At 51.6% G+C, this 70,999-nt stretch overlaps 1 protein-coding gene across 1 annotated transcript; it reads left to right on the top strand.

Annotated features, from left to right (window-relative positions):
• The first annotated feature begins 30,668 nt into the window (after positions 1-30,668).
• Positions 30,669-58,724, top strand: LOC146767164 (uncharacterized). Its single transcript, XM_085581202.1, has 2 exons — positions 30,669-30,766; positions 57,396-58,724. Exon 2 carries the CDS (start codon positions 57,449-57,451, stop codon positions 58,244-58,246), a length of 798 nt encoding a protein of 265 aa, XP_085437328.1. The 5' UTR covers positions 30,669-30,766; positions 57,396-57,448; the 3' UTR covers positions 58,247-58,724.
• Positions 58,725-70,999: the final 12,275 nt, after the last annotated feature.

Below are 70,999 nucleotides of genomic sequence, written 5' to 3'. Positions count from 1 at the left end.
TGCACAGACCAGATGGGGCTGTGGAAGGGTGAGTGGGCCTTACTGACCATCCCTTGGCTCTCCAGCTCACGGATCATTCTGTGGATGGGGATCAAAGCACCTTGATTTGTCTGATACTGCCAGTTGTGCACTGTTGAGGTGGCAATTGGTATTTGTTGCTCTTCCACCCTCAGGAGTCCTACTGCAGATGGGTTCTCTGACAGTCCAGGCAAGGTGTTCAATTGCTTAATGTCCTCTGCCTCTGCAGCAGCTATGCCAAAAGCCCACCTGAGTCCCTTTGGGTCTCTGTAACATCCGTTCTGGAGGAAGTCTATGCCCAGAACACACGGGGCCTCTGGGCCAGTCACAATGGATGTTTCTGCTGCTCATTCCCAGCCAGGCTCACCTTGGCTCCCAACAGGGTCAATTGCTGTGATCCCCCCGTCACCCCGGCAATGGAAACAGGTTCTGCCCACACATGTCCCAATGGCATTGGGCTACACTGCACACCAGTATCAGCTAAGGCTTCATATTTCTGTGACTCTGACATGCCAGGCCATCGGATCCATACCATCCAGAAGATCCAGTTTTCCAGTGCTTCTCCCTGGTTAGAGACAGGGCCCCTCTAACCCTGGTTATTATTTCTTTCCTAGGCATACATGGTAGAGGTATTTTAAAGGTGATCTGACAAATCATACTTGACAGCTCAATCATGGGAGGCTGAGGCTGCCTTCACTTCACTGGAATTCCCTCGGTCAGTGCTTCCCTCCTTGAGCTGACACACCCACGCTGCCAGGACAGAAATGGGTTTCCCATCCCACCTTCCCATGTCTTCCCCATGGTCACACAGAAAGAACTCCAGGCCAGCCCGTGGGGCGTACCCTCTCTCTCTGGCTGGGGAACGTTGGGCTCTGACTTTGGGGCCTGTGACTCGCACTGGGGCAATGTGGGAACTGTTCCTCCTCACCTCCTCCCTCATCTCCCTCATCTCCTCTTTGAGTTCCTTGCCCACAGCAGAGCCGTGAGCCTGCACTGGGCCATGGATCATACTCTCACAATTTCTCAGCTGCTGGCAGCAGAGCCCACTGTCTCTCGGCTGTTATTGGCATTAATCGTGGCAATGAAGGTGGTGTACTGAGATGGCCCCAGCCTTGCCAGACTCCACAGCATTTGCCCTGTGCCCCTAACCTTGTCGGGGTCATTATCATGCTGTCCATCCTTCCCAAAGAGTACCTCCAATGCTGCCACTTCCCTCAGCTGTTGGTCCCTTCCTCAAGGGTTTCCCAGCACGTTCTGTGCTGGTGCTCCTGCATTCTCTCCCTGTGGACAAACCTCTCTCTGACACTCATTAAAAGCCGCTCCCAGAGGGAAAGGGACCCTGGCTCCCTTACAAAAATCTGATTCATACCTGAGCTTTGGGTTAAGGGTCCCAAATTCCTTGCCTCACCACCATCCAGCTGGACACCTGTACCCATGAGGTCTCAGACTTGAAGCAGTCAGGTTGTATAAGCCTCACGTCTCCGTCGTTCAATGTCCTTGTGCAGCTTACGGAGACTTTTGTACGTCAGGGACTCGGTGATGATCACAACCTCTGGTTCCCCTGTGGGTTGTAAGGGCCTTCCCTTATCTGGTTGCTCTGATTCCATCTCAGACCTCCTTGTTTCTACAGGGGCGACTGCTGCTGGCTGTGGCTGCCTTTGTGGTTCAGCTGGAACCTGGACAGTTGTAACATCTGTGGGTTCCACTGCTGCCCCATCAGACTCTCCTTTTTCGAGGCAGGGGGAGGGCTTCTCACCAGCTGGGGAAATGCACTCCTTCAGCATCTCCTGCATCTCCCTCACCAGACCCCCACCCAGTCTGGGTGGTTCATATCTGGGGTGGCTGTGGGGCAGGGTCAGGCTCTGGGGCAGCAGCATCCCTGGTCTCTGGGGCCGTGTCAGGTTCTGGGCTGGGTGTCAGGGTGGTTATCCAGGTTAATCTTCCCTTGTCTCTCAGTGCCAAATAGAACAGGGCTAACAGCAACACAGCCCCTGTATGAGATCATTGGTATTTGGAGTGGATCTGAGCCCTTCACAAACTGGTGGGGCAAACCCAAAGAGATGGTTAAAGGGTTGGGAGAAAATTTCCCCCAGTGTCATTTCCTCACAGTAGGTGCCATTATTAAAGTAACCCCAAAAGCACAGAGTCAGTGTGTGACAGCTGTGAATCCATGTGCCTGCTTCCCAGAGGAAGTTAAAGATCCATGAATTCTTCCCCTTATTCACCCATAAAACAAACCGGAGAACAGCCACAGCAGCCTTGGCTGTAGGAGCCGTGTTTAGATCAGGGCCTGCAAATGGAGAAATGCAGCCACGGTTCCGTGCCACCCAAACCAGGGCAGGCTGGAGCACAGGGTGCCGCTTAACGAGGTTTCTGTAGCAGCACACAAAAATCAAAAATTGGATTACTCAAGAACTGTTATTCCCTTTTTTGTTTCTTTGCCTTCGAGCTGCACGTTGGGTGCCAAAATCTGTCTTGGTTTGCAAAGACAGGAGTCTGCTAAGGAAGGCAGGACCCTCCCTGAAATGGGGAAAAAAATAAATGTAGACCCCCTCCCTGTAAACTGCTATAAAATTAAGGGGGCTCTCAGGCAAAAATATGGGAGCAGGAATAACAGTTCTTTATTAGGGAAGAAAATTAAAAGATAAAATAAACAATGCAGTGAACCAAACTAACAGATGGCAATTGAATACATCTTGCCTTGCAATCTAGGACACAACTTATTCAGCATGAATCACATCCATTTAACACATGCTCCTTACCCACAAATATTGCCCAACTGAGACTGACATGTCAAAACATTTTTTTAAAATTATGCATTTTTCTTCATAATTAAAATTTAATTAAATTTTAATAAATTATTTCAATTAATTAATTTTAGCTTAATAACAATTAAAATATTATTTTGCTTATGCATAAAAATATTATTCGATATTTTATTATTTCATTTTAATGCTTGTATAAAAAAATCTCTATATGTGTTTTGTAACCAAAAAATTGGATCTAAGTAACACAATTCCCTTCATTAATTCATTGAGCACTATTGGCTATTGATTGGGCACTCAGGTGGCTCGGGCGGGGCTCGCTGGGGCGCGGGGGCTGATGGGAGTTGTAGGCGCGGGTACAATGCGCTGTAACGGGGCCGCGGAGCATCACGGGAGTTCCAGGCACAGCGGCAGCGGCACTCGGTGGGGCGCGGGGCATGACGGGAGATGAAGTCCCGGCTGGAACAGCGCTGGCCGTGCGCCGCAGAGCATGATGGGAGCTGTAGTCCCGGGAGTGGCTCGGACGCGGCGTTTGGAGCCCGAGAAGGCCTCGGGGGATACTTTTGCATCCGAGCCGCGACTTGAGCTCCTTGGGGGCTCTGGAGCACTCGGGGGGAGCTTAGGCAGATTTAACCGGGTTCCTTAGGGCGCAGGGCGCGGCAGGAATTTTAGGCGCGGAACTGTGTTCTGAAGGGCTCTGGGGCCGCGGGGGATGAGAGGAGAGGAATTCCCAGAAGTGGCTGTACCGGGCATCTGTGGGGCTGGGAGCACTCAGGGGATCCGAGAACGCTTTTGGGGGGTCTCGATTGGGCGCTGAGGAGCACTTAGGGATTCCGGAGGGTCTGGGGGACTCTGATGGCACAGATGGGGGCGCATACTGGGGGGGGGGGGGGGGGGGGGGGGGTGTCTGTGGAGCGCGGGGCATGACGGGCGTTGTAGTCCCGGCCCCAATGGGGCTCTATTGGGCTGCGGGGCATGATGGGAGTTGTAGGCAAAAAGAAAAGATGGCGCAGACTCCAGGCACCGCTCCCAAAGCCATGATACCTGGCGCTGATTGGTTGGGGGCTGTGATGGGCGGGAGCCTCGGCCAATGGGAGGCAGCGGAGGCGGGAACTGCCATTCAACCCCTCCAGTCCCTCCCAGCACAGCCCAGTTCATCCCCAGTAGAGCCCAGTACAACCCCAGTGCCCCTCCAGTCCCTCCCAGCACAGCCCAGTTCATCCCCAGTACAGCCCCAGTGCCCCTCCAGTCCCTCCCAGCACAGCCCAGTTCATCCCCTGTACAGCCCAGTACAACCCCAGTTCCCCTCCAGTCCCTCCCAACCCAGCTCAGTTCATTCCCAGGCCCTCCCAGTTCCTCCCAATATCATCCACAGTATGCCGCAGTATTGTCCAGTCTTCCCCACAATGTCCCTAGTTTGTCCCCGTATCCCCCAGTTTCACTCCGAGTTTCACTCCCAGTGTGTCCCAGTGTCTCCCACAGCATTCCCAGTGTTCCCCAGTATGTCCCAGTCCTCCCCAGTGTTTCCAAGGACAGTTTAATTTCTCAGGGCTGCCGTGGCAGCCAAACCCAGCAGTGGGGTCAGTGCAGTGCCCATGGCCACAGCCCCTTGCAGTGCCCAGTGCAGCTGGGGCTGATGATCCACCCTCACAGCTGGCCCAGGGCCGGGCTGGAGTGATTTTGGTGGCACCTTGGGCTGGCACACACCTGAGGAGGGTGTCTGTTTTCATGGGGAAACTCAGGGGTTTTAGATTGCTCCAAACATAGAAAAAGGGAAAGCCCCTCTTAGGCTGGGTGCAGCCAGCTCTGCAGGCACAGCAGGTCCCAGGTGAGTGAGGACAGACAGGATGGGCTGGGGCAATGTGGAGCAAGGTTGTCCACACTGGGCCAGAGCTCAGGGCACAGCTTCTCCGAGCAGGCCAGAGCTCCTGAGGGGAGACCCTGGCTCAATATCAATCACAGAATGCTGCAATCACCTCTGATCCAAAGAGAAATGTAATAAAATGCACCCTTTAAAATAGGAATGTGTATTTCTTACAAGCACTTTGAAATCTTTCTCCACAACTGGAATAAGAAAACTTTAATGACCCCCTCAGGGCTTTCGTGTTATTTACATCAGACTCAGCCACTGAGAGTCTTCAAAAAAACTTCTCAAGAACTCAAAGTTAAATTAAAACACCAAAGTTTCTTGAAGTTTTAATGGGTCCCACTGAGGACACGACTGAGAAAGTGTCCCAAGGTTCCAGTCAGAGCAGAACACTGGAGGCACTGATGAGAGCTGGGGACAAGCAAGGGAAAGGTGTCTCTGGTGCTGGGCAAACCTGGATGTGTTTCAGGAATGCAAAGGGCCCAGGCCTGAGCCCCAGCCCCTGGCAAGGCAGATCCTGGCCCTCCCTCATTGCTCAGGGCTCTTCCCGGGATGGGCACTGGCATGTGGAGATGTGCAGTGCCAAGGGCAGGACCATGGGGCGGCCCCTGCCAGGCTGCTGAGCAGGGACAAGGAGGCACTGAGGCCCCAGGGCTGCAAGGGTCACTTGTCCCCTGGTGGCCTCAGGCCCAGGGCCAGCAGCCATGGCCAAAGGGCTGCACAGGTTGGCTCTGTCAGGGCCTTGCAGCTGCTGCACATCCCTGAGCCCTCTGCAGCCCAGGCTGTCCCACGGTGTCCCTGCCCTGCGCCTCTGTCCCTGCAGGCTGTCGTCACCCCCGGCTGCCCCACCTCGCTGGCCCTTCCTTTGCTGGCAGCTCTGCCTCCTGCTGCCCCTGCCTGGCCACATAAAGCCTTGGGCTGCTCCAGGCTCCTGCTGGGGACGTGCTGCACCACAGCCCTGCCCTGGGAGGGAAATTCCTTTCTCCTCCTGTGTCCAGTCTGTCCTTCCCCAGCTGCATTTGGGGCATAATTTTTCTCTCTGGCTGTTTCCCACTATGGAGAAAAGCTCCACCATTTCGGAGTCCACCTTTCAAGCCCTTCCAGGCCACTCCTGATCTGTCCTCAGTCTCTTCACAGCTGAGCCCAGGCACATCAGCCTCCATACATGGGTTATGTTCCTGAGGCCTGCAAAACCCAGCTCGGGAGATCTCTGGGCCCTCTCCAAGGTGTTTGCAAAGGAAAACATTCTGCTCATATCACCAGAGGCCAAGGCCAGGCAGAACTGTCTGTCCTGGCAGCTTTTGTCTGGGAGCAATCCTAGGATAGATGGAGTTTTGGTGGCCAAATTCCAGTTCCTGCCGTGGCCCCTGGACAAGAGGGTCAGTTCTTTTCTGCAGGAAGGAAGGCACAGAGCCCCAGTGCTTCTGAGGCAACTGAGATGCGACCATCAGAGGCCAAGGCCAGCCAGAGCTGGCAGGTCTTTTTCTGGCAGATACCCTTGCATACAGGAAATTTTTTAGGGGAAGTACCAATTTTGGCCATGGGTGTCTGAAAAGAGGGACAGTTCTTTTCCATAGCAAGGAAAGCACGGAGCCCCAGTGGTTCATGGGCAAATGAGAAGCAGCCCTTGACATTCCAAGATCAGCCAGACCTGTCAGGTGGTCCCTGGGAGGCCAAACCTGCCAGACCTGTTCCCTGTTCCCCTCATTCCATGGAGCCCCACAGTGTCCCAATGGTTCCTTTTTTCCAGGAGGCCCTAAGATGTCACAATGCCCCCTTGGTGACATGAAACCCTGAAGGGTTGGAATGGTCTCCATGGTTCCACAAGGCCCCACAGAGTCATGGTGGTCTCTGGGTCCCATGGAGCCCCGCGGTGTCACCATGGCCCCAAAGTCCCAATGGACTCCATGGTTCCACCAGGTCCTCACCGTGCCACCATGGTCTCCACAGGAAGGGAACAACCCAGCCCCAGTGCTGCAGGGGCAGATGAGCCACAGCCACCAGAGGCCAAGGGCAGCCAGATCAGGTGGTGCTGGCAGATTTTGTCCTTGGATATAGGGAATTTTAGAGGTGGAATGCCAGTTTCAGACCTGGCTGCCTGGAGGAGAAGGACGGTTCTTTTCCATAGGAAGGCAAGGACGGAACACCGGTGTTTCAGGGGCAGATGAAAGGTGACCATCAGAGGCCAAGGGCAGCCAGACCTCTCTGATGTGGTATTTTTTTGTCTGAAAGCAACCATTGCATATAGGGAATTTGAAGGTGGAACCCCAATTTCGGCCATTTCTGCATTGTTAAGAAGGACGGTTCTTTTCCATAGGAAGGAAAGCCCAGAGCCCCAGTGTTGCAGGGGCAGAAGCAGAGAGAGAAGGCTCCTGGGAGGCCGGGCCATTCAGACCTGTTTGTCCTGGCAGCTTTTGTCACTGAGAAATCCTTGGACCTAGGGAATTCTGGAGGAGGATTCCAAACTTTGGCCATGGGCATCTGGTCAAGATGGATGGTTTTTCCCATAGGAAAGAAAAGCGTGGAACCCAGGTGTTTTGGAAGGAGATGAGAGGTGGTCACCATAGGCCAAGAGAGCCAGACCTGTCTCTCCTGGCACCTTTCATCTGGTGGAAATCCTTGGATATTCAGAATTTTGAAGGTGGAATCTCAGTTCTGGCCATGGGCACCTGGGCAGGAAGAAGAGTTCTTTTCATCAGAAAGGAAAGCACAAAGCCCCAGTGTTTCAAAGGCAGATAAAAATCATCTCTTTGGAGACCAAGGCCAGCCAGACTTGTCTCTCCTGGAAGCTTTCACCTGGGAGAAATCCCTGGACATAGGGAATCCTGGAGGCGGATTCCCAACTTTGGCCATGGGTGCCTGTATGCGAAATGTGCTTTATTCCCATACGAAAGAAAAGCACAGGGTCCCAGTGTTTCACAGGAAGATGAGAGGTGGCCCCTGGGTGGCCAAGCCAGCCGGACCTGTCTGTCCTGGCAGATTTCATCTGGGAACAATCTTTGCATAGAAGCAAACTAAGAAGAGGAATCCAGATTTTGGCCATCGCCAGCTGGAGGAGAAGGACAGTTCTTTCCACAGGAAGGAGAGCACCGAGCCCCAGTGCTCCAGGGGCAGATGAGCAGCAGCCCTGGACATGCCAAGGTCAGCTGGACCTGTCAGGTGGCCCCCAGGTGGCCCAGCCAGCCAGGCCTTGATGCCTTGAGAGGCCACCTAGAGCAGAGGCTGGACAGTGTTACAGGAGTAAAGTGGGGATTTATTAAAAAGGCCTTCAAAGGATTCACCTGGGCAGCACAAGGGCCTGGCTGAGGGTACATCCAGGATGGACGCCAGGTCACGCATTTTCACACTTTTGTAAGATTTGGTTCATTTCCATATTGAGGTTAATTGTCCAATTACACCTTCAGATTATGCAGCCCCACCCTCCCAGTCTGCTCTCCTCAATTTGCTGTTGTTTTCACTTTTTGGGCCCAAAGCTGCAGCGGTGTCTTTGGTTCTCGGGCAGGAAAAGGATTGTTTTGTCTGACTACACTGTAAGAAAACTTGCTGACACTCTGCATGAAGTTTAGAGTTACAGATACAGGACAGAACTGGGAAAATATGGAAGCTAAAACTTAAGGCATCAGCCTGTCCCATGTTCCCTTGGTTCCATGGGGACCCACAGTGTCACAATGGCTCCTCTGTGACACTCTGGGCTGCACAGTGTCACCCTGGGCCCTTGGATCCATGGGAGCTTCCCAATGGTCCCCTCTGATTCCATGAGGTCCCCAAAGTGTCACAACTGACCCATGGCTCCATGAGGTTCCCCAGTGTCACCAGGGTGTCCTTGGACCTGCCTTGTCACAACTGACCCATGGCTCCATGAGGCTCCATGAGGTTCCCCAGTGTCACCGTGGTCGCTGTCAGAGGCTGGATGAGATCAATGTCCCCAGACACCTTGGCCTGAGCTGTCAATCAGTCACACAGATGGGACAGCGCTCACCCAGCTCTGAACACCTGAGATATCAGAAGTCCCAACTGGGGGGAGGCCCACGAAGGCCCAGGGGCTTAAAACCAAGGAGCACAAGGTCAGCCCCTGGTAAGGACTCTGCCTTCTCCTGGGGTTTGTGTCTCACCCACACTGGAGCCCCGGGAGCTGGGAGCCACATGTGTGTCTTTCTGTGGAGCTTCTGTCTTCCTGTCTCTCTCTCTCTCTTTCCTCCCCTTCTAATGCTCTTTATATGGAACATTTGTGGGTACCTGAACAACTTCAGTGTTTAGGGCTTTCCAGGCTAAATGGGCTGACGGAATGAAGTTACAGCTGTGACAAGTGATTTAAGTTGGATTGGATTTGTATTAAATGCTTTTCCAAAGTTCCTTGTTCTTTTGTACTTTGCCAGTAAAATTTTGGGGGTCCCGAATGGGCACTGAGGGGCACTTGGGGGTCCCGGAGGGTCTGGGGGACACTGATGGGACAGATGGGGGCGGTACCGGGGTTCTGTGGAGCGCGGGGCATGACGGGCGTTGTAGTCCCGGCTTTACTGGGGCTCTATGGGGCCGCAGAGCATGACGGGAGTTGTAGGCAAAAGAGAAGATGGCGCAGACTCCAGACACCGCCCCCAAAGCCATGATTCCTGACGCTGATTGGTTGGAGCCGTGATAGGCAGGAGCCTCAGCCAATGGGAGGCATTGGGGGCGGGAACAGCCCATTCAACCCCTCCAGTCCCTCCCAGCACAGCCCAGTCCCTCCCAATACACCTGAGTTCATTCCCAGGCCCTCTCAGTCCCCCCAGTGCCATCCATATCCCGCTCCAGTGTCCCCCAGCCTTCCCCACAGCGTTCCCGCCCATTGCGGGGCAGCGGCGCAGATGGAATGTCCTGCGGCCCTCCTCCTCTCCAAGCAGAGCACAAATTGCAGCTCGGAGGAGGCTTCCCCAGAGAGGGCTCCGGCTCCTGTCTCAGCCCGAGTGTCCCTGAAGAGGAACAGGGCATTTTTCAGGCACTTCCACAAGCTCAGGGTTCCCATTTCATGGGGAATCTGGGATGAAAATGGCCTTTTTCAGAAAGACAAATGCAGAGGAGATGGATTAGAAATTATTTGGAAAAAGTGACCCTTCTTCCAGACAAAGTTCACCAAGTCATTGCCTGCATTTCTCCTTTTCAGGTTCTTACAGTCATCTCCTGAAAGGTCCAGATTGTTCTGGTGCTTTTCATGAACTGATTGAACTCTTGATATATATCAGTGCATGAGATGTGGAAGCTTCTAAACTGAACACAGAAACAAACTCCCTCTGTCAGCCCATTTTCATCTTCTACATCACTTTCAGCTGTCCATGGGGATGTTGGAATGATTATCACACAGCTCCCCATTTCTGGCTGCAGGCTCTGGAGATTCTTTCTCTGCATTCAGTCAGGCTTGCATTCCCTGACAATTCCTGGTAGCCCATCATGGTTTCTTAGGGTAGAACAATAACAGTGAAAATCTCACCAATGGCCCAACTGCCCAGCCCACAAGATAAAGAAAGAACAAATTGTAAAGTTCTTCAACTATTTGTCCCACTTTTCTGCAAGAGTCAAGCTGCACACATGGTGTGGAAAGGCAAGAAAAGCTGTAGCTGGTGGCACATCTTGTGACAAAAGCTGCTCAAAGCTTCCTCGTCTTCCAGCAAAGGTTCTTGGAAAACTGAAACAGCTTTTAAGAAATGAAATGAAAATGGAAAGAAACAATCCAAGATGTATTTCTCTGTTTATTTTTATGCTACCCTTTTCTATCTTTCACTACTTTTCCTTCCCACTAATTGCAAGTGGATCTCACTTTTATGATCCACGACGTGGCAAGTTTTAGACAGTGTAAAATATCATGAGCTACACACAGTTTGCCTTCCCCTGTTTTGTTTTGTTTTTTGGTGGTTTTTTTTTGGAAATCAGTGCTGGGGACTAAGTGCAGTTCTTGGGTCAGGTACAAATTCAGCACTGAGGGAATGTGCTCCAAGAGTGTTTGACCCTCAGCAGGGACAATGCACAGCAGTGACCGAGAGGATTCCTGTGCTCCTGGGCAGGAGTCCAGACTCTGGGTCTGGGCTGGACACGGCAAAGTTCCCGTGTTTGGACAGGCTCAGGAGCTGCCCCGGGGAGCGCGGGGCTGGGCGCGGGGGCGAGCGGGCAGCGGACACACGGACACGGGACACACGGACACGGGGACACACGGATACGGAGCTTCAGCTGCAGCGGCAGCAGCGGCAGCGAAAGCAGCGAAAGCAGCGAAAGCATCCGGCACCGGGGCGAGCTGGTGATGAGCGGGGCCAGCGGCAGAAGCCGGGCCATGCCGGGCGGGGCTGAGCCGGGGCCCGGCAGGGTGGGAGCTGCCAGGACGCCTGGAGGGAGAGCGGGCGTGGGGCCAGCGCAGGGCGCAGAGCATCCCGGGCTGGCCGAGGGGTTCCCGACCCCCGGCACGGCATCAGCCCCACTGACGGCATCGTGCTCCTCCCGCAGCCCCACGGCACCAGCGCAGCCCTGGAGATCGCGCTGCTGGACAAGGTCTCCTCTGGCTGTGCTGGTGTCATTCAGCTCCTGCAGTGGCTTCAGCTCCCCGACAGCTTTGTGCTGGTGCTGGGGCATCCGGAGAGGTGCCAGGACCTGTCGGGTTTCCTGGCGGAGCGGGGGTTCCTGCCGGAGGAGGAGGCGCGGGGGCTGCTCCTCCAGGTGCTGGAGGCTGCAGCATCCCCCTGATGAACTGTGTCTGTGTTCCACAGGAACCCTGTCCTACAGCCCACCAGAGTAGATCCACCAGCAATGCTACCACGGCGAGGCAGCGACGATCTGCTCCCTGGGCCTCCTGCTGCACCACCTGGTCATGGGGAAGCTCCCATTCAGGAGGGGCCAGGAGATATCTGGGGAAAGATCTTGTTCCCAGGATGGCTCTCTCAAGGTGGATCCTCATCTGTGGGCACAGGGGGAATACCAGTGCTGGGAGACAGCAGCAACTTGTGGGCGTCCTGCTCTGGCAGCTGCTGAGGAGGTGGCACATGTCCTGCTCTCCTGCTCTCCTCCAAACAGAGAATCCATGGGGAAGTTTAGGCCCAGCTCTGGGCACACCCAGCATGGCCTGGGGACAGGAACAGGGGGCAACTTCTCCAGCTGACTGGTGATTGCTGGTTTCTCTCCCCAGGGTGCCAGGATGTCATTAAGAGGTGTTTGTCCATGCAGCCCTTGGATAGGCCATCCTTAGGAGAGATTTTCCGTGATCCTTGGGTGCAGGGTGTTCCTCTGCCCTAGAAGATGGGAGAGATCCACGTGCACAGTTGGATCCAGGGGCCTGGCAGGTAACAGCTCCACACATCGCTTGGCAAGCAATGGCAAAGCCAACCAGACAGGTTTTGTCCTGCCTGTAGCTCTGAGCAGGGGTCAGCAGAAGGGAACACGCAGCTCATGGGCTGGAGCTGAGCTGGAGACCTGGTGTGGAAAGCACTGTGGGCCACCATCCCCCTGGTTTTGCTTGCCATGGTTCGTGGATGGCTGGGGCCCTGGGCAGAGCCCTGACAGCCTGGTCTGGCCCAGGGAAGGAGAAGGAGCCCCTGGAGAAGCTGTTCCAGGTGGGGCTGCTGCTGCTGGGGACAGTGAGGATGATGTCAAGGATGACAACCTCTTGCTCCACCTGACCACCGGCAGGCTGAAGATGGTGGACTTTGATTCTGACACCTCCTCCAAAGCCAGGTTCCACAGGGAGTTTGCAGATGAGTCCACACACAGGGGAATGCTCCCAGATTTGGGCATTGCACAGCCTGGCCGGGAACCAAAGGTTCCCCCTTTGCTGGGGCGGATGCAGCTGATCCTTCAGTCAGCTGCCAGGCTACTTCTGGCAGGGCCGGGGGCATGGGCTGGGGTGGGTATGAAATGGGAGTGGGCTCCTGGCCCTGCCAACAGCCCCCAGCACCCACCGTGCCCCGGGCTGGGGCTGGGCTGGGGCAGCCAGCCTGACACAAACAAACCCCCATGGTGGGAGCAGAGGTGGGACTCCAGACCCTGTGCAGGGGCTGCTTTGCTTTGCAGGCAAGGAAGGGCTTGGGCTGCTCCACTGCCCTTGTTTCCTTTGGGATCACCATGGGGGCCGTGCAAGGGAAGGGAGAAAGCCTGGGATTCCCTCCCCCATGGTGGGTTTTTCCCTGGCACGCAGGGGTTGGGCATTCCTTAGGGCCCTGACAGAGATAAGATTTTTGACCTTTTTTCTTGTTCCCCTTTTTGTCTGTAATCTATTTTCCATAATTTGATGTTTGTTTTTCTAGAGGAAGCATTCCAGGTGGAGATCCGGTCTGGATCAGGACGTGCTTGGGAGCAGCTGCGGCGTGGATGGGCCGTGCCCTTGGAGAAGGCTGAGGGCATCGTTTGGGAGCAGCTTTTCTTCCAGCGGGGGATGGCGTGAGGTGGGTCCTGTCTGCTGGGGATGGTGGGATCAGAGCTCTGGGGAGATGGCAGCGAGCACAGGAGCGTCCTGCTCTGGGCAGCTGCTGAGGGCTGGAGGTGCCGTGGCTGGCTGCAGGCTGGGCACATGTCCTGCCCTCCTGCTCTGCTCCCAAAGGCAGCAGTGATGGGCAGCTCTGGGCACAGCTCTGGCACGGCCAGCATGGCCTGGGCACCGCGGGCGGCTGGGACAAGGGGACAGGAGCCTTCAGCTGACGGGGCTTTCTGGTTTCTCTCCTTGCAGCCGGGCTCTGCGGGTGCTGAGGCTGCTCTGGGCTCTGCCAGGGCTTGAGAATAAATGTGCTCTGTTTGCCACACGAACATCGAGGTGAGTGGTCTCTTTGGCTCCAACCCACTTTCCTCCCCGAGCCAACGTTACCCACTCCCTCACACGTTCCCCCCGTGCCTTCCCACTGCCTTGTCCTGTCAGGGCTTCCGCAGCCCCTCATCCCTTCGTGGGCCCGTCCCCTCAGGGTCTCCCCAGCCCAGCCAACCTTCCCGGCAGCAGCGCCGCAGCCCCACAGGAGCTCCAGAGGAGCCCCACCAAGAGGCACCTGGGAGCCCTCAGCAATCCAGCCAGCAACACACGGGCAGGAGGACACGGATGGCGCTTCCTGCCTGGGACAGGGCTTGTGGCCGTCTCCAGGCACCGCTCTCACAGAGATCTCCACAGCTCCAGCCTCTGCCCATCTGCTCTGTGGGCAGCACAGAGGCTTCAGCAGAACCACCAAAGGCCAAGGGGCTTCTGGCCATTTTCCCTGCAACCCTGCAAGCCTGGGCAGCTTGCTGAGCCCAGGAACCATTTTCTCCCTCTTCCCCTAGGCCCTGCAGAGCCTGGGCAGCAAAAGAAAGATGCTGGGAGTCTGTCTATTACAACACATCCTATATTAACATGCTAAAGAGAAACAAAAGAAGAAAAGAACAATGTTAAAGAAATAAAACATTCCTGCTGGCTGGGGTGGCCCCAGCAGACAGAGCCTCTGGAATCAGCTCTGTGCAGAGCTCCAGCAGCGCAGCCAGCCGAGCCCCGACAGACGAGGCCGTCTCCTCCATGCCCTGCAGAGCCGATCATGCAGGTTATTGAAGATGGAATATGGAGCTCTCTCTGCTTCCTGGAGGATGTACAGTGTCTGAACTGCCAGGCTTCCGACGGCGTCACTGATGTCATTGGTCAGGCCTTCAAGGGCTGAAAGAGAGAGGAACAGAGCCATGGTCAGTTCCCACATCTGAGGGGACCCGAGGGGACTCTGTGCCAGGGCCATCCCAGCCGGCTCTGGCCATGGCCAGCAGGGAGCAGGGACCAGCTGGATCAGCCCAAAGCTGCTGGCCACGAATCCCCCAGGTGCCCTGAAAGCTCTGTGTGCTCTGCCCACGCCGGCCCTGGTCCGCACAGGGAGCAGAGCCCTCCGCAGCCGGGGCAGGGCTCGCAGCTCCCCCGGCAGCCCCCGCTGGCAGCCCGCTGCCCTCACTCACCCTCAGAGAGGAGCTGGAGCTCTTCCTTCCTCCCCCTCAGGTGCCGCCCGGCCGTCCCTGGGAACACAGAGCCTGTCAGGCCCAGCGGCACAGCTCCCTGCCAGCGGCGCCGCCAGCCCTGTGCCCACACGCCCTCCTGGCCCGGCTCGTGGCTCACCCATGAACCTGACGGCCGCCTCTCGCAGGGGCTCCTGTGGGCTCTGCAGGTAGGGCAGGGCCCGGCGCAGGTGCTCGCCCACGCTGCTGCTGTCCTCTGCCAGCTGGAGAGAGCGACAGGAGGGAAGGGTTGTCCCCGCAGCCCCCCGGGCCGGGGCTCCATGGGCACCCGGCTGGGGCCGCAGGAGCCTGGAGCAGAGCCCGCGCGGCCTCGGGCTGCAGCAGCGGGCAGGGGCACAGCTGCCAGCCCGCACACCGAGCACCGCGCTCAGGGGCTGCTCCAGGCTGGGGCTGCGGCTTCCCGGCCCTCCTTACCAGGATCTCAATGAACTTCCACAGCTTCTCCTTCTTTACAGATTTTTCAAGATGTCTCCTGTTCAGGAATTTGGCCACACAAAGGAGGGTTTCCTGAGAAGCCTGGAGAGCAGTAGAGACACGGAAATCGCCCTACAGCCCAGGATCAGCATCCCTGTGCCAGGGCCAGGAGGAGGATGCAGCCTGCCAGGCGCCAGGGCAGGAGGCAGCCAAGCCCTCTCCCAGGGGAACAGCAGCAGCCCGCGAGTCCTCACCTCTGCCACACTCTGATTCTCATCATGGCAGTGGAAGAAGAGTGGGAGCAGGCTGTGACACACTTGTGTCATCAGGAGCTTTTTTCCTTCCTCTTCTGCAGTAGACAGCAAGGTTCGAAATACAAACATGGAGATCCACTGCACATGCCAGTCATCCTGTGTAACAGGAAGGAAACAAGACCTTGGCATCAGCTGATTCTGGCCCACGTTGGTGCAGGCCTGCATCTCCACAGGGCACCAAGTGTCTGGGCAGCAGCCAGTGGCCGTGGCTGAGGGCACAGAGCCTTACGTGTTCAAAGAGTGGCAGGAGCACCTTAGCCAGCTGCAGGGCGATGGGGATGGGTATTGGGGCGTCATTATCCAGGAACAAATCACTAACTAGAACAATGGCCATCCTGACCACATCACTATCATTTTCCTGCAGGAGCTCCCCGAGGCTTTCGGTCAGGCTCCACATTCTTTTGGCCTGTGCGGAGCAAAGGTGTGTGAAAGGCCACCCTGCTGCCACAGGGCCCAGAGGCCAAAGGCCTGTCCCGCAGCCCTCGGGCAGCTGAAGTGGGAGGCAGGAGAGCTGGGAGCGGCTGCCCCAGTGCCTGAAGCTCAGCCAAGTTCCAGCGACTGCGTTCCCCAGCCCCACGCTGCCTGCACGGCTTCAGCTGCTGCCCCTCCTTACCAGCGAGGGATTATCCCTGAGCAAGAGGAGGGCCCTCAGAACCTGGCGGCGCATCTCTGTGCACTCACTCAGCAAGTGTGTCGACAAGAGATCCATGATGCTGTCACCACATGCACCCAAGTCCAGGCAATGCAGGACCTGAAAGGCACAGGGCAGTGACAGGGGACCCGGCTGGCAGGAGCCCAGAACCGCACAGGGCGGGGACCAGGCAGCAGCACAGGGCGTGGGCACCGTCCCAGGCAGCTGCGGCTACGAGAGGGCAGAGAGCTGGGAGGCAGCGCCGGCCTTCAGACTCACCTCCACAAAGAATGCCATGGCAGGGAAGTTCCAGTATGGCATCTCTGTGCTGAGCAATTCAAGGAGACAGCCTGAGATGCTTTTACACAAATCGATGGATTCATTGTGCATCTCCCTGGAAGGTGGAAAATGGCACTAAGATGTGGCAGCAGCTCTCTGGCCTCAGAGAGAAACAGACAACCTTCCCAGGCATCGCCTGAGAAAGTCTGAGAAGATCAGAGGAAAGAATGAAAAAACATTCTTATCTTAACATGCTGCACCTGGTATTGTGAACATCTGAATATGTTACGGAGATTTGTCTACCTAAGCGTGATTTTTTAATTAACTAATGGTGATAATGTTTAGACTTGAAAACCCATTAAATCAATCTATATCATAACTATCTATAAGAACACTGGGTTTCTTAATAATAATTATTATTGATTGGACCTCTGAAATATATGGAGTCAGTGATAATGATTACCCAGCTGGGGGCCTGCTCCTATGACACTAAGACCCTGAGCCAGGGGGGGAAGCCCCTCCCAGGACAGACTGATGCAGTTCTTGTCTTTACCCCCCACCCTGCAGGGGGACCTGGGCCCTTGGAGATGTGGCTGCTACTGGGCACCCTCCTCTCCCAGCCTTTCCCAGTCTGCTTGGCCGTCCCTCGTGCCTCTGGCCCACAGCCACAGGGACTGAGTGGGATACCCCAGACACAGAACACAAATGCCGGGAGCAATGGGGAGAAGGGGGTCTCACCTGGCCAGCAGACCCACGGCATAAATGTGGGTGTCAGCACAGAGCAGCGTGTCCCAGCCACGCTTGCGTTCCATTGACAACACCACATCCTCATAGTCCATTTGGCACAGCAGGGACTTCAGGGTCCTCACTGCAAACCTGAGTGCAGAGCAAAGCCCGGGTCACACTGGGAGCACTGGCTCCTGCCCTGGCCGTGTGGCAGGGACAGAAGGACTGGGATGGAGCACCTGTTGGGGCTGGTGGCAAGGCCATGTTCTTCCTGGCATCCCTTCCAGAAGGTATCGACCTCCTCTGGCATCTCTTTGGTGCTGAAGAACACTTGGAAGAGCAGATGCACAAATAACTGCGGGAAATGCTCATCCACTATATCTGGGACACAGCGCTCCTGGAGGATCTTCCATATTACCACAGTTGCCTGCAAAGGACAAAGCCCCCTGAGACAGCGCTCAGTGCCGAGGTGTTCGTGTGACAGGGCCCGAGCGTGGCAGGGAGAGGCCCAGAGAGACACAGGGGGAGCAGCGGGCCTGGTGGCCCTGCAGCTGTCCCTAGGCCAGCTTTCAGGCCCTGAGGCAGGGAGATGCAGTGGGGAAAGGAGGATGGAGAGCTGCTGGACAGGTGACCTTGGGGCCAGCAAAGGCCACTGGCAGAAACTCACAGCCAGGACAAAGACACCCGTTTTGTCCCCATCGGAGGTGCACGTGCTGTGCTCTGGCCAGCTCCCCAGCACATCCAGGAGTATCTGCTGTGCCAGCTCTGCAGTCCAGGGCGTGCACATGATGGTCTTCCACATGGCCATGGCAGCTCTGTGGGGTTAGAGATCTGTTTCAGGGGATCTCAGACACAGCACCGTGGCCTGGGCATCTCTAGGGGCCTGGGTTGACCGACGGCTCTGCCTTTACCCACTGCCCCTCTCCAGAAGCAGCCAGGCAGCCCAGCCCTGTGGGGACAGGCCCCTGTGGGGCAGCGAGGGAGAATGGCAGCAGGCTCGGGGGCTGACGTGCCAGGGCTGGCAGAGGGAGCAGCCAGAGGGCCCTGGGACTCTCTGTGGGTCAGACACCTGGCACAGGCTGTACAGGGCGATGGGTTGGGGTGAGCCCTGAGCCCTCTGGGCAGGTGGGCCCCATACCTGTCACAGGATGGGGACACACGCAGAAGTGTCATTACTGCGTCATTTGGCTGCGCTTCTGTGAGATACAGCAGGGCGTTGTCCAGCCTGTGCTCTGCAGAATCATTGGCCATGAGCCACTGGTGGATGTACCTCACCATGGCGGGCACCTGGAGAAGGCACAGGGAGACTTGGAAAGCAGCCAGAGGGACCAGTGTTCCCAGTGTCCCCAGAGAAGTGCTTCCCTTCCCACCACAATGTGATGGCCTCAAAGGCTCACAGGGCCCAGCACTGTGGCTTGGGAAGCCGTGTGACTCATGGGGGAATTGAAGCCTGGCCACAGCTGCCTACTTGCTCTGCTCTGGAAACACCCCTCTGCACAAGCAAATCCAGCAGGGCGGCACTGGTCTCATGTCCGAAGAGCTCTGAGTAGGCTCTGAGCCCAGGGCCCATGGCGCTGGTCTCTTCCTGCCGAATTCTCTTGATGAATTTGCAAACGAGCTGTAGGAGAAGGGCAAGAAGCCAAGGAGTGCTGCAGGCGTGCTGCTGGGCTGAGCAGTGCCAGCAGGCCCAGCCCAGGTGGGGATGGCTGCAGGTACCTGTGCTGTTCTGCGGAAGCGGCCACGGGTGCGTTCCTGCTCTCGTGTGCGCTGCACGGCTGCACCTGGCAAAGAGCGAGCGCAGCCCGAGCTGAGGGGCTGCGGGAGAGGCCGGAGAACACAGCCCAGCCCTGCGCTGCCCAGGCAGGGACAGCCCCGTGACGGCCCAGGGCACGGAGCACGGCTGTGGGTGTCTGCCCGGCCCCTATTCCATCCTGTCCATGGGCATGGCCCCAGAAGCTGGGATGGGATGGCATGGCATGGCATGGCATGGCATGGCATGGCATGGCATGGCATGGGGCCAAGCTGGCTGCAGGCACCAGCCCTGTGGCCCAGCTCTGCCACTCACCCTTCTGCCGTGGCTGGAACTGCTCCACCTCTTCAGGCTGCAGTGCTGGGGCAGCTCCAGGGCCTTCTTTCTCCTCCTTCCCCCAGGCCAGCTTGGGCACGCTCCCAGGTCTGTGCTCTACGTCGCTGCCTGGATTCATGGCTGCTTGCAGAAGGTGAAAAGGAAAAGGTCCGAGTCAGCAAGTGCTGCAGTCGTGCCTTGAGGGCACCTGCAAGAGTGAAGTCTTGGCAAGGGTACAGGACAGCAAGTCCTGCACTCTGGTCCTGGGGGCTCCAGCCACAAGGAAAGGAGACTCCTGTCAAGGATGGTGCAAATGCCACAGTCTGCCCTCGAGGGCAGCTGCAGAAGATTTGCCTTGGGAAGGCCAGGGGTCACCAAGTGCTCTGGTCTGGCCACAAGCTCACCTGCAGGAGTAATACCTTGGGAAAGCTCTGGGTCAGCAAGGAACGAGTGTCTGTGCGAGGGCTCCTCACAGCACCGCTCTCTCGCGTCCTCTCTCGTCGTGTGCACCGAGCACTGTGGAGTGTAACTGTAACTTGTAACTGCCAACACCTCTGCCAGAGCGTGTCACCAAGGGCCCTTGGAATCCCTGCCCCGTTCCATTCCACGGTGACCATGCTGCACCGTGTCACCAAGGGCCCTTGGATCCCCTGTCCTGTTCCATTCCACGGTGACCATGCTGCACCGTGTCACCAAGGGCCCTTGCACGCACTGCCACCTGCCCTGGGGCCACCCGCAGCCCCCCAGAGTGGCCCAGGGTGGAAGGAATGCCTTGCCCCAGGTGTGTCAGACAGCCCAACAGGATCTTTAGGAAGGGCTCAGCCCATCAGCAAACGCTGCCCTGCTCTGCGGGCTCAGAGCAGCAGGAGCCCCCGCAGCTGCCAACGCAGCCGCGGCAGGAAGGGCACGGGGCCTCCACAGAAGCTGGCACGGCCTCCTCGGGACACGTCCCACATGGTGGCCATCCTGAGCACGGCCGTGGGACACAGACCAGGAACGTGTGGGCCAGGGCAGGAATGCTGCTCTGAGCCCTGGGGCCCGGGCAGCGCTGACAGCAGCAGGTGAGGCACAGTCCCCGCCCAAGCAGAGTTCCCCCGAGCCCTGGCAGCACCGGTGCCCGTCTCCTGCCCCAGAAACCTGTGCCCCAAAAGGGCTTCTCTGCCAGAGGGCAGCCAAGCTGGTGTGCACTGGGGGCTGTGCTCCGTCCTACAGGGGCTGTGGGGAGCAGCACCTGGAGCAACTGGGGGCAACACTTGGCGCGTGTCAGATGTTGTTGCTCCTTCCTGGAATAATATTTTCATGGAAGGGATTAGCAGCAGCACAGAAACACCAACAGCTACTGAACTTCACAGGACAAGGGACTCCACCGAAACACTGCCATGTTTCCTTGTGCTTTTGTGTCTTTCTTGCGCTCTGAAAGAAAAATAATTGGCCAAGCCCTGCTATTCAAATCTCCAGCTGCTGTGTGTCTTCCTGTGGCAGCTCACTGCAAACACAACTGGATGCCTGCTCAGCTGGGCAATGGACGGCCACAAACAGGGAGGGCCCTGGTGAACAGCTCTTTGGTCTCGTGGGGCAGCGAGGGCACAGGAGACAAAGACTGCTCCTCCCGAGTTGATGGGGCAACAGAGAGATTTTATTTCCCAAGCCCCCCTTACACAGGGCATTTGAAAGACCAGGCCTGGAAGCTCTCATTGGTTTGAGCTCCATGCCCCTTCAGGTTCTGGCCCGTGAGGTGCCTGCAGTTTTGGGAGATATTTGATTGGTCAAGACCCCTGTCAATCATGGGAACACCTCACCCTCCTTTTCTTTATAAAATTCTGTGTATTGTTCTCTGCCACCCATCTGCAAGGGCCCTTTGCCAACATGGGGACAGAGGACAGCGTGCATCTAATTTGCACTGGAGCTGCAGCATTCCCCTCCAGGAACTGTTAGGGGAGAACTCAGGCCACAGGCATAATGCTTCTTGGTTACAAATTGAACTTATCTCTAAAAGCAGAAAGCTATTTAACCCTGAGCCCATTTAACCCTTAGAGAAAAACCCAATTTTAAAAAACAACCTTTCAGCACTTGATCCCTTGGGGAAAAACTGAACTCCCAGAAAACAATCTGTAAACAGAAAAACTGTTTGCAAACTTGAGAAATAATTTGTAAACAAATCAAATCCATCTATGAACTGTCCATGAGGCAGGTGATCATTTGTAATGCTGTCTGTGGTTTCCAGTGTCCATATTTTAGGCAGCTGTATTGTACTGTTGTAGGATTTATTGTAAAACATGAGAACAGACTCAGAGGGGAGGAGGGTGTACCCTCAATCCAACCCCTTTCCCCTTTTTTCTTTGTATAAAAATAATAATAGGAACAGAACATGGACTTTGAATACTATTAACTTATGCAACGTTTCATCCACATTTACTGATAATATTTGTCTTTATCAGCCAGGTTCAGGGCGAAGAACTTGATTGGGAGATGTTTTGATCAGGGCAAGGAACTTGGTTGGGAGACATTTTCTGTATTTATATTTTATCTAGTGCAAACCATATACTTTTTTCCCTTTGTTAGAAGCTAGAAATTTTGTTATTGACTTTAATAGCTGACTTTTCACTTTTAAAATGATGACAAGTGGCAGAATGTCAGTGAAAATCTCTGCAACTGCAATTTGCTTATGATAAATCAATGTTCTATGTGTACCTCAGTGGATATTCTTTGAATCATACCAGTTTATCTTGAAGCAATAATTACTCGAATATTAAGAAAAGACATGTTAATGCACATACTAGGACTTCTTTAGGACAATGATTTACTAAAATATGAATATCAATCTAATATCGATATCCAACTGAGATGGACAAAAACTCTCTACGGGTTTAAAGTTAGAAAGTGTATGTTTATTGAGACAGCCGGGCAGTACCTGGGATAATTCCCTAATGCACACTGCAAAAATCACAGGTATTACAAAGCTTTTATATTTACAGAAGTCTTGAATACACAAAATATGAATGCATATTCATATCCCTGTCACTTCCTCTGATCCGCTTCACATGCTAATTGGCAAAAAGGCAATTAAGCATGTGTAGTTCTGTTCCCTGAAATGAGTCAGGGGTCCATTTTGGGGAGGGGTCTCCAAAATGAGGAAGTAAAATAAGTCTTCCTCGTTCTGACCTTTCTGCCTTTCCCATGCACACGTGACAAATGAATCCTTGCCGTTTTCCTGTGCTTAATGGATTCCTAAAGTATGGGAAGTCTGCAACTGTTTTTGTGTCCCTGAAATCTGTTTATCACATTCTGTTTCACATGATAAGCACAGCTACCCAAGCATAAAGCTGGCAAGCAATGAGTTAATAGATCCTGGATATCTTATCTAAGATCCAGCTACTGTTAACTATGAACAAAGCCCATTTATCTACTTCTGATAAGTCAGCAACATCTAATTTAACTATCATCTTAACTTTCCTAAAATTCTTAATTCTTCAAAATTAATGTCTCACTGGGATTGGGGACAGGGAATGGGAATGGGGACAGGGAATGGGAATGGGGACAGGGAATGGGGAATGGGAATGGAGACAGGGACTGGGAGTGGTGACAGAGACAGGGAATGGGGACAGGGACCAGGAATGGGGACAGGGAATAGGACTGGGACAGGGACAGGGACAGGGAATATGGTACAAGGATCAAGAATGGGGTCCGGATTGGGATGGGAGCAGGATGGGAACGGGACAGGGGGGACACGGGAACAGGCAGGGGCAAGGGGAGTATGGAAGGGGAGTAAGGAATGGGGCAGCCGCTGCAAGGGGACGAGGCGCTGGGATGGGGCACATGGGGACAGTTCCAGGGCAGGGGGTCCTTGACCAGCTGCCCAGAACCTCCACCAGGGTCTCCCAGGGCAACTGGAGCCGCTCAGCCTGGGGTGCCCAAAGCCCTGAGCAACTCCCAGGTCCCTCCCAGGAACCCCCAAGTCCTTCAAACCCAGCATCCCCCACATCCCTTGCAAGACCCCCCCATGTCCCCATCCTTGTCTTAGCTCAACATCTTTATTTTTGCCTGCTTTTAAGAGTTTTGAAAGGGCAAAGAGAAATGAAAAGAAAATCCAGGCCACGGGGAGCCAGGAGGATGTGGATCCCCCCAGCCGGGTGTCTTCCCAACATGGATCAGCAGCACCATGGGTCACCAGGGCTCTGCCCACTGGGGCTCACTGGGGATCATCCAGCACAGATCCTCCCGTGGGGCATGGAGCTGGAGCAGCGCACGGAGCTCTTCCCACACTGGGGCACTCGCAGGGCTGCCCTTCGTGGTGCCTCTGCTGGTTTGGGGTCAAGGCTGAGCTGTGTGATGAGTTCTTCCCACACCTGGGACACTTGTGGGGCCTGGGACATCACCAGGAGCGGGGCTGGGATGTGCCCTGGTGCCTGGGACATCACCAGGAACGGGGCTGGGATGTCCTCTGGTGCCTGGGACATCACCAGGAGCGGGGCTGGGATGTGCCCTGGTGCCTGGGACATCACCAGGAGCGGGGCTGGGATGTGCTCTGGTGCCTGGGACATCACCAGGAGCGGGGCTGGCTCTGATGCTCTCCGGTGCCTGGGACATGACAAGGGGCGGTGCTGGCTGGGGTTTGTTTGGTGCCTGTGCAATCCCAAGGGCAGTGTCACAGCGGGGCAGCTCTCAGTGTCCCCAGCAGGTCACAGTGTCCAGGGCAGCCCGTGCCAGCGGTCACTGCGCACACGGGGCAGGCTGGGCTGGACAGGGGACGGGGCAGAAACGCTGCCCCAGGACTGGGGTCTCCCCCTGCCTCTGGGGCCCAGCCCCTGCTGGGAGCGCCTTGGGCAGGGCACGGGGCTGCTGCTGGGCCAGGGGGACAGGCCGTGCCCCCTGTCCCCTGCTGCTGGGCCAGGGGGACAGGCCGTGCCCCCTGTCCCCTGCTGCTGGGCCAGGGGGACAGGCCGTGCCCCCTGTCCCCTGCTGCTGGGCCAGGGGACAGTCCGTGCCCCCTGTCCCCTGCTGCTGGGCCAGGGGACAGGCTTTGCCCCCTGCCAGCTGCCCAGGCCCCTCTGATGCCTGTCCCATGTCCCTGTGGCTCCTGTCTCCACCATTCCCCACCACCTTCACTCCCTCCGTCAAAGCCCCACTCAACCCCTTCACAGTGACCTTTGGAAAGAAAGAATGAATGAAGGAAAGGAAGTGTTGGCTGTTCACCCTGGCTGGATGTCAGGCACCCACCAAAGCTGCTCTCTCACTCCCCTCCAGAGATGGACAGGAGGGAGAAAACAGAATGAAGGCTTCATGGGTAGAGCTAAGGACTGCAACAGATCACTCAGCAAATGCGATCATGGGCAAAAAATTTTCAAAATTGGAGATATTAATGGAATTTTTGCTATCTGGATCAGGGCAGGATAGTGAGAAGTAAAACAAAGCTTTAAAAACACCTTCTGCCCTTTCCTCCCTCCTTCCCAGCTCTACCTCCCCCCCCAGTGGGTGCAGGGAGACAGGGAATGGGGGCTCTGGTCAGTTCATCCCCTATTGTTTCTCCTGCTGCTTGGGGAGAGGAGTCATTCCCCTGCTGTGCCAGGGGTCCCTTCTGGAGACACTTCTCCATGAACTTCTCCACGGTGAGTTCATCCCACGGACAGCAGTTCTCCACAAGCTGCTGCAGCGTGGCTCGCTCCTCCATGGGCTCACAAGTCCTGGCAGGGCCCTGCTCCAGCGTGGGCTCCTCTCCAGGGGTTTGCAGGTCCCTGCCAGGTCCCTGCTCCAGCACAGGTTTCTCATGGGGTCGCAGCCTCCGCTCAGGCATCCCCCTGCTCCAGCACGGGCTCCTCCAGGCGCTGCAGGTGCATCTCTGCCCTCCGTGCCCTCCATGGGCTGCAGGGCCCAGCTGCCTCCCCAGGGACTGACCAGGGAATCTCAGGGCAATCAGCTCCAGCAGCTGGAGCAGCTCCTGCCCCTCCTGCCCTGCCCTGCCCTGGGGATGTGCAGAGCTGTTCCTCTCACAGGTCCTCACCCTGCTCCTCCCTGCTCACAGTCACAACTCCAGCATCACCCATTTTCTTTTTCTTAAATCTCTTATCCCAAAGGCGTTACCACCATTTCTAACAGGGCCAGCCTTGTCCAGCAGCCAGTCTGTCCTGGAGCAAGCTGGAATTGACTCTGTGGGACATGGAGGAGCAGCTGCTCTCACAGAAGCTGCTCCTAGATGCCCTGCCTTACCAAAACCTGGCCATGCGAACCTGGTATAAGTATGGTAGAGTTTTTATTACCACTATTAACTCTTATCATTTCTATTACCTCTATTTTTGCTATTAATGGTACAGTTGTTATTATTATTACTAGTATTTTTAGTCTTTTGGACTCTATATTAATAGTGGCTAGATTAGAACTGGAAACAAAGGTACTTCATTGCAAGTAGCGGTTAGAGTTTTGTCAGCCTCTTGCCCTGCCCTGTTCTGTGTCATTGCTGTGTCTGTGTGTGAAGCTGCTGCTGCCAGGCCTCCCTATTTCTCTACTTTGGGAAATTCCATGGCATTGCTCACATGTCAGAAAGAGAGGGGCTCATTCCATTCAAACGCATGCCCTTAGCTCTTTGAGTCCCATTGTTGGAAGCTTGTTTTCTAACATTGTTGACTTTCTCAGCTTCTGTTAATATTTGTGATTTTGTAACAAAATGTTCTTGGATGTGATTGTGCAAGATTCTCTAATCAGCTTCCAGTTTGCTCTTGGGTTTCTTACCGGTGTGTCCAAGCTGAAGGCAGCATTTTGGGTGGGAGGCTTCAGTGGGAGGTGGGATTGCCTCGGCAGCAGCTGGTTTTGCAATGTGAGCAGCGCTGACAGAGATTCCGTGCGCTGAATATTCCGCCTGGTTGGAGCCGCAGTGCCCGGCTGGAGGGAGCCGCGCCGGGCGCTGCGGGTTGTGCCGGGCCGGGCAGCGGCCGCAGCCCCGGCAGGGCCCGGCCGTGGACACGGAGCCTTTGCTGGGCAGGGCTCGGCCCTGCGGCGCCGGGCGGGCGGTGCCGCTCCCGCCGGGAGCCTGCGGGAGCCGGGACAGCGAGAGAGCCCGGGCCGAGCATCAGCCCCGGGGCACGGCCCGGGAGGGGCACAGCCCGGGGGTCCCGCAGAGCCTCCCTGCTCCAGAGCCGCGCCTGCCGCAGCGGGGCAGCTGCGGCACCTGCGGGGCACGGAGGAGCCGCAGGCGGCGTTCCGAGCGCTCCTTCGGGACAGGATTTTGTCCCGCTGCGGGGAATTCCCGCGGGCCGGGCGGGCCGGGGCCGCTGCCGAGCGCCACCGCCTTTCCCGGGAGCCGCCGGGCAGAGCTCTCTGCTCGGGGCTGGGAAAAACACCTTCACTGCCCTGGGAACATTTAAAATGTTTAATACAGGACAAGAGGAGACAAGGCCATAGAGCAAAGGTTCTTACGGCCGGGTGCATCTCGGCACTGAGCCAAGAGCACACGGTTATCTCCGGAGATACCTCTTGAATACCTTTTCCCTTACACCAGCCTGTTGCATATTCATAGCCCTTATGCATAGTAAACTTTTTCCCAAGCTAGTTTACATATTCCAAGAACTGTTCAGCATGGCTCCTCCTCGGTTGCACCTTTTTAGGGCATGTGTATTCCTTGGTTGTGGTTTTGGTCCTTTTTTATCATCATCTTCAGTTTTGGCCCCGGCCCACACTGCCTTCAGACGGTGAGTGCTGATGGTTGGCAGATCTGTACAGGTGTCCTCATCCTGTGCTCACTGGATGTTATCCCATCCAAGCAGGAATTTTAACACAAGCATGCTTCTATCAGCTATGGCACTACTATGTCTGAGCGTAATCAATGAACAACAGAAATAAAAACTATATAACAAAGTTATTGTAACACCACACATATAATTTCCAATGGAATATTTGCAAAAAGCCAATATTATAATATGTATCTATAACAGGGCCAAGGGCCGGGTGCCCGCTCGGTGGCCCCGGGACAGCAGAATTTTGGGGTCCCGGTGCTGGCTGCCGGCAGAGCCCCGGCGCTGGGCCGGGGATGCGTGGGACCCTCCCGCGGTGGGGTTGGGCTGCCCGGGGCAGGCGCTGCATCGTCAGCCCGGAGCCACCGGGGATCGCCCGGTACCGGCGGGGCGGGGCTGGGGAGCGGAGAAGGGCGGCACCGGAGCTGGGGGACCCTCTGCAGCCTGCGGGGTCGGACAGACCGATAAGGGGGTCCCCGGGAGCCTGGAATGTTGTAAAAACGCCAATCACTTGGTTTTTAAAATTTTAAACGTTTAATAATAATAAAATGGTTATAAAAATAGTAACACAATTAGAGTAATCAAATTTAGAGTTAGGACAATTACAAGACAATAAAAAGCAAAAAATTATAGATGTCCAGATGCTCTCAGACACTTAAGCCAGGACAAGCATGCCTTGTGAACAAAGGAATAACCTTAAAAGCAATAGCCTATTGCATATTCATGTATCTCATACATGATGCATAAATTACTTGCAAATTAGGAACTTTTCTGGATTTTGTCAACTTCTTTCCCTTAATCCTGGTGCTTCCATAAAGATGGAGACAAGATGGAAGAATGTTTGTCTTTTCTGATAAGGAGGTTGTAACTCTTTATGTGCCCCAAGTCACCGCCATCCCTGTGTGAAGAGTTTATTGATTATCTCATCTCTTGCTTGAGCAAGTAAAAAAATCCTACATCGCAGAGTTTCTATTTTAATATTATGTTGTTACCTAAAACTCTATTTAACACACTACTTAAGAGAATGAATACAGCATAACTTTCTAACATTACACATATAATATTCATTGTAACATTTGTGAAAAGCCAATCATAAAATAAGCATTCTACACAGAAAGTGTTGAAATGGTAAAACCAGTCAAAACCCCTTAGGAATTGGAAGGAAAACCAGAGGCAGTGGCAGCTAACACCTCAGAAACCCGTGGCTTTTGCTCCTCTCTTCGACCTGAGAGCTTCCTGGGCAGGGGCGACTCTTCCAATTGCACCAGCGTGGCCATGGCTGGGAAGGGCAGCGAGCAGATGGGTTGAGCTTCTCCTGCCAGCCCCTGAAGTGCCAGCTGTCATTTGTGTGCGCTGAGGATTCCCTTCAGGCTCGGAGCTGGCGCAGCTGCTCCTGGGCGCTGCTCGCCCGCGGGCGCAGCGGTGCTGCAGCCGCTGTCCCGCACACAGGGAGGGCTCTGGAGCCTCCCAGGGCACCAAGGAGCAGAGCTGGGAACGTGCCGGGATCTGCTGCAGGACCGTGGGGCTGTGGGGGATCCTTTGGTCTCTTGGATGGGGCAGAGAGGGGGCAAATGGAATCAAGGTGAGACAGGGATCAGGCAGCCCCACGCCAGGCAGCGTTTTCTCCTCTGAGAGCTCCTCTGAGCTGAGCGAGCTGGTGAATCCTGCGGAGCAAATGAGACCCGGGAGCAAGGGAAAGGCTGGCTGGGAAGGAGTCAGATAAACCCAGTGGGTATTTCCCTTTCCAAGGGGCTCCTGGGGAGACAAAGGAGACAAGAAGGATTCCCCATCTCATGACATTCCCTTTTCTCCTTCAGTAGCCCTATTGCAGTCACTGCATACAAGAGTTTAGTTGATCCCTTTGATGCCAGGGAGCAGCCAGAACTTGAACCTCGCTGGATCCAGCCCTGTCTGCCTATCACGGAGCAGAGGGAAAAGATAAAGAACCTGGGTGGGGGTTGAGCCAAAATGGCATTTTGCCACTTCTGATCTGCTCCCAGCTTTTGCAGCAGGGCACCAACCCCATCGCTGCAAACCACTCCCTTTTGCAAGGCACACGTGGACCTCGCTGGTAGCTCAGGGCTCCTGAAGGGGCTGCTGCAGTTGGCAACTGGAGCTGTTGTTGAACTTTTCACATTGCTTACCCCCCCATCCAAATGCCATCAACTGTCTGAGGAAGGACACAAAAATATTACCCTGGAGGGGCCAAAAACTTGGAAAAGGATGAAAGAAATGTTCTGATGATGACAATGACAATGACAATGACAAAAAAACACAATTTATTTTTGACAGCAAATGAGTACCCACAGCCCTCCAGCCCTCCCAGACTGGCAGGCCGAGTGGGGCCGTTTCCATGGCATGAGGAGCTGGCAGCCTGCAGAGAGAAACCAGAGAGCCACAGTCAGTCACAGAAGGCTCCTGTGCCCGTGTCCCACCACGGCCTGTGCCTGGGCCAGGCTGCTGTGTGCTCAGATCCCAAACCTCCTGACCCATTCTCCGTTTTTAGAGAAGGGCAGAGTGGTAAGCCACATTCCATCTCCTCTGCTGAAGCACAGCCCAGCAGCCTCCTCAGCAGCTGCAAGGGCGGGATGCCCCTGTGCCTGGTTTTCTGGCTCCCCGGCAGACCAGGGGTTAAACATTGGGTGTCTCCTGGATTATCCCCGGAAAGAGCCCATCTCTGCACCCAGCTACCTTTTTTCATTTGTAAATTAGGTCTTTCTTTCTCTGCCATCTGTGGTTTCTCCAGCCCGGGATGCAACCACCGGTCATTTAAAACTTTAAGAATCTTTTTGTACAAGCACAACTGACTTGATGTATATTTTACATAAGCACGAATTATTCCATAACATATATTACAATGGGGATGCAGAGATCCCCTGCAGGTCCATGGGGCTGCAGAGATCCCCTGCAGGTCCATGGGGATGCAGAGATCTCCTGCAGGTCCATGGGGATGCAGGGATCCCCTGCAGGTCCATGGGGATGCAGAGATCCCCCTGCAGGTCCATGGGGAGGCAGAGATCCCCTGCAGGTCCATGGGGATGCAGAGATCCCCTGCAGCCCCTGGAGGAGCCGGGCTGGAGCTCGGCGATGCCTGAGAGGAGGCTGTGAGCCCGCGGGCAGAGGGGCCCCGCTGGAGCAGCCTGTCCTGGCAGGACTGAGCCCGTGGCACAGTGACCCACGCTGCAGCACTCGGAGGGGGCTGTGCCCAGGGGATGGACTCCGCTCCGAGAAGTTCCTGGAGAAGTCTCGGCCGGGAGAGAGCGCAGGGTGCAGCAGGGAACGACTCCTGTCCCTGAGCAGAGGGAGAAGCCCCGGGGGATGAGCTGAGCATGGCCCCATTCCCTGTCTCCTGCCCTGCCGGGGGAGGAGGTGCAGCTGGGAGCAGGGAGGCGTGGGGAAAGCTGCATTTAAGGCTCTGCACTGACTTCTCCTTCTCCTGCTCCGAATCTTTGGAGTTTTCTGCCAGAAATCTCTCCCCTGCCCCACCCACCCACAGGGCTTGGGGCAGGTTTCCCTTTTCGGGGGAAATCAAAGCGAAGCACTGATGCGCTAACGAGGGGCAGGAGAAGTGAGGCTCCTGGGCTTCCCGCAGAGGCGGAGGCACGGGAGGCGCAGGGCCGGGAAAGCCGTGGCGGGAGGCGCGGAGAAGTTTGTTTGTGTGGGCAGCTCAATCCCGGCTCGGCCCGGGCCCGTGCCGGGGCTGTTCCTCATCTCCGGCTTTCCCCTCACGCAGCCCGGGGGCGCCGAGAGCGCGGGGCGAGGCGGGGCCGTGCGCAGAGCCCGCCCCGAGCTCGCTGCCATTGGCCGCCGGTGCCGTCAGTCGCGGTCGCGGCGCGCTGATTGGTGGGAGCGGGGCGCGGCGCGGCCCCGGCGGCGGGCTGAGGGCGGCCGTGGCCGCGCAGCGCCGCCATTGGCCGAGCGGCTGCGCGGGCCCGGCAGCGGCGGCAGCGGCCGGAGCGCGGTGAGGCGGCGGCGGCGGAGCTCGGAGGCGGCCCCGGCGCAGGTGGGAGCCGCGCTGGGCTCTGCGGGGGCTCGGGGCCGGCTGCGGGCGGAGGGGGCGGCAGGGGGCTCCGGCGGCTCGCCGGTGCCGTGTCCGGCCCGTGCCGGCCCCGGGCCGAGGGCGCTGCGGGAGCGGCTGCCCGCGGTCTCCTTCCCGCCGGGGCCGGGCAGGAGCCGCTGCCGGAGCAGCGCTGGCTCGGCCCGGCTGCTGTGGGTAGGACAGAGGGGCTGCCCCGCGGCCGGCAGCGGGCGGGGAAATTCCCGTCGCCGGAGGTTCGTGTGCCCGACGGAGAGCGAGGAGTCCTGTCAAAGTGACTTTATTGCCGAGCAGGGGCAGAGGCCGTGGGGCATTTGCCGTGCGCTCTCTGCCGTGGCTGTAGCCCGCAGCCTCCTTTTTATCCTCATTTTCCCGGCCGATCTCCCTCTGCCTTTGCCCACCGGCTGAGTTCCTTGGAAGGTTCCGACTTCCCGATGCGCCTGGAGCCTGTCCTCGTTAATGTGCACCCTCCTTTTGTAGAACAGCCGATATTCATGGCTCTGTTAAGTCTTTGTTCTTCTCCTCGAAGTTCAGGAATGTAGCGGCACTTTGAGCAGCTGTCTGGGTCAATTTGTACCATTTATTGGAACTGATGGTTTCTCCCGTTACTTCCTTATCTACAAGTGCCCGGCCCTATCTCCAGGCAGATTCACTCCTTGACTCTGTTTTGTCCTTCCCGGGTCCTCTTTGGTTTTGGGATTATTCTCGGTGCCCTCATTCCCTGTCCTTTTGTAGCGTTTGTGGATCAGGAGGCCTGGCTGCCACCTGCATGCCCTGGCTCAGCTGCTGGATGAGCTGCACTGCCAAGGTGTGGAGCATGGTAAAAAGATGAGAGTTGCTGCAGCACAGAAGAGGAGAAGCAGCATTCCTTTATCCCCTGGTGTGCTGGGGAGCCAGGAAAGCGTGTCCCATTCCCATCCTTTCCATGTTTGGACCAATACATAAACTGCTCTCCTATTTCCTTTCTTATCATTTTTAGCAGTTTTCTCATCATCTCTTTGCCAACAGCAGTTTGAGCCATTTAGTTTTCCACAAACTCCTCCTTTTTCTGTTCACAGATAATCTGATCCCATCTCCTGCTGAAATGTTGTGTTCCTCATTTGAGTGGCTTGGTCGGCAGGAAGGTCAGGAGCTGGAGCTGTCTGGTTGGTTCTTATTCTGAGGACAGCTTGTAATCAAATTATGCCATTCAAATGAAAAATAGGTTCTCTGTCTCCTGATATGAATTTGTGAGAAACGCCAATCACTTGTTTTTTAAAATGTTAGAAGTTTAATACTAGTAAAATGGTTATAGAAGTAGAAATACAATTAGACTACTAAAAATTTAGGGTTAGGACAATTGCAAGACATTAAAAAGCAAAGACTTACAGATGGACAGATGCTCTCTTGGGCGCTTAAGCCACAACAAGAATACCTTGTGAATAAAGGAATCACCCCTAAAAAAATACACTGTTGCATATTCTTATATCCTTCATGGTTATGCATACATTTTATTTAAAACAAGAAACTCTGTCTGTTGTATGTCAGCTATTTTTTTTTAATCCCCATGGCATCCTCCAGTCTGAGCATGGCCTGAAGAAATTAACTTCTTCTAGTAAGAAATCCATAAATTGCTCTTCTCTGGAGAATTTAAGTGTTCCTTGAGCGAATTTAGGTGTTCTCATTCCTTAACCCCCCCCCCCCCCACACATGCATATTTTCTTTTAACTACTAAAGCTTAATTTTATCTACAAAGCTACATTTACCATACTATTAAGATGTTCATACAGCACAAGTTATCAATATAACATAATACATGTAGTAACTATCTGCACAGAGCCATATAACATGCATTTTTCACAAAATCGTTTTGGTTCCCAGGGGCTGGTCCATGGTGTTGTAGGATTTGTTCTGGTGGCCGTTCATCTTTTCCCCATGTTTGGGCGCTCCCTCAAGCTGGGGCTGCATCAATTGACCATTTTTTTTCTTACTCCTTCATCATATACTTGAATTCCAACTGATTTCCCTGAACTTGTTCTAGCAAAACCCCCAGTGCTCTGATACACCCTGTACAGCACAGACAGTGACAGCAGATGTTGGAGTGGGCAGAGGGATGATCCCCCCCTTATTTTAGTGAAGTTTTCCCAACATTCTCCATTTGCTGTTTCCCTTTGCAGCTTCAGCCATTTCTGTTGCAGAGTCAGAGATCCTCAGCATGGGCTCTGCCTTCAGCTGTGCAGATTCCATCTGTGCAAGCAGGCAGAGCTTGGGGTGAGGGGCAGAGGGAATCAGCCAATTCCTGCCCCAGGCAAGAAGAGCCAGGTACATTGTCCCCAGTTTGCCCCAGCAGTGTTAATTTGCATTTCTGAAGCTCCTCCAGGGTGCCTGGAATGCAGCTTCTCTTCCACAGCAGCCTTCAGCAGCCTCAGTTGTGCCCCCTCCCCACAATCTGCTGCTTTTTTTTTTTCCTTCAAATCATCTATTTATTGTTTGAGTTAAAGGGTCACCTTTAAATCTCATCTAGTTTTGAAAATTTTGAAAAACTCTAATCACTTGGTTTTTAAAATTTTAAAAGTTTAATAATAATAAAATGGTTATAAAAATAATAATACAATTAGAATTAGGACAATTACAAGACAAAAAGAGCAAAGAATTACGGATGTCCAGATGCTCTCAGACCCTAAGTCAAGAAAAGCTTGACTTGTGAACAAAGGAATCACCCTTAAACCAAGACACTTGTTGCATATTCATACATCCTTCATGGTTATGCATACATCCTATTCTAAACAAGAAACTCTGTTGTATGTCAACTGTTCCCTTTAATCCCCTGGTGTCTTCAAGTCTGAGCAAGGCCTGAAGAAATTAGCTTCTTCTGATAAGAAGCTATAAATTCCTCTCCTTTGGAAGATTTAGGTGTTCTTCGAAGGGAGCATCTCATTCCTAAAAAGAAAACTCCCCCCACATACATAATCTCTATTTTAACATAATGTTGTAACCTAAAACTACACTTAACACAATATGTAAGGGAATTAATACAGCATAACTTTCTAACATGACACATATAATATTCATGGTAACATTTGTGAAAAGCCAATCATAAATATGCATTTTTCATAATGCCACCTCTTACTGCTCAAGCCAAATGATTTATAAAGAATATTTCCTGTCCTCTTGCATTCTTTGGACTCTGTTGGTAATCAAATAAAACATGGGATTAAACAAAGAAGAAATATCAAAACACTTTTAACACATAAAAGGAAGAATCCTAATTTCTTCCAGCATCCCATTCTCAATACATTACCCCACCTGCTAGTTTTTAACGTTATTTTCCCATTTTTGGACTGATACCTGGGTCATAATTTTTTTCTGATATCCTTTGTTTTTTCCAGGATGACATCCTAATTGCCATCTATTTTCAACAATCTGTACACCCCATTCTTTAGCCAATAAATAGCGTAAAGCCAACCTATTTTAATGCACTGCAGGTGATGTTTGGCTTTGCAGACTCAATATTAATTCCAATTCCTGGGCAGCTTTGTTTATTATCTTCTCTATAACTGCTTGGAGTAATTTAATATGACTCAGGATATAATTTGGGGTTAACACAGAGCTAGACTGCTATGCTTGTTTTACCTTTTTTTTTACTAATTGTCTCTTTACCGAATCTTGGACTATATTTCTAAGATCAAATGTAAAACAAATCCATCTCTCTCCTTTTGGACATTCCATGCCCCAAGTATTACTACTTTTTCCTACATTCTTTGTAATGTGATAATTTTCCCCCTTTTTCCTGCAGGTACTTAATTTGGATGGGTTATAACAGTGGCTGTTGACATGGGTGTGTGTACCAAAAAGGAACTTTGGTTTCTTTCCATGTGATACTTTCTGTAGCATTTGTGACACGATCTTGCTGCTATCTCAGAAGGGAAAAGACAACAAATGAGAGACAGAAACAGGAATGACAGAGGTCTGGCATGGCTTATACCCCCACCTCCCCTGCCTGTGGGGCTGCTGCCCACAGCAGGTACGTGTGATCTTCTCGCTGGTGAGTACAGTGCTCAATCCAGGCTTGCCCTCTGTTTCCCTTGTCACTCCTTTTTTACTCATTTCCAGGCAAATTGTTTTTGACACCTTTTAACTGTGGTTTTCCACCATTCCTCAAGTATCTCTCAGTCCACAGGCACTGATAATTCCCATCTACAAAACCAATTTATTACTTCAGTTTTTGAGGTCTTTCTGTATAGGGGATTGATTCAGTACTCAATACTTCTTGACATGAGAACATAGATTTTGTGAGCTACAATGCCAATTATTCTCATAATTTAAACATTCACTTATAACCCAGCTGCCATGTCCAATGTGGGGATGAATCAAATAAAGTATACAGCATAGTATTAATGGCAATTTCCCCTCTTGCCTGTACAAGCCACAGGCTAAGGCCAGACTATCAGAACTCTTTGACTCAAACACTCCCGATCCTCCTGTTTGAAGTGGCAGTGTTCCTCTGCCAAGGAGGTGTCGGAGGCGTCTCAGGGCTTATTCAGGCAGGGCTTAGAACCAGTGATGCAAGCTTTGCCTTATTTCTCAGTTAGGTGTTATTCTTTGTACCTGCCTTGGATCGTTTGGGTCTTCCCAAACCATTACCACCCAGTCCTGGTTGAAAGTCAATTTGGTATCACCCGGTTTAGATGTGATAGTCCATTCCTCACGTTTTTTCACAAATTCTTTTATTTTGCTGGCATGAATTCACCCTCTTTTCCATGGTTGGGATTGCTGCTTTAGTAGTACCTGGAAAGGACTTCTTAATAACACAGTGTTAAAAGAAAAGAAAAACAATACTGCATTAACTTTCACCATTAGTTTTCTTCAAAACTTTCTGGGTTTAACTAAAAACTTTTTCTGTAGCTGCTTCTTCTTCTTGTATCCAGCTGTGCTAATTGCTGCAGAGGCCAATTCTTCTTCTTGTGAGCTATAATTAGTTAAATAAAAAAAGACTAGCCCAAATTTAACACAAGATGTATCACATCTCTTGGTTTTTTGCTTTTTAGGCGACATCCAACTGTTTTAGTCTTACAGACCCATTCTTCAGAACAAAAGCCTCCTTTCCTTAATAACAAAAATCAGAAGGAAAAAAAAGAAGTCTTGTTTAAAAAGATAAAGCACATTGTGAGAGTTAGCTATCTCTGCTTTGATCTTATCTCTATTGGTGGTCCAGCTCTCCCTCTTTTTCACAGCTTTGCCTTTGACTGTACTTCCTCACTCCCCTCCCTTTGTTGTCACTCTGTCTAGCAGGAAGGGGGGAGAACTTACAAATAGCGACGGTATGGGGATTTTGGGACGTATTTCGCTCTCCATCTTTCTCTTTCTCTCTCTTTCCCTTTCTCTCTCTTTCTCTTTTTCTCTCTTCTTTTCTCTTCTCCCTTTCTCTCTCTTTCGCTCTCTTTTTCTCTCTTCACATTTCAACATCCACATTCCAATATCAGTCCACTTTCTGACATTAGTCCAACATCCTGGAGAGGTGAGTCTGCCAATCACCTCTCCCTCCTTTTTCAACTTCCTTACAAATTTAATTACTTTTGTTATGTGTGTTCTGCAGGCCTGTAATTCACGGCACCCTCCACCAAAGGCTACCAGCTACCCACAGCTGACAGTGCTAAAACTAAATGTTATAAATTGTGACACGATAATTTGAAGTGTCTTAATTCAATCAAGCAATTTTATTTAAAATAGCAAGCGAGTAAGGCAGGCAAAGCACAGCGCTGGGCGGCCGGGGAGTCTCCTGCTCCACCAACAGCGCGCAAAAATGTTCTGTCCCAACCTTCCTTTTATCCCCCCCCTTCTCCTTGCAGGCGTGACTCTCCAGATGTAGTCTGAGTCTGGTCGTTGTGATAGCTTCTAAGTCTCTTCTTTTGAGATACAGCAAGCAGACCAGATACACACACACCCAGGACTGTAATCTCAACCTCCTTATCACCTTGTAAGCAAATAAGCATTTCAAAGACACACCAGTACATTCTTAGCCACTATCTTATGCAAAACAAATTAGGTTAACATACCACAGTATATTCTTATGCAAACCAAAGTAAGCAAGCATACTACAGTGAACAAATTATCTTTTACTTATCTCAATTTCCCCCTTTTCTTGTTCATCTTTATTTTGTTCACTGAATTTTTGTAACTCTTGGTGACTTAGTATTAGGGTCTCATCCACATTGTGTATGGGTTCATATTTTGCTCTAATGAGCATTAAATGTGCTGCGTCTAATCGTTCCTTTATTATTTTTATTGCTTTATTGAAGATGCATGGCTCAAAGGTCAGTCCCAATATTATCAGTATCAGAGGTCCTGCAAGGGTGGATAGCAAGGTAGTTAACTAAGGAGATTGATTGAATCATGATTCATACCAATTTTGCTGTGCCTCTCTTTCCCTCTTTTTCTGTTCTAATTTTCTCCTTAATTCTGCCATGGTGTCTGTAACAACTCCAGTATGATCAGCGTATGCACAGCATTCCTCCTTCAGGGCTACACACAATCTCCCTTGTTGTAATAATAGCAAGTCTAAACCCCTTCTGTTCTGCAACACTACCTCAGATAGGGACTTTAATGATTTTACCAATCCATCGATGGCCTGCTCAATTTTACTCAGATCTTCATTTACTGAAATTCTTAATGCTTTAAATTCCTTTTGTTGATTTACTAGGGATGCCACCCTAGTTCTAGCTCCTATTCTCCTGATGGTAAGGAGAGTTGCAATAGTTAAGGTAGTGAGGGGTTCCCTTTTCATTAGATGGTGTTCTGGTACAGTTTGTTGTTCATATATGTAGTCACTTGTATGGTAGGTAATTCTGGGCATAATCGTTACCTGGATGCAGTAGTCTTGGCTTGGATTAAACAGTTTCAGTGAGATGCACGGTGTGACACCCAGAGTGTTACATACCCACTTAGTGTTAGCTGCTGGCAATAGCCAGTCAGCCAGTTTCTTTCCGCCTGTTTCTATTACTCCACAAAGGTATTCTCTTTGTGTTGGGATTTTTCCTATGCATCTCCCTTTCCCTGTTACCTGAGCCAAGGTAAGCCCCGGTGTTGTCTCTTTACCCTTTTTCCACAAACACTGATTCGGATTAGTTCCATTCACTCTTCTGGGCTTTGCAGTGACCCCTATGGCTTCATAAAATGGGGGTCTTAAATTATAGCACAGCCAATAGTCTTCCGTCAGTTTTGGGTTGGTTCTATTTAGGACACCATAACTCGCTTTCATAACCTTCCAGAGTATATTACCCTCCTGGGTTTTTTCCTGTTCGTCTCCTGAAGTGTTTTCATTCTGAATTTTATTCTGGGTCTGATCCCTTTCTTTTGTTTGGTTGGCTAAAACAATCTTCTTTTTAATAACACTGGGTTTGGCCCTACAGGTTCAGGATCAGGGGGCACAAGTTCCTTCTTTATAAATATTAAGCTACTAAAATTGCCAAAATCAGCCGAATATAAGCGAACGCCCCAAGTTTTTCTAATTAACCATATACTATCTTCTGGCCTTAATGCAGTAATTTGTATATTTCTGCAAATATTTTCTGGGGGTTTATGACCTGTCCAGTAGCCGGGAGGAATATAACCATTTGGCTTCTAGACCACCTTAATGTATGGATCAGGAGTGGGGGGGTCCCATGTACCAGCTATTGTTTTACAACCCCAATATGCACAGTAATATTGTCCAGGACTATTGCAATACCCTTTACTAGGATTTGAAGTAGGACACATATAAAACGATGAAACTTAATGGGAACCTTAACCAGTACCTAAGGATGCCACAGGTAACTGGAAAGTGGGAGCTCCAGCTGTAGTATTGCTCCTTATAACTCGTGAATCCTCCTATCTTCTTAAAGTCTACTTGAAAGGTTCATGAGTTGTTACTTCTGCAGTATTATAATATATACAAAGGAAAATTACAAGCAGTAAGCAAATGGCATGTGGGGTCTGGTTTCTCACACTGCAACAATTATATTCTTGAGCCCAAAAACTATTTCTGCCTTTGTTACTCCCAGTCCCGGGGTAGTTCCGCAAATATTGCTTGCGTATTCCATCCTGAGGGCTCCTTCCTCCACAGCTGTTTACTCCTCTGCCTCGCCCGTCGACTCGGGTGCTTCGAGCCACAGGGTGTACCATCTTCTTGGCAGCAAGAGTATTCTTCAGGAGGGGATTTATGCCCTCTGGTGCCTTGCCGCATGCAATAAGAACGCCAATTCTGATCTTTTACCTCTGGTGCGGTACAACTGACCCCTTTTAGGTCTTTCTTACAAAGGCCTTCTATGATCTCTGCCACAAATGGGCTCGGCTCGTTTGTATGGTAGCAGTAATAGTCTGGGTGAATGCCCTTTGAGAAAATTTCCCACCACTCTTTAGATTCCAATCGGATTTCCCCTCTAGTCACTTTACAGGTCAGTACCCAAGCTGTAATCTCTCTTTGTACGTTCCAACAGGAATTGCAAGTTCCTCATGGAGGATACCCTCTGTTGCAATGTGACCACCACCGTTCCCCACACACCTTACAGATATAGCATACAAAAGGATAGCAATTACAATTTTGATTTTTACACTTTAACACTTGAATTACTAATTAGTCCACTATCTAAGTAATATAAGTCTGATGTGTATTCAATCTGATAAGAGTCCATTAGTTTCTCTGTAACTTCAATTTCAGGTTCCCGGGAGGACTGGTTACTTGCCACACAGTGTTGTTAACTGGTCCTTTTACTCGACTGGCATGTGTCCATCCTCTTTCTGCAGTCCGAATTGCAGTTTCTGTAGTGAGTAACACAAGATAAGGACCTTCCCATTGTGGGGTTAGTGTAGATTCTTTCCAGGATTTTATTAACACATAGTCTCCTGGGTGTATTTTATGTATTTTTAAATCTAAAGGGGGTCTTTGCGTAATGATTCCTTTTTCCCAAAGTTCATTGCGGCGTTTCATTAAGGCAATAATATATGAGGTTATTTTATAGTCCTTCAACTGGGGTGGTCTCGGGGTTCCTCCAAATCATATGGCATGTGGGGTCCCCTATCAGAATCTATTGTTTTTACTATCCCATATCTAGGGATTATTTCTTCTAATAATATTCTGACCACTGTCTGAGCAGTAGTCCGAGTAGTGGGGTAAGCCTCTACAAAATGGGTGAGATGATCTACTATTACTAACAAATATTTATATCTACCCACTTTAGGCAATTCAGTGAAGTCTATTTTTATTTTGGCAAAAGGCCTGTGAGCTAATTCCCTTCCTCCCATGGGCCTTTCCCTAAGATGTTTTCTGTTTACTTTTTGACAGATCAGACAGTCTCCCACTACTCTTTTAGCCAAATCATAGATTCCAATACTCATATATTTAGTGGCAAATTGATCTACTAATGCCTGAGTTCCCCAATGAGTCTGGTCATGCAATCTTTGCAAAATTCCTGAGGCCTTGCTTTTAGGTAAAACAGTTCTCCCATCTGGGAGCTTCCATTGCCCTTCAGACCCCTCCTCAATTCCCATCTTTTGTAATTTTTCCTTTTCTTGAGTGGTAAAACTATATATTTGCCATTTTTCTTTGGGGGAGTCCACAGATACAGTGTCGCTCTGCCCCATGTCCCCCCGAGTTCGTAGGGCTGCTTTCTTGGCTTCTTGGTCAGCTAAATTATTTCCCCTGTTTCTAAAGTCCAATCCTTTCTGGTGTCCCCTTAAGTGGACCACAGCAATTTGAGCCGGGCCCCTTAAGGCATTTAAAACTTGGACAATTAGCTCTTGATGAATTAGATCTTTTCCCTGTGAGTTTATAAGTCCCCTCTCTTCCCAAATTTTTCCAAATGTGTGCACTACCCCATATGCATATTTAGAGTCTGTGTATATTGTTCCAATTTTTCCTATTAATAACCTTAAAGCCCTGAGTACTGCATATAATTCACAAGCTTGTGCAGACCAGGAGTTACTTAGTGGTCCGGATTCAATTACCTTTAAATCTTTTTCCCCAATTATAGCATATCCTGACTTTCTTTTCCCTTCTACAACCCGAGAAGAACCATCTACAAACAATCGCTCCCCTTCGTCCAATTCTTCCTCTTCCAGATCGGGTCTAATTTTTGTTTGACTTTCAATAGTTTGAAAACAGTCATGAGCTAACTTTTCATCACAGGGTTTCCCATACAAAAATTGGGCAGGATTTTGCGAGGTAACCACTTCAAGTGACAAATTGGGGGAATCAATTAAAATACCTTCATACTTCAGAAGCCTAGAATCTGTAATCCATTTATCAGCTTTCTGTTGTAAGATTCCTCTGATATTATGTGGGGATAACACTTTCAATTTTCCATTAAAAGTTATTTTATGAGCCTCTTCTACCAAAAGGGCAGTGGCTACTATAGCCTGCAAGCATGTAGGCCATCCTCTGCTCACCAGATCCAGTAATTTAGATAAATATGCTACAGGCTTCTTTTTATCCGCCCATTCTTGGGTTAAAACCCCGTATGCTGTTCCTCCCTCCGTATTAACAAACAAATAGAAGGGTCTTTTAAAATCAGTTAGGCTGAGGACTGGCGCGTTTACCAAATCATTCTGGAGCTCCTGGAGTCGCTGATCATCCGTGGGGCTCCATTTCATTAGGCTATCTTGGCTTAATTTATCATAGAGGAATCTGACCTTCTGACTGTAATTTTCAATCCATTGTCTGCAATATCCAATTAACCCCAGTAGCTGACGAACTTGCCTTTTATTTCTGGGGGCTGGAATCGAGAGGATTCCTTTTACTCTTTCAGGATCAATCTTCTTTACCCCTCCACTTAAATAATGCCCCAAATACTTCACCTCCTCCTCTACAAACTGTAATTTAGATTTGGATACTGTCATGGTTTGACACTGGCACAATGCCAGTGCCCCCATGAAAATGTGATCCCTACCTTGAATGCTGTGAAGTGGAATCTAGAATAGAGCAAAGCAGGCCCAAGCTTAATAACAGGAAAAAACTTTATTAAACTACTACTACTAAAGAAAAGAGAAAACTAAAGAAGGGGGGGAAAAAAAACACACAAAGATCAAATGAAAACCTTGCAAAACATTCCTCCCCCCACCACCCAACTCCAACAAACCACAGTGAGACACAATCTGGACCCCAATCAGGTTTCCACCCTCCAAGCAACCGATACTCAGTCCATCGAGGGAACAGAGTCTCTCCTGTGCCACAGACCCCCCAAGAAACACAGCTCCACATCCTGTGTTTCCATGTCACACATGGCACCGCCCGGAGAAAAAAGTTTGCCATGGTGACCCTTCTCCTTTCCATGCACAGTGCTCTCACCACCAATGCATGGATGGTCACTGCCTTTAGGATTTTTCCTTTCAAGGATGCCCTGCCAAGAGGGGAGAAAACAACAGTTCAGTTTTTCATTGTTTGGGACCACAGTCCCCCCCCATTTTCCCCTGGGGCCGAGGGCTCAAGAACAGAGATCTTCTTCTCTTCTCTTCTCTTTTCCTTTCCAGGGCAAGGGGGCGCCACCACAAACCCCCTAACCTTTCCTCTGTTCACTCCACTTTTGTCTTTTTCTCAGCTGAAGCAGGTCTCTTGACTCACTGGCATCCTCCCAAAACACAGTCCCTCTTGAAGGAGAAGATTTGGTTCAGGTTGTGGCTAACATGGAAAAGTCCAGCCAAAAGCCACTCTTTGTCCCCCTCCCATCCAGAATTCCTCCTTCCAACATCCCATCCCAGGGTCCAAGGTGTCCCTCTTCCTCTCTTTCAAACCGAGGAGGGGAAAGGAAAATTCACAAAGCTTTCATTTCCTCAAGAAAGGGTTAAAAGTCCGAACTCCCAGGATGGCTCGATGCCCGGACATCCAGCAACTCCCACACAACTGGGCACCTTGCAGCTCCCCCCGCTCCTCCTTCCTTGCGGCTTTCTCTCTCCCTCTCGGGAGAGGAACTCTGGGGGGGAAAATGGAGACATCCCAGATTTCTTCCACCCTTCCATCTGCAGGGGCCAGCCCGGTTCCAGTCCCTCCACCCTTCGGAGTTACCTCCATCAGGCCATGGGGGCTTCCCCTCCCCCACCCAGCTCGTGGCTGGGCGGGGGAAGGTCTGCACTGCACGCTGACCGGAACCAAAGAGAGCGAGTTCCCCTGGGAATTCTGCTTTCAACCCCTCTGTGTTCTCAGAGGCGTGTCTACTTTCAATTGGTCAATATCTAAATTGACCTCTTCCTTCCGGAAAAAATTATCTTTCCGTGTCAAACCACGACATTCCACCCTTCGCCTCTGAGAACACAGACTACAAAAAAAAAAAATCATTATCAAAATTACATTCAACACATTCTACATAAAACAGCAACTTACACTAAATCTCCACCCCAATTCATCTCAAAACCCAACACATGCTTTGCTCTTATTCCTCCTGATCCCATTTCACAACATTCACCTTATCACCATCTTATCTTATCTTATCTTATCTTATCTTATCTTATCTTATCTTATCTTAATCTTTTCCCGGTCAGGGAACCAAATGTCATGGTTTGACACTGGCACAATGCCAGTGCCCCCATGAAAATGTGATCCCTACCTTGAATGCTGTGAAGTGGAATCTAGAATAGAGCAAAGCAGGCCCAAGCTTAATAACAGGAAAAAACTTTATTAAACTACTACTACTAAAGAAAAGAGAAAACTAAAGAAGGGGGGGAAAAAAAACACACAAAGATCAAATGAAAACCTTGCAAAACATTCCTCCCCCCACCACCCAACTCCAACAAACCACAGTGAGACACAATCTGGACCCCAATCAGGTTTCCACCCTCCAAGCAACCGATACTCAGTCCATCGAGGGAACAGAGTCTCTCCTGTGCCACAGACCCCCCAAGAAACACAGCTCCACATCCTGTGTTTCCATGTCACACATGGCACCGCCCGGAGAAAAAAGTTTGCCATGGTGACCCTTCTCCTTTCCATGCACAGTGCTCTCACCACCAATGCATGGATGGTCACTGCCTTTAGGATTTTTCCTTTCAAGGATGCCCTGCCAAGAGGGGAGAAAACAACAGTTCAGTTTTTCATTGTTTGGGACCACAGTCCCCCCCCATTTTCCCCTGGGGCCGAGGGCTCAAGAACAGAGATCTTCTTCTCTTCTCTTCTCTTTTCCTTTCCAGGGCAAGGGGGCGCCACCACAAACCCCCTAACCTTTCCTCTGTTCACTCCACTTTTGTCTTTTTCTCAGCTGAAGCAGGTCTCTTGACTCACTGGCATCCTCCCAAAACACAGTCCCTCTTGAAGGAGAAGATTTGGTTCAGGTTGTGGCTAACATGGAAAAGTCCAGCCAAAAGCCACTCTTTGTCCCCCTCCCATCCAGAATTCCTCCTTCCAACATCCCATCCCAGGGTCCAAGGTGTCCCTCTTCCTCTCTTTCAAACCGAGGAGGGGAAAGGAAAATTCACAAAGCTTTCATTTCCTCAAGAAAGGGTTAAAAGTCCGAACTCCCAGGATGGCTCGATGCCCGGACATCCAGCAACTCCCACACAACTGGGCACCTTGCAGCTCCCCCCGCTCCTCCTTCCTTGCGGCTTTCTCTCTCCCTCTCGGGAGAGGAACTCTGGGGGGGAAAATGGAGACATCCCAGATTTCTTCCACCCTTCCATCTGCAGGGGCCAGCCCGGTTCCAGTCCCTCCACCCTTCGGAGTTACCTCCATCAGGCCATGGGGGCTTCCCCTCCCCCACCCAGCTCGTGGCTGGGCGGGGGAAGGTCTGCACTGCACGCTGACCGGAACCAAAGAGAGCGAGTTCCCCTGGGAATTCTGCTTTCAACCCCTCTGTGTTCTCAGAGGCGTGTCTACTTTCAATTGGTCAATATCTAAATTGACCTCTTCCTTCCGGAAAAAATTATCTTTCCGTGTCAAACCACGACAGATACTTTTAGTCCTTTTAGGCTTAGGAAGTTTAGTAATTTAATACTTTCTTGCCTCACTGTTTCTTCTCCTGTCCCAGCAATAAGCAAATCATCCACATACTGAATCAGGGTCGTCCCTTCATCTACTTTATATTCCTGAAGAATTTGTTCCAAAGCTTGGCCAAATAAGTTAGGTGAATCCGTGAATCCCTGCGGCAAAACCGTCCACCTTAATTGCTGCCGCTGGTGTGTTGCCGGATCCTCCCATTCAAATGCAAAATAATCCCTACTTTTCTCATCCAGGGGGCATGCCCAAAAGGCATCCTTTAGATCAATAACACTATACCATCGATTTTCAGGTCCCAGACGGCTCAACAAAGTATATGGATTTGCAACTACTGGAAACCGGGCCAAAGTCCTCTTATTTATTTCTCTTAAATCGTGCACCAGTCTGTAGGACCCATCTGACTTTTTTACAGGCAGGATGGGAGTATTGAAGGGAGACATACAGGGCTCTAAAAGCCCTTTTTCCAATAACCTATCTACTTCAGGTTTTAGTCCTAATTTTCCCTCCCTAGGGATAGGGTATTGTTTTATTCTTACGGGTTTGCCAGGATCACTTATTTCCACTGAGAAAGGCTTAATCTGCAATTTCCCCACCGTTTCCGGGGTTTACCACACCTCAGGATTAATTTTCTTTTCATCCTCCACCCTTAAAGGGCAGAGCTTTATCTGTAATTCTTTATTTACAACTTCTAAATTAATACCCAATTCTATTATCAGATCTCTCCCTAATAAATTGTAATCTGCTTCAGGTACCAGTAGTAAAGAACCTATACCACATTTGGAATCAGTTTCTACCATCACATCCTTGATAACAGATACCTCAAAGGGCTCTCCTTTTGCCCCAATTACATGCACAGTGTCAGATGACTTTTTACATCCAAGCGGCAAGGCTTGCACCGTGGATCTTTCAGCCCCGGTATCCACTAAAAATTCCATCTCTTGTTGTTGGGGTCCCACTTTAAGCTTTACCAAGGGCTCCTTATGATGTTTCTTTACATACGTAAATAACCCACCTATTTTAAAATACCATAGCTTAAATAATAGTGTGTACACAATGATTTCAAATTACTTCCACAGAAATGCAAGGGGGAAGAATAGTTTTTGTAGTAGACATTTCATAAAATGACTGCACACCAAGCTGAATTTGTATAAGCTGAGGCAGGAATTCACTCTTCTGAGTTTAGATTGTCCTGGCATTATTCCAGCTTAGGGGGAGAGGATGGAGTCCACAACATCATTGATGTGGCTGCTGTCATTTTTAAATGCACGAGGTTTCACAGCATACAGCAGGAAAGCAGAGACCGCATTTGAAGATCATACAAAGGATCAACCAGTTTCTGATTAAGAACACTTTTTTTTTTAGTGTCTTCCCTTAAATGCAGAAAATAAGTATCAAACGAATGAACAGCCTTACTAAGAAGTTGTTACAAGCTCATTAACTGTGTTTACATCCAAAATGCATTGAAAGGAAAGGGCTTTTTGCCTTTCAGAAGCAAATGAGCTGAATTACTCAGGTCATGTTTTGCACTCCGGCTGATTTTACCAGTGCAGGCACCAAGGCTTCAACACATGCAGTTCTGACAATGTCTGCAATTACTTGTGAAAACTATTCTTGCACACATTGTTTCCCTGAATCTCAGACCTACTTAAAATAGACATAATGCTCTGGCTGATAGCAATTTCAGTATTTTGAAAGTAATAAGGAAGAACTGCTTAGAAGAAGTTATTTGTGCTGTAACTAACAGTTGTTTACAATGTCTCTAGGCACAAAACCCCATCATCTGTCATTAGCAGACAGTGATTTCCAGTGATGATATCAAAGTACTGGTTATTGAAAGGGAGCTCTTTCTATAGTACACTTCCCTGGACCATGCTCCCTGCTAGGGAGACTTACCTCAATACTTACTTCACTGTGTACCTAAGAAAACAAGTTAAGCAGAGCTCAGAATGAATTGACTAATCTAAGAACTTCAAAAAGCGGCTTCCCAACCTCAATTTCTGTTCCCCCAGACAGTAGCAGCAGCAGTGTGGGAAGTGTCCTGAAAGGGTGGAGGTAGGACCATGTTTGAACAGTAAGTTATGTGACAAATGTACAATTAAATGACAATAACAATACAATAATACTTTTGCATTTAAGAACTGAAGCTGCAGAAGCAAAAGGCTTCTTAAGGAGGGCAAGATAATGTGGTCCATTATAAAAAGCAAGTAAAAGCACTGCCAGCATCTCACCCCATACAGGCTCCACAGCATGTCCCAAAATCTTGAAAAGGCTGAGCAGCTACACTGCAGTGTGTGTGGAAGCAGAAATTTTGGCACTGGAGAGTAATGCAAGAGTGCAGCTGTCCAAACAAGGGTGGTTTACACCATAAGCTCCATCAGGTTGACATTTCCAACCCCACTGCCACCTCTGGGGCTGGCAGTGAAGGGACCTTGCTGCTTCTCTGCTGGCCTGGGGCCTCACACCCCTAATCTTCCTTAAAGGCCTTCTCATCCACTATCCGTTGTCTGCATCCCCTCTTCATATGTCCCTTCTTTCCACAGTAGAAGCAGACAATTTCACGACCTCTTTCTTTTCCTTCCCTAGAAATATAACTCTGCTCCCGATTCTCCCTTTGTTCTACATTCCTTGCACGGAAATTAGGGTTAGGCCCTTCCCGCACAACTGCAGCCATAATCCTCGCCTGTCTCTTGAAATTCTCATCCTCCCTTCTCACAAAAACCTTTTGCGCTTCCCTCAAGAGCTCCTCTAATCCTCTAGTCTGCCATCCGTCCAACTTTTCTAGTTTCCTCCTAATATCTACCCATGCATTTGCCACAAACTGCATTTTCAACACCGCCTCTCCCTCCTGGGTATCAGGGTCTATCCCAGAATACAAGCGGAAGGCTTTCCTTAAGCGCTCTAACCATTCCGTGGGATCCTCATCTTTTTTTTGTTGTAATCCAAAAGCCTTCTTCACATTCTGCCCCCGCGGAACTGATTGTTTCATTCCCTGAATGATGATGTTTCGCAAATCACCCATGTGAGTGCGATGCAAGGGATCCTGGTTATTCCACTGGGGATTTTGTAGGGGCCACTTTATATCTGCTAAGGGTCCTTGGTGGTGTTCGTCATCCCATATCCTCATACCCGTTTCCCTTATCATCCTCCTTTCCTCTGCCGTGAACAAAATCCTTAGTATTGACTGTAACTCCTCCCATGTGTACACATTGGGCCCCAAAAATTGGTCCAACCGTTCTGCCACTCCTAGAGGATCGTCCAACAAATGTCCCATTTCCTTCTTAAAGTCCCTGACTTGCCCAGAGTCTAAAGGCACAGTTACATAGGCAACCCCTGCTATTTGGGGTGGCTGACCTTCCTGTCCCGCTTGGGGATTCGGGATCATACCAATGCTTTGTTCTCTTAGGGGAAACATCCCCAATTCCTGTTCCTTTTTCCTAGTCTGACTTCTAGTTACCCTACGATTGTTTTCCCTTGTTCCTCCACTCTCTGCCTCATCATCAGAGTCTGAAGGAGCTGTGGGGACCCCGGGGCCAACCGGGTCCGCAGGCAGCTGGGGATATATATTTTGACTAGCAGGGGGTGGGAGTGGAGGAATATATGGAGGAGGAACGTAGGGGGGCATATTATCTTCCTCCTTGTTTTTCTTGTTCTTTTTCCTGGCTGATAAGGCAAATAGTTTTGTCCTTGTCTCCCCAACTGTCCACAGGGAAGCATATTCGCTCTCTTCTGAATCAAAGGCTTCCTTTGAGTTAACATATATATTTAGAGCCTGACAAATCCAGTCCTCAAAGGACCCGAATACCGGCCAATACAAATGGTCTCCCCTAATTTGTTTCCCCTCCCACACTTCCATACAATAATGTATCATTTTAACTTTGTCTTTCCCTTTTCTAGATGGGAAAGCATCCCAATTAATTATCATCAAACCCAAGGGGCTATCCCTGGGAATCTGGGGAAGCTTAGCATGGGTCCCCTCTCCCATGGGACCAGAGGGCTTGCTTTTCCTCTGTCCCATCTTCCGGAGTGCACTCAATTTCTCACACACGTGCTCCCCTGGTTCGCGGCCCAGCCCCTCGCGGGGAATGGAAAACGCACTAATACAGAGTCCGCACTCACTTGGTCTCCACGAGACCTCTCACACACAGCACTCCGGGAAAACCACCCCAAACCGAGCGGGAAACCGGCCTATACTCACGCGTCCTGCGTCTTCGCTGGTTCTTCGTGCACAAAGATTACAGGGGTAACCGGTTCTCCTTTGCCCGTTACTCAATTTAGGTTCGTCGGTGGAGAGTGATCAGAAAGCCTGGGGCAGCCAGGCCGCCATAAGGGCGGGGCGCCTCCCGATCGTCCCGTAGCGACTGATCTACTTCTCCATCCGAGTCACGGCACCAAATTGTTATAAATTGTGACACGGCAATTTGAAGTGTCTTAATTCAATAAAGCAATTTTATTTAAAACAGCAAGCAAGTAAGGCAGGCAAAGCACAGCGCTGGGCGGCCGGGGAGTCTCCTGCTCCACCAACGGCGCGCAAAAATGTTCTGTCCCAACCTTCCTTTTATCCCCCCCCTTCTCTTTGCAGGCGTGACTCTCCAAATGTAGTCTGAGTCTGGTCGTTGTGATAGCTTCTAAGTCTCTTCTTTTGAGATGCAGCAAGCAGACCAGATACACATACCCAGGACTCTAATCTCAACCTCCTTATCACCTTGTAAGCAAATAAGCATTTCAAAGACACACCAGTACATTCTTATGCAAACCAAGGTAATCGAGCATATCACAGTGAACAAATGATCTTCCACTTATCTCATTAATACAGCACAAGTTATCAATATAACATAATACATATAGTAACTATCTGCACAGAGCCATATAACATGCATTTTTCACAAAATCATTTTGGTTCCCAGGGGCTGGTCCATGGTGTTGTAGGATTTGTTCTGGTGGCCGTTCATCTTTTCCCCATGTTTGGGCGCTCCCTCAAGCTGGGGCTGCATCAATTGACTATTTTTTTTCTTACTCCTTCATCATATACTTGAATTCCAACTGATTTCCCTGAACTTGTTCTAGCAAAACCCCCAGTGCTCTGATACACCCTGTACAGCACAGACAGTGACAGCAGATGTTGGAGTGGGCAGAGGGATGATCCCCCCCTTATTTTAGTGAAGTTTTCCCAACATTCTCCATTTGCTGTTTCCCTTTGCAGCTTCAGCCATTTCTGTTGCAGAGTCAGAGATCCTCAGCATGGGCTCTGCCTTCAGCTGTGCAGATTCCATCTGTGCAAGCAGGCAGAGCTTGGGGTGAGGGGCAGAGGGAATCAGCCAATTCCTGCCCCAGGCAAGAAGAGCCAGGTACATTGTCCCCAGTTTGCCCCAGCAGTGTTAATTTGCATTTCTGAAGCTCCTCCTGGGTGCCTGGAATGCAGCTTCTCTTCCACAGCAGCCTTCAGCAGCCTCAGTTGTGCACCCCCCCCACCATCTGCTGCTTTTTTTTTTTTTCCTTGAAATCATCTATTTATTGTTTATGAGTTAAAGGGTCACCTTTAAATCTCATCTCGTTTTGAAAATTTTGAAAAACTCTAATCACTTGGTTTTTAAAATTTTAAAAGTTTAATAATAAGAAAATGGTTATAAAAATAATAATACAATTAGAGTTAGGACAATTACAAGACAAAAAGAGCAAAGAATTACGGACGTCCAGATGCTCTCGGACCCTAAGTCAAGAAAAGCTTGACTTGTGAACAAAGGAATCACCCTTAAACCAAGACACTTGTTGCATAGTCATACATCCTTCATGGTTATGCATACATTCTGTTCTAAACAAGAAACTCTGTTTTATGTCAAGTGTTCCCTTTAATCCCCTTCAAGTCTGAGCAAGGCCTGAAGAAATTAGCTTCTCCTGATAAGAAGCCATAAATTCCTCTCCTTTGGAAGATTTAGGTGTTCTTCGAAGGGAGCTTCTCATTCCTAAAAAGAAAACTCCCCCCACATACATAATCTCTATTTTAACATTATGTTGTAACCTAAAACTACACTTAACACAATATGTAAGGGAATTAATACAGCATAACTTTCTAACATGACACATATAATATTCATGGTAACATTTGCAAAAAGCCAATCATAAATACGCATTTTTCACAAAAATGCAGCCTAAAGGTGAGTATTAAAAAGCCAGGACCAAAATTTTGGTATCTCTAAGAGCTCTGCACAAGCATACACAAAAAAATTCCAAGGCAATTCAGTTGTTTCTACTTCTCTTCAAAGTAAAAACTCATTCTCACATCCCTGACCCAAACCTAACTGGCAACATAGAAACAGGAGTAATACAAAAAATACTCCAAGGCTCTAAACTTTGCACTGAAACTGCAGGAAAAAGAAAAACTCCACCAATATGTTTAGTGTTAGAGTCAAGGCATTCCTTGATTCTGGCCAGGATGTTCAACAGAAATCATTCCATCCCCACATAGCCCAGGTGTGCAGAGAAAATCATTGCATGACACATGGGTTTTAGTTGATTTTTCCCAAACTTGATACAGTCTGAACGACTCTAAATCGATTGGTTTAATGTTCTGTAGTTTCAAGTTGTGCAGTTTTTAGTATTTGGTTTCCTATTGGGCCCGGATTTCTTTGCTTGTGCTGTTAATGAGGTGGGAAGTGCTGGATTTCCTTCTCAGCCTTTTGCAGACCAGGTGTCTGCAGCCCTGCCGGGGGCAGTGTCTGGGGTAGGTGTTGGTTGCTGTTTGCTGCTGGGGTTGATGTTTTGCTGCTGGTCGTTGTCTTTGTGGGTATCTTTTGGGCCATTCCCAGTGTGTTGAGGTGTTAAACTCATCTCCACTGAGTGGTGTAACATCCCTTAACAAAACCTTTAACATTTCTTTCCCCAAGGCCAAGGCAAAGCAAGCCTGAGTAGAGAAATCAAAGGTTAACAATGTTCAAGTCTATGAGCTGGTCTATTTTCCATGGATGCACTGGCAGGCAGGGCAGTGTGTGAGTGTGAGTGAGAGCCAGAGTGGAATTGTCCTGGTGTGTCCCCAGCAGCTGTGGCAGTGCAGGCCCAGCGAGCACTGAAGCTGCAGCAGTGGCAGCAAGGGCTGGCCCCGGTGGCTGGAGCTGCCCAAGGAGGGTGGCCAGGCCGAGGATTTCAGCAGAGGAGGTGTGGGCAGGCCCAGGGCCTTGCCCCGCTGTGGAGCCCTGGCTGCTGCTGCGCTGCCTTCAGTGCAGGCTCAGGGGGGCCTCCCATCCTCCTGCTGCAGGCGGGAAGTGCAAATCTCCGGGGCTGCAGAGACCTGGAGCCCAGGCTGAGGGGTCCCCCCGTGTTCAGCTGTGCTGGCGGCTGTTTCTGGCCTCGGGGCCCCTTGGCATGGGCCACACCACTTGGCCACCAGTGGTGCTGCTTTGCACTCCTTAGGCAGAGCCCATGTCCTGCTTGGATGTTGGTGTTATAAATGAAAATTTGTCCATCCAAATAAAAATGAAAATGAAAATTTTATTTAGGATCAAATTCTCTCTGAGCCAGCCACAAGGAGAAGGACAGTGCTGAGCCTGGGGTCGGCACTGGGTGTGTGACAGGAAGGACGCCATTTGGCAGAGGTTCCCCTACCCTAGGCACACACACGCCCTCCTGGACCCTGCAGTTCTTACAGGAAATTTTCTGCCCAAGGCTGGGATTTCAGCCATCTGCCTTTTTTTTCTATTCAAAGTCCCACATATTCATGACGTTCTTTTCTCTGAGTCAAGGTTGAACAATCCAAGTCCAGGTGTGGATGATCCTCGATCCTCTGATGGAGTTATGGAGCCGTGGCTTTCAGATGTATCAGCCCGGAGGAGTTCAGCAATCCCAATCTAGGGTTGTTACCAGGATGATCAGTGCCCAGGCATTCCAGTATCGCCCTTCTGAGCAGCCCATCTCCCCATCTTCAGGCGAGCCACATGTGTTAAATTGTAAATGAGGCTTTGGCCAAGAAAGCCGGTATTGGTGTAACCAATATGTGGGGGGGGGGCAGTTCTCAGTGCTGGCGTGTGTGCTTTGCAATAACAAAATATTATACGTGTCAAATCATATTTCCCTTAACCAAATACAACAATATTACATTGGTGCAAATTATAACAAACATACATATCATTGGGAGCAGCAAAGTGCCAAGTCAGGCTCTGTGCCAGCCCAGCTTCCTGGGGGAGAGATTGCACCAGAGACAGGATTCTGGCCACAGACTGCTTTAAATGTGCATCCCTTATCTCCACCCTGCACTAGGTGGAGAATTCCCAGGGTAAGGAATTCCCAAGATCAATTCCATGGGAGATTGAATTGAATATCTGCCCTGGGTCTGGCTCTTCTTCTTGCCCAAGCCAATGGCAAAAGCCGTATCCATGGCATCCTGGTTTTTATCCCCAGCTTCCAAAGGTGTTTCCTTAGTTCCCTATTAATTCTTTGTACCCAGCCTGAGCTCTGGGGGTCCCAGGGGTTATGGAGGTCCCATTGTATTCCTAAAGCTGAAATAACCCCCTGAAGGATTTTTCCTGTAAAATGAGTTCTACTGTCTGATTCTATTTCTTCCACAATCCCTTTTATTGGAATTATTTCTTTTAGAAATACCTTAATAAGTGATCCAGTGGTTGCTGAAGAAGTCAGAATTGATTTTGCCCCCTTTTAGCTGACATGGTGTTACCAGAAGCTATTGAAGCCTTCCTGCTCAGGGCATTTCAGTGCCAGGCTCTTACAAGCACACACAGCTCTGTGGGTTTGTCCTGCACTTTGTCTAATTCCCCTTCCTTCCTGTGAAAAACACCATTCACTTTTGTTAAAATTTTAGAACTTTATTAGTAAGAAAATAGTCATAAAAATTAGGACAATAAGAGACAATAAATGTAAACAATTATGGAGTCTGGTTGCCTGGCACTCCACCAAATAGCACACCTTGCTTATAAAGGACTACCCCTTAAAAGCAATGGCCTATTGCATATTCATATATCTCATACATGATTCAATCATTCCTTTCAAACCAGGGTGTTTCTGCTTAATTTTAGATTCCCCCCCATGTTGTAAATCAGCCTTCTTGGTTCCTGGAAGTCTGAGCTTTTCTGGAAAGGAGGCAATGATTCTTTTCTGGGGTTCCAATTGTCTGTTGCTGTGATCTCTATCCAGCCTCAATAATGCAAAGAATTTCTTGATTATCTTTTCCATTGCTTGAGCTAGTTACAGAAAGTATCTTATGTCACATAGTTTCTATTTTAATCTCATGCTATAGGCTAAAAACTGTATGTAGCACACTACTTAAAAGAGATTAATACAGCACTACTTAAAAGAGATTACTAGAGCATAACTTTCCAACATAACACATATAGGATTCATTTTAATATTTGCAATGAGCCAATCATATAATATGCATTTTTCATTCTTCCCTCCCTTGGAATAGGGTGTTGCTTCTAGACAACACTTGTGCTGGTTGCTTCAAAGTACTTTGAAGAGGCTCCATATCTAATTTTCCCCATTTCCCTGAGGCTGCCCACACTTCTGGGTTCACTTCAGCACAGGCCTTGCCAGACATATGACACAAAGGTACAACAGAACTAGCCTCTGTGTCAGCTTTTATAATGTTAATTTGCATTCCCAGTTTAGCGATCAAATCCCTTCCCTGTAAACTATAGTCACAATTAGGAGCAAGTAAAAATTCTTCCATTTCAAACCCTTTCCCACATATGCTATAAGTGGTTGAATAAAGCCACTCCTCTTTCCTACTTCTCCCCTGAATACTCAAAGACATTTTTAGCAGTTGTCCCGCTTAGGTGTAAGATTCAGAGTGGAGGGAGAGGCCCCTGTGTCCATCAGGAGAGGCCTCCTCTGGATGCAGACCCAGCCTGAATGTTCTCCAGGGCTCCAGTGTGGTGGGTCCCCGGTGGGATGGGAGCTCAGAGAGCCCTGACAATCCATGTCCATGCAGGGGTGGACTTGCTCCTGCTGAGGGTGCTGCTGTCTGTGCTTGCAGTGTCCTTGTGGGCTGCAGCTGGAGCCCTGACTCCTTCCCAGGGGCTGTTTGGGTGGGCTCTGCCCTGGCCAGGAGGGCAATGCCTCTGCCAGGTGCTTGTGGCCGACCCCGTCATGCCCTGGGTGCTGGGGCCCCCTTGGGCCCTGGGGTTGATCCCTCAGGGCTGTGGGAACTCTGCCGTGGCCTTTGCCTTCAGCTTGGCCTTTTGCTCATCCCTTCTTGCCTTCAGCTGCTGTGCCTTTGTGCCCAAGTGCTGCAGGGCTTCTTCTGCCACTCCTGCAGCCCCGGTCACTGCCTGTGGGTGCTCATCCTCTGAGAGCTGCTGAGCTTTCTGCAAAACCTTTCCTTTCTGCAGGGACCCAAAGCAAATCCTGAACAGCAAATCCTGATCCTTCCATGTGCACTCTGCATTTCCCAGCTGTTCCTTTGTGTTCCCCGTTGTGCTCAGGGTCCCTGCCCAGCCCGTGTGGCAGAGCCGGTGCCTGTCCTGCCGCAGTGTCCAAAGGCGGCCCCCCCGGCGGGCAGGGCCGGCAGCTCCCCGGGGCCGGGCAGCGGCCGGGGCGTCCCGCAGCCTCCTGGGGGCCGGGGGCCACTGCCGGCCCTGCCCGGGGCTGGTGGGGTCAGGCAGCGCCCGGCGCTGAGCCCCGGCTGCCCCACAGCCCCGGCCCGGCCCCGCAGCTCCCCACAGGCCCCAGCCCGTGCTCCCGGTGCCGCACCTCTGCGCCCGGTGCTGCCGCTGCCACCGCAGAGAAACCCCTGGCATCCTGACCTCCTGCTTTTCCTCTCCTGCGAATTAAAAGTATCAGATGATAAATTCTGAGGAAAAAACGGTGCTGGAAAACAAACCAATCCTGAGTATTTTTCTGTTCGTCCTCTTTGCCATCATCCTTTTTCTTACTACACAGATTCCTCCTGCTGCTTCTTGCCTGAACCATATTGCTGCACACTCCCCTTCACCCGATCCCTTCCCAGCACATCAACACCATCCATCCCTTGTTGTACAAATCCCTTCTCCACTTCCCTCATTCCCCCACGGGGTGTCCATGTCCTTAATTACCTCTGGGGAAATATGCAAACTACCTCAACATTCTCCCAAGGGACCCTTCAGAGACATTTTGGGATCATCATCCCTTTGGCCAGGACCCTCCCTGGCTTTCCCTTTTCTCCCCTCCATAGGTGCCCTGCCATGTTCACTCCCTGAGGATCCCAGGGCACTCACTGATGAGATTTTCAGTGCTCTCTCCCTGCTGACTCTTCCCAGATGGCCCTGATGTGTCACTCGTCTGTCTCCTGGTCACTCCTGGGTCCCCAATCAATCCCCGGTGCTGCCGCCAGCCAAGGGAGCCGATCACCCAAAGTGGGTGAGGCACCTTCAGCTGCACTCCCTGCCTGCCGCCCTGGAGGGTGGAAGGAATTGGGGATGAGCCCCAGGGTGTGCGGGAAAATTGACATCAGCAGAGGATTCTGTCCACAAAGCAGACAGAGGTGTCTGTAAAAGTAATTTCATTCCTAAAAATGGGAGTGGCCATGGGACATTCCCCATGGGATCTTCCTAATTATTGGAGGACACAGCTTCGTTTTCATCCTAATTCTGGCCACATCTCCCTCTGCTTTCCCCATTGCCTGAAGCACTTGAGAGGTACAGACTTCCCAATCCACCTACTACATACCCACCGTAATATGCTCCCCACTTTTGTATAGTAAACGATATTCCTGGCTCTGTTAAGTCTTTGTTGTTCCTCTGGAAGTTCATTAATTGAGCAGGACCTTGGCTGAGCAGCAGTCTGTGTCATCAACTGATGACATTTTCTGAAACCGTTGGCTTCTCCTGTCACCTCCTTAAGTACAGGTACCTTGCCCTCTGAGCATTCCCTACCTGGACCAACCCCCTTCGACCCCATGGCCCCCGCGAGGGGAATTTGGGGAGGTGGGAGTGGGGCAGCGCCAAGGCCGGGCCCCCCCGCGCTGTCCTGGCGGGAGCGGCTGCAGTGGGGACCGAGTGCGGGCGGGAGCGGCCGAGAGCCCAGCGCTGCCCCAGCCCGACCTGCCCCAGCTCCATCCCTGCCCCTGCGCTGGGATGCTGTGGGGCTGGGGGGAAGAGGGAGCCGGCAGTGGGTGCAGGGCCTGGGGGCAGGAGGAGAAGGGAAGGAGAAGCAGGCTTGAGGAACAAAATGGTAAAATGGTGCAGGTGGCAGGAGAGGGTGGGATTGTGCAGGAGAAGGAGGAATAGCAGGAGGAAGAGGAGTGTGAGGAAGAGCAGAGACACAGGAGGAGGAGGAGGAGCAGAAAGAGGAAGCAGCAGAAGGTTCCACCCCTCCCTGTGTCTGCAGCCTCCCCCCAGCCCCAGGAGTGCTGCTCCCCGCACATGCAGCAGGTGACTGTGGAGGGGTATCCACGATTTTCAGGGGGTGAATCTTGGTGTTTCTGAGCTTTCTTGGGCTAAATGTTGGTGCTTTGGTTTTATGTGGCAGCTGAATCTTTATGTTTTGGAGAAGGATTTGCTGACTTGTGATGTTTGGGGAGTTTTTGGTCTGTGTCTTGGTAGTTTGTGGAATTTTTGGGCTGAATCTTGGTGTTATGGAGGTTCTTACGGACACAAGATTCCCAATGACTTCCTGAGATCAACTTGGGCAAGGAGGAACCTCCAGTCCAAGGTGCTCTTCTCTTGTTTTTCCCCAAACCAGGATTTGTCATTCCCAGGGTGTGGCTGGATGGAGGAGGAGGAAAAGCCCCGGAGATGCTGCAGGAAGAGGAGCTGCAAACCCAGCCCAGGGAGCTGCGGGGAGGAAAGAGCCCCCTGAGCCAGGAAGGCGGGCGGAGATCCAGGCGGAGCTCGGAGCTGGTGGAGAAGCCTCGTGGCAGGGAGAAGCCCCACAAGTGCTTGGAATGTGGGAAGGGTTTCAGGTGGAGCTCCCACCTGATCCAGCACCAGAGGATCCACACTGGGGAGAGGCCCTACGAGTGTGGGGAGTGTGGGAAGAGGTTTCAGACCAGCTCCCATCTCCTCAGACATGAGCAGATTCACACAGAGGAGAGGCCCTACCGCTGCCCCGACTGCGGGAAGGGCTTCAACCGCAACTCCAATCTCACTGTGCACCGGCACATCCACACCGGAGAGAGGCCCTACGAATGTGGGAAGTGTGGGAAGAGCTTCAAAGACAGGTCTGGCCTGATCCAGCACCAGGTGATCCACACTGGGGTACGGCCCTTTGAGTGCTTGGAATGTGGGAAGAGCTTTGGGTGGAGCTCTGCCCTGAGATCACACCAGCTCATCCACACTGGGGAGAGGCCCTACGAGTGTCCCCAGTGTGGGAAGAGGTTTCAGACCAGCTCCAGTGTCCTCCTACATGAGCGGATTCACACAGAGGAGAGGCCCTTCCGCTGCCCCGACTGCGGGAGGGGATTCAAGCACAACTCCCACCTCATCAGGCACCGGCACATCCACACCGGGGAGAGGCCCTACGAGTGTGGGAAGTGTGGGAAGAGCTTCTCACAGAGCTCAATCTTGATCAGACACCAACGGAGGCACCACTAAAGGAAGCCCTGTGAGTGCCATGAGTGAGGAAAGAGAGTGAGGGAAGAGCTTGGAGTGAGGGAAGAGATTGAGGGAAGAGCTTGGTGTGCTGCTGCAGCTCCATTCCCCATGGGAAGATCTGGGCTGGATGATCCCCAGTGACCCACATTGGGCAGAGCCCTGGTGCCCCCGTATGGGGAATAAAACAGAGAGTAAAGTAATGGAGCTGATAAAGGGGCCCGATATCTGAGGCCTGACTGAGCAGAAACTGTGGGAGACACAGACACAGTTTCAGTCTCCCTGGGCAAGAAGTGACCAGAAAAAATGGTGTGAGACTTTGTGATAAGATAAATGTTCCCAGGTTACTGGATGTCACCAAGAATGTGTAACCAATGGGAAATTGTTACTAAAAACAGAGCCCTCTATAAGCACCATACAAGTCAATCCCTGTGTAAACACCTGGTACACTCAATAAAATTGGCTTTGGTCTAAACTGGGATGTCCCCGTCTCTCCATGGTGGATAACCCTGTTGTGGGTGATCCCCGTTGGGTGGGGGAAGGTGCTGGAGGGATTTCTTTCCCTTCTCCTGGTGCTGCCGTGGTTTGGTTGGTAATAAATTCCCTCCCTGTGCCCAGGCCGGGTCTGTTGTCCCCGTGCCGGTGCTCGGGGCGGGATCTCTCCCGTTCCTTCTCTGCACTGCCGGGCCTCTCCTCAGCCAATGAGAGAACGCGGTGGAGAAGAGTCAGCCAATGAGAGCGAGCGGGGCTGATGACTCACCAGTTGCCGGGCAGACCCGCAGCAGGCAGTGTTCCCCACCTGGACCCGCCCTCCCTGCCCAGGGCCGGCCCCGCCGTGGGGTCCCCCCAAGTCCCTCCCCAGTGCCCCCATGAACTGGGCTGGGTTTAACTGGGAAGCTTTACTGGGAACACTGGGAGCAGGGGGCAGGGGCAGAGTGACAGCAGGGCTGGGGGACACTCAATCCCCCCAAAATCAGCGTGGGGATAGAGCGGGGCGTCCCGGCAAGGCCCGAGGCCACGGGGATGGGCTGCGGCCGCCAGTGGCTCAGGAGCTCTGTGGGCAGAGAAAAGGGGGTGACACCGGGCTGGGGGCCCAGCGTAGCACACACATTCCAGAGGAGGGGGGACATGACTCACGGGACCCCCCAGACTCTCTTGCACAGGTAGAACCCGATCCCCAGTGCCAGGAAGACAGAACCCAACTCAGGAGTCTCCAGTTCCTGTCAGCATCTTGCTGCGGCAGCATCCAGCAGCATCTCTGGGTGGTCCGCAGGGGTCAGGATCTCCCAAAAACTCTCACAGACACCCAGGCCCCTCCAAGCACCCTCCAGGTCACTCCCAGCCCACTTAGGATCCCCAGAAACCTTCCTCTTGATCCCTTCCTGACCTCCCCAGGACCCACCAAAGCCCCTCCTGTCCCTCTCAGGATCCCACAGCCTCCTTACAGTCACCCCCACTGCCCCAGGACCCCCAAATCCTCTCCCAGTCTCTTCCCAGTGCCCACCAGGACCCTCAGAACCCCATCCCATCCTCCCCAGTATCCTTCAAACCCCTTCTTAGCCCTTCCAAACCTATAACCTCCTCTCCCAGTTGAAACCAGGCTCTCTCCATCTCCCTCCCAGGTGCTCCCAGCACATCCCAGTGGCTCTCCCAGCACCCCCAGTTCCTCCCCCGTACCTCAGTTCTGGCTCACAGGGTGTTCCAGACTGAGGTGAGCCCACCCTGGGTTGGGGTTTCCAGCAGCACCAGGAGCTGGTGGGTCCAGTCCCCGTTGGGGACCACGTCGGTGGCCACCACAGAGAGCTCCTGCTGGCCCTGGAACCACCTCAGCTGGATGGGAGCAGGCGGCCGGGGCCGGGCCGGGAGCTCGAGGGCAGCAGAGAGATGGACACGCTGGGGGGCAGTGGGAGAGAGTGGGTGTAATAAATAAAAAGGTCGTTGTTCATCAAAATGAGTGTTAAAGGAGACAAGAATTTGAACTGAGTAGGGAATGCAACTAGCATAGAAGACTGTGTAACTAATTATATACAAGTTAACTTTTAGGCCAAGGACAATCTGCAAGGAAGATGAGGAGCCTTCATTCCTATGACCACCAAGGCAGAAAAAAAGACCCCCAGCAAGCAATTGCACCAGCACAGAGTGCATCAAGAGAAAATACGTCAACTGGAAATAAAAAAGGGACGTATAAAAACAAAAAGGTCAAAGGGGGAAGGTGCTCCGTGGCAGAGCAGAGGCTCCCTGGCAGCCCAGCGCTGTTCTTTTGCTTAATACCACTTGCTTAATTAATTCTTGTTAATTGATTTATCTGTAATTAGCCTCCCCAGTTGAATTTGTCCGTAACAAATTTGGTGCCGTGACTTGGATAAGGGCGAACAGGTGGGAATTCCTAATCAGGGAGGCGCCCCGCTGCCTCTGCAGCGGCCCTGGTGCAGGCTTTTCCTTCCCAGACCCTTACCGACGAACCCAAATTCGGTATTGAGCACAAGGGATACCGGTAACCCCGTAATCTTTGTGCACGAAGCCGGGCGAAGACGCAGGACAGCGTGAGTATAAAAGTGGGGATCCGCTGGGTTGGGCTGGGATCCCAGGACATAACTCATGAGACGTCCTTGTAGGACGAGGCACGGGCAGAGCTCTGAGTAGTGCGGTTTGCAGAGCCCGCGAGGGGCTGGGCACCAACAGGGGCCGCGAGTGTGTGTGTGCCTGAAGGTGTCCTGGGAGATGGGACAGAGGAAAAGCAAGCCCTCTGCTTCTATGGGGACGGGGACCCTGGTAACGCTTCCCCAGATACCCCCTGACAGTCTGTTAGGTCTAATGATAAAATCTTGGGATGAATATCCTTCAAGGAAAGGGAAGGCTAGGGCAAAAATGATACATTATTGTATAAAAGAATGGGGAGGAAAACAAATCTGTAGTGATAATTTATTTTGGCCACTGTTTGGAAACTTCAAGGTCTGGATTTACCAGGCATTAAACATTTATGTAAACTCTAGAGAACCTTTTGATATTGAAGAGAGCAAGTTTGCTGCTCTCTGGATAGTGGGGGAAACAAGAGCAAAATATTTTGCCTTAAGCACCCAGGGAGGGAAAAAGAAAAATAAAAAGCCTGAGGAAGTTCCAACTGCACCCCTTCTACCATACATACCTCCCCCTCCTCCACCCCGTCCCACCCCATCCCCCCAGAACTCCAGCCCACCCGGGCAGCTGGGGGGATCCACCTCCATGGAATGGCACCGTACCTTCCTCAGGACAAATGCCAGCATCCTGCAGGGATGGATGGCACAATCCAGGCCTTAGGCAGCTTTGGAGACTGATGAGATGAGGTGTCGGGGGCAGGAACAAGAAGGGTGACAGGAGCAGCAGGAGCAGAGTGCAGCGTGTGCTGAGCCCAGGGCCAGCGGTTGTGTTGTGCTGCTTGCTGGCTGCTGGCAGTTCCAGATGGGACATGGATTGTGACATGACCATTGAGCTAGAGAGCCTTTGGTTCCATGCTTAGCAACGTTCCCCCAGAGCATGGTGCTCAGAGCCCTGTTCCCAAGGATGGGCATCCACAGCCTGGGCCAGTGCCTCAGCACCCTCAGTGGCAAAGAGCAGCTTCCTCAGATCCAACTTCAATCAGCCTCCTGCAGCTGAAAGCTGTCCCCCCTTGTCCTGTTGCCACAGGCCCTGTGGAACACTCTGTCCCAGTCTTTCTTGTGGCACCCTTGCAGTGCTGCAGAGCTGCAGTGAGGCCTCCCCAGGGTCTCCTCTTTCCAGGCTGAGCATCCCCAGCCCCACGTGGACAGCAGGCAGTGTGATCAGGGGGAGTCCAGGCTGGAGTCAAATGGCCTCAGGAACTGAGAGATGGAAGCTTTAGCTCCAGCTTTGCCTCTAAATGTACAAAATTAATAAGAGTGGAGGGCAAGATGGTGGGACACTGGTTCTGCTCTAATTGGTGAATATAGTCTCTGTTTTTTTCTTTTTTTCTGTCATGCTGATGCAGGTTTGGCTGTTTGAAAGGAAGCTTGGCACAATATCCATTGTCTTCTCCATTTGTGAAACACCGAGCAGAGTCTGGGCAAGCTGATGTTGCAGAGCAAAACCTGCCAATGTACTGGTGATCCTGAGCCTGGAGGATTCAATTAAACCCAGCCAAAAGTAATTTCTGGAAAGTCAAGCCTGCTGTACATTTTCTTGAGTTTGGCTATGCCAACTTCACCTGAGTCTTATAATAAAGCAAACAAAAAACTCAAACCAAAACAGACAAAACCCAGAAGCAAACAAACCCACGCAAACCAATCAAACACAGAGACTAAAATAGCCCAGATGAAACCAAAGGGAATGAGGAATTAGTATTAGTTTTGAGTTCATCACAGCAGGCAAGTGGCTGCTTTCCACGGGATCACCATAAAAAGCCACAGATAACAGCTGCTCCAAAATACACCCAACGGGAGAACCATCAAAGTGATACATAGCAACTCTGGGGGCAGCTCCCCATGAAGGTGAGGGATGAGCACACAGTGCTACAGCTCCAGCCTTCCCCACCCTGCAGGCTGCTCTTTGCTCCTGATGTAAGAGCCTTGCAGGACTGTGGCCCCTCTCAGTGCATTCTAAATCATTCCCACAGCTCTCACTTGAGCCACTGGCATTTCCAGAGCGAGATGCAGGCACAATCCTACTGCCTGCTGAGCCTCTCTGGGAGATCCTGAGCATCTTCCTGCCTAGAGCCACAAAAGAGCTCAGGCTCTCCCTGAACTGGGTTTTCAGGGGACGTTTCCATGTCCCTGCGAGATGTGTTCATCGTTCATCAGGCTGTGCCCAGCCTGGATCAGGGCAGCTTGGATGCCACATGGGATCCATCCTTTGCCCTGCCATGTGATCCTCCATGCAGTAGGGATAAAAAGCCGAGCACTGGGGAATCCCAGGTGCTGCAGCAGTGATATTTTTGGGAGAAACACAGAGCTGTGCATGGCCAGCTTGAAGTCTGCACTGGTGTGAGCACCAGGCCTGCCATGCTGAGCCCAGGGCCACAAGCAGTGCTCACCCTGGCTGGGACACTGAGTCCCAGCATGGGATCCCATGGGACAGGGCACGCTGGGATTTGCCCCTGCAGCTACCCAGTGTGTCCAGAGAGACTGCAAGGAGACAGTGACCTCTGTCAGCGGGACCCTTTGAGTGGGACAACCACTCCTGGGGTGGCTGTGCCAGCTCCGCCATGAACCTCCAGCCCTGGGAACCTGGAGCACGTGGAAACCACAACTTGGCCAATACAGCCTGTGCCTGAAGCAAATGGAAAGAGAACTGGGGTGGGAAAAATCACGGTTGTTTATTTACAGAAGAACAGCAATGAAAACACAGAACACATTTAGATTTGTAAGAATATTTGTAATAACAACAGTTTATAGAAGGTATATACCTAAGAACATATCTAACAACAATATCTGAAACGTATTTACAGAAGACAAAAGAAAGCCCTAAAACCTATATCCTAAATGCAACAACAAACTGTAAAAACTATGTACAAAAGGGTGCCATCTCTGTCCGGGATCTCCATCACTCCAGGAAGAAAAGCAGGTGCCATGGTCACTGCAGTCAGGCACAGAGGGCTCTTCCGTGTGTCCCCAGGCTGGCACAGCGGGACTCTGCTGCCAGAGCTGAGGCTGGCTGGGTCTGGGGGCTGGGCCCCAGGCACTGCCATGGGGCTTGTGTGGCCCAAAGCAAGCACAGGACAGGCTGGGCATGGCCACCAGAATCCAAGGCACTGGGTACCACGTGCCTGAGCAGAGACCACCCAACCCAGCCCCGCCCCAGCCTGGCTGCAGGGAACCCACTCTGCCTGTGGGGACCACATGCCTGTCCTGCTGCTGGCATCGGTCTTCATCCCAGGACCATGGCCTCCTCTTCATCTTTTTCATCTATGTCCATGTCCTCGGTGTACTCTTCCATGTCCAAGTCCATCTCCTCTTCCACATCCACATCCACCTCCATCTCTTCCTCTCCAGTCTGCTCTCCATCCACCTCCATCTCCTCCTCCGTATCAATTTCTGTGTCCACCTCCATCTCTTCCTCTCCTGTCTGCTCTCCATCCACCTCCATCTCCTCCTCCATATCAATTTCTGTGTCCACCTCCATCTCTTCCTCTCCTGTCTTTTCTCCATACACTTCCATCTTTTCCTCTCTATCAGCCTGTGTGTCCACCTCCATCTTGTCCTCTCTGCCTGCCACAGCCTGCAGAGGTAGCAAAACCTCAGAGTGGGGTCCCTGTCCCACCCCATCCGCCCAGAACTCCAGCCCACCCGGGCAGCTGGGGGGATCCACCTCCATGGAATGGCACCCTACCTTCCTCAGGACAAATGTCAGCATCCTGCAGGGATGGATGGCACAATCCAGGCCTTAGGCAGCTTTGGAGACTGATGAGATGAGGTTTCGGAGCAGGAAAAAGAAGGGTGACAGGAGCAGCAGGAGCAGCGTGCAGCGTGTGCTGAGCCCAGGGCCAGCGGTTGTATTGTGCTGCTTGCTGGCTGCTGGCAGTTCCAGATGGGACATGGATTGTGACATGACCATTGAGCTAGAGAGCCTTTGGTTCCATGCTTAGCAACGTTTCCCCAGAGCATGGTGCTCAGAGCCCTGTTCCCAAGGATGGGGCATCCACAGCCTGGGCCAGTGCCTCAGCACCCTCAGTGGAAGAGAGCAGCTTCCTCAGATCCAACTTCAATCACCCTCCTGCAGCTGAAAGCCGTCCCCCCTTGTCCTGTTGCCACAGGCCCTGTGGAACACTCCGTCCCAATCTTTCTTGTGGCACCCTTGCAGTCCTGCAGAGCTGCAGTGAGGCCTCCCCAGGGTCTCCTCTTTCCAGGCTGAGCATCCCCAGCCCCACGTGGAAAGCAGGCAGTGTGATCAGGGGGAGTCCAGGCTGGAGTCAAATGGCCTCAGGAACTGAGAGATGGAAGCTTTAGGCCCAGCTTTGCCTCTCAATGTACAAAATGAATAACAGTGGAGGGCAAGATGGTGGGACACTGCTTCTGCTCTAATTGGTGAATACAGTTTCTGTTTTTTTCTTTTTTTCTGTCATGCTGATGCAGGTTTGGCTGTTTGAAAGGAAGCTTGGCACAATATCCATTGTCTTCTCCATTTGTGAAACACCGAGCAGAGTCTGGGCAAGCTGATGTTGCAGAGCCAAACCTGCCAATGTACTGGTGATCCTGAGCCTGGAGGATTCAATTAAACCCAGCCAAAAGTAATTTCTGGAAAGTCAAGCCTGGTGTACATTTTCTTGAGTTTGGCTATGCCAACTTCACCTGAGTCTTATGAAAAATCAAACAGAAAACTCAAACCAAAACAGACCAAACCCAGAAGCAAACAAACCCATGAAAAGCAATCAAATACAGAGACTAAAATAGCCCAGATGAAACCAAAGGGAATGAGGAATTAGTATTAGTTTTGAGTTCATCACAGCAGGCAAATGGCTGCTTTCCACGGGATCACCATAAAAAGCCACAGATAACAGCTGCTCCAAAATACACCCAACGGGAGAACCATCAAAGTGATACATAGCAACTCTGGGGGCAGCTCCCCATGAAGGTGAGGGATGAGCACACAGTGCTACAGCTCCAGCCTTCCCCAGCCTCCAGGCTGCTCTTTGCTCCTGATGTAAGAGCCTTGCAGGACTGTGGCCCCTCTCAGTGCATTCTAAATCATTCCCACAGCTCTCACTTGAGCCACTGGCATGTCCAGAGCGAGATGCAGGCACAATCCTACTGCCTGCTGAGCCTCTCTGGGAGATCCTCAGCATCTTCCTGCCTAGAGCCACAAAAGAGCTCAGGCTCTCCCTGAACTGGGTTTTCAGGGGAGGTTTCCACGTCCCTGCGAGATGTGTTCATCGTTCATCAGGCTTGCCCAGCCTGGATCAGGGCAGCTTGGATGCCACATGGGATCCATCCTTTGCCCTGCCATGTGATCCTCCATGCAGTAGGGATAAAAAGCCCAGCACTGGGGAACCCCCAGGTGCTGCAGCAGTGATACTTTTGGGAGAAACACGGAGCTGTGCATGGCCAGCTTGAAGTCTGCACTGGTGTGAGCACCAGGCCTGCCATGCTGAGCCCAGGGCCACAAGCAGTGCTCACCCTGGCTGGGACACTGAGTCCCAGCATGGGATCCCATGGGACAGGGCACGCTGGGATTTGCCCCTGCAGCTACCCAGTGTGTCCAGAGAGACTGCAAGGAGACAGTGACCTCTGTCAGCGGGACCCTTTGAGTGGGACAACCACTCCTGGGGTGGCTGCGCCAGCTCCTCCATGAACCTCCAGCCCTGGGAACCGGGAGCACGTGGAAACCGCAACTTGGCCAATACTGCCTGTGCCTGAAGCAAATGGAAAGAGAACTGGGGTGGGAAAAATCACGGTTGTTTATTTACAGAAGAACAGCAATGAAAACACAGAACACATTTAGATTTGTAAGAATATTTGTAATAACAACAGTTTATAGAAGGTATATACCTAAGAACATATCTAACAACAATATCTGAAATGTATTTACAGAAGACAAAACAAAGCCCTAAAACCTATATCCTAAAGGCAACAACAAACTGTAAAAACTATGTACAAAAGGGTGCCATCTCTGTCTGGGATCTCCATCAGTCAGGAAGAAAAGCTGGTGCCATGGTCACTGCAGTCAGGCACAGAGGGCTCTTCCGTGTGTCCCCAGGCTGGCACAGCGGGACTCTGCTGCCAGAGCTGAGGCTGGCTGGGTCTGGGGGCTGGGCCCCAGGCACTGCCATGGGGCTTGTGTGGCCCAAAGCAAGCACAGGACAGGCTGGGCATGGCCACCAGAATCCAAGGCACTGGGTACCATGGGCCTGAGCAGGGACCACCCAGCCCAGCCCCGCCCCAGCCTGGCTGCAGGGAACCCACTCTGCCTGTGGGGACTACATGCCTGTCCTGCTGCTGGCATTGGTCTTCATCCCAGGACCATGGCCTCCTCTTCATCTTTTTCATCTATGTCCATGTCCTCGGTGTACTCTTCCATGTCCAAGTCCATCTCCTCTTCCACATCCACATCCACCTCCATCTCTTCCTCTCCAGTCTGCTCTCCATCCACCTCCATCTCCTCCTCCGTATCAATTTCTGTGTCCACCTCCATCTCTTCCTCTCCTGTCTGCTCTCCATCCACTTCCATCTTTTCCTCTCTATCAGCCTGTGTGTCCACCTCCATCTTGTCCTCTCTGCCTGCCACAGCCTGCAGAGGTAGCAAAACCTCAGAGTGGGGTCCCTGTCCCACCCCATCCCCCAAGAACTCCAGCCCACCCGGGCAGCTGGGGGGGATCCACCTCCATGGAATGGCACCCTACCATCCTCAGGACAAATGTGAGCATCCTGCAAGAATGGATGACACAATCCAAGCCTTAGGCAGCTTTGGAGACTGATGATAGGAGGTATGGGGGCAGGAACAAGAAGGGTGACAGGAGCAGCAGGAGCAGCGTGCAGCGTGTGCTGAGCCCAGGGCCAGCAGTTGTGTTGTGCTGCTTGCTGGCTGCTGGCAGTTCCAGATGGGACATGGATTGTGACATGACCATTGAGCTAGAGAGCCTTTGGTTCCATGCTTAGCAACGTTCCCCCAGAGCATGGTGCTCAGAGCCCTCTTCCCAAGGATGGAGCATCCACAGCCTGGGCCAGTGTCTCAGCAGCCTCAGTGGCAAAGAGCAGCTTCCTCAGATCCAACTTCAATCAGCCTCCTGCAGCTGAAAGCCATACCCGCCTTGTCCTGTTGCCACAGGCCCTGTGGAACACTCTGTCCCAGTCTTTCTTGTGGCACCCTTGCAGTCCTGCAGAGCTGCAGTGAGGCCTCCCCAGGGTCTCCTCTTTCCAGGCTGAGCATCCCCAGCCCCACGTGGACAGCAGGCAGTGTGATCAGGGGGAATCCAGGCTGGAGTCAAATGGCATCAGGAACTGGGAGATGGAAGCTTTAGGCCCAGCTTTGCCTCTCAATGTTCAAAATTAATAACAGTGGAGAGCAAGATGGTGGGACACTGGGTCTGCTCTAATTGGTGAATATAGTCTCTGTTTTTTTCTTTTTTTCTGTCATGCTGATGCAGGTTTGGCTGTTTGAAAGGAAGCTTGGCACAATATCCATTGTCTTCTCCATTTGTGAAACACCGAGCAGAGTCTGGGCAAGCTGATGTTGCAGAGCAAAACCTGCAAATGTACTGGTGATCCTGAGCCTGGAGGATTCAATTAAACCCAGCCAAAAGTAATTTCTGGAAAGTCAAGCCTGGTGTACATTTTCTTGAGTTTGGCTATGCCAACTTCACCTGAGTCTTATGAAAAAGCAAACAGAAAACTCAAACCAAAACAGACAAAACCCAGAAACAAAGAAACCCACGCAAACCAATCAAACAAATAGATTTTAAAAATCCAAATAAAACCAAAGGGAATGAGGAATTAGTATTAGTTTTGAGTTCATCACAGCAGGCAAATGGCTGCTTTCCACGGGATCACCATAAAAAAACACAGATAACAGCTGCTCCAAAATACACCCAACGGGAGAACCATCAAAGTGATACATAGCAACTCTGGGGGCAGCTCCCCATGAAGGTGAGGGATGAGCACACCGTAGTACAGCTCCAGCCTTCCCCAGCCTCCAGGCTGCTCTTTGCTCCTGATGTAAGAGCCGTGTAGGACTGTGGCCCCTCTCAGTGCATTCTAAATCATTCCCACAGCTCTCACTTGAGCCACTGGCATGTCCAGAGCGAGATGCAGGCACAATCCTACTGCCTGCTGAGCCTCTCTGGGAGATCCTGAGCATCTTCCTGCCTAGAGCCACAAAAGAGCTCAGGCTCTCCCTGAACTGGGTTCTCAGGGGAGGTTTCCATGTCCCTGCGAGATGCGCTCATCCTTCATCAGGCTGTGCCCAGCCTGGATCAGGGCAGCTTGGATGCCACATGAGATCCATCCTTTGCCCTGCCATGTGATCCTCCATGCAGTGGGGATAAAAAGCCCAGCACTGGGGAACCCCCAGGTGCTGCAGCAGTGATACTTTTGGGAGAAACACAGAGCTGTGCATGGCCAGCTTGAAGTCTGCACTGGTGTGAGCACCAGGCCTGCCATGCTGAGCCCAGGGCCACAAGCAGTGCTCATCCTGGCTGGGACACTGAGTTCCAACATGGGATCCCATGGGACAGGGCACGCTGGGATTTGCCCCTGCAGCTACCCAGTGTGTCCAGAGAGACTGCAAGGAGACAGTGACCTCTGTCAGCGGGACCCTTTGAGTGGGACAACCACTCCTGGGGTGGCTGCGCCAGCTCCTCCATGAACCTCCAGCCCTGGGAACCTGAAGCAAGTGGAAACCGCAACTTGGCCAATACTGCCTGTGCCCAAAGCAAATGGAAAGAGAACTGGGGTGGGAAAAATCACGGTTGTTTATTTACAGAAGAACAGCAATGAAAACACAGAACACATTTAGATTTGTAAGAATATTTGTACTAACAACAGTTTATAGAAGGTATATACCTAAGAACATATCTAACAACAATATCTGAAATGTATTTACAGAAGACAAAACAAAGCCCTAAAACCTATATCCTAAAGGCAACAACAAACTGTAAAAACTATGTAAAAAAAGGGTGCCATCTCTGTCCGGGATCTCCATCAGTCAGGAAGAAAAGCAGGTGCCATGGTCACTGCAGTCAGGCACAGAGGGCTCTTCCGTGTGTCCCCAGGCTGGCACAGCGGGACTCTGCTGCCAGAGCTGAGGCTGGCTGGGTCTGGGGGCTGGGCCCCAGGCACTGCCATGGGGCTTGTGTGGCCCAAAGCAAGCACAGGACAGGCTGGGCATGGCCACCAGAATCCAAGGCACTGGGTACCATGGGCCTGAGCAGAGACCACCCAGCCCAGCCCCGCCCCAGCCTGGCTGCAGGGAACCCACTCTGCCTGTGGGGACCACATGCCTGTCCTGCTGCTGGCATTGGTCTTCATCCCAGGACCATGGCCTCCTCTTCATCTTTTTCATCTATGTCCATGTCCTCGGTGTACTCTTCCTTGTCCAAGTCCATCTCCTCTTCCACATCCACATCCACCTCCATCTCTTCCTCTCCAGTCTGCTCTCCATCCACCTCCATCTCCTCCTCTGTATCAATTTCTGTGTCCACCTCCATCTCTTCCTCTCCTGTCTTTTCTCCATACACTTCCATCTTTTCCTTTCTATCAGCCTGTGTGTCCACCTCCATCTTGTCCTCTCTGCCTGCCACAGCCTGCAGAGGTAGCAAAACCTCAGAGTGGGGTCCCTGTCCCACCCCATCCGCCCAGAACTCCAGCCCACCCGGGCAGCTGGGGGGATCCACCTCCATGGAATGGCACCCTACCTTCCTCAGGACAAATGCCAGCATCCTGCAGGGATGGATGGCACAATCCAGGCCTTAGGCAGCTTTGGAGACTGATGAGATGAGGTTTCGGAGCAGGAAAAAGAAGGGTGACAGGAGCAGCAGGAGCAGCGTGCAGCGTGTGCTGAGCCCAGGGCCAGCGGTTGTGTTGTGCTGCTTGCTGGCTGCTGGCAGTTCCAGATGGGACATGGATTGTGACATGACCATTGAGCTAGAGAGCCTTTGGTTCCATGCTTAGCAACATTCCCCCAGAGCATGGTGCTCAGAGCCCTGTTCCCAAGGATGGGCATCCACAGCCTGGGCCAGCGCCTCAGCACCCTCAGTGGCAAAGAGCAGCTTCCTTAGATCCAAATTCAATCAGCCTCCTGCAGCTGAAAGCCGTCCCCCCTTGTCCTGTTGCCACA

Source organism: Lonchura striata, chromosome 5, assembly GCF_050655825.1.
Source record: "Lonchura striata isolate lonStrDom1 chromosome 5, ASM5065582v1, whole genome shotgun sequence".
NCBI classification, from domain to species: domain Eukaryota; kingdom Metazoa; phylum Chordata; class Aves; order Passeriformes; family Estrildidae; genus Lonchura; species Lonchura striata.
Note: the sequence above shows the minus strand (reverse complement) of the source record. Positions and strands in the feature narration are given on the sequence as shown.

Coding starts and splice junctions, on each gene's coding strand:
- LOC146767164 (XM_085581202.1), top strand. CDS start 57,449: ATGCTGCAGGAAGAGGAGCTGCAAACCCAGCCCAGGGAGCTGCGGGGA.